This window comes from Mobula hypostoma, chromosome 25 (genome assembly GCF_963921235.1).
Source record: "Mobula hypostoma chromosome 25, sMobHyp1.1, whole genome shotgun sequence".
Lineage (NCBI taxonomy): Eukaryota > Metazoa > Chordata > Chondrichthyes > Myliobatiformes > Myliobatidae > Mobula > Mobula hypostoma.
In genome coordinates this window covers 37,846,962-37,919,050 of record NC_086121.1, presented here as the reverse complement: position 1 = coordinate 37,919,050, position 72,089 = coordinate 37,846,962, and the positions used below count along the sequence as shown (strand labels likewise).

The window sequence follows — 72,089 nt, the reverse complement described above, 5'->3', positions numbered from 1 at the left end:
GTAGTAAAAGGAAAGTAGAATACAGAATATAATGGTGCCTGTAGAGAGTAAATGTAATGAGGGTAGACAAGTGTAAGGTCATGGAGAGGTTGATTGGGAGATCAAGAGTTCTCCCTGTATGAGAGGTCTGCTTGAGAGTCTGATTATGTCGGGGGGAGGGGATGTGGCATATTCTAAATACAAAATAGTGTCACTAAATGAGTCCCTTTTCCTTCAATACATCTGCTGCTGTTTTTACAGTGAATTGCAGGTAAATATGAAGAGGTGGAACAATGTTCTATAAAACAAAAGACATTGTGCAGTTGGGAGTCTGTTTAAGTTTGACCATGCTGTGACCATGTTGCAACCACGAGCTGTGCAGAGACTGGAGCTGTAGATATAAAAGCACAACGAGCAGGCATTCAGGAAGAATGGAACAAAAGCTGCAGATAATAGAACTGGCTAGGAAGGAAGGTGGAATGCGGAAACAAAGACTGAGGTAAGGAGAGCATATGGGAACAGTGGGGGGGGGTCTCACTGGGAGGACTGCGGGTAATGAGCAAATGGAATAATGGAGAAGGGGACAGAATAGGAGATAATTTGCAGGGATGTTGGTGGCTGGGTGTGCGCAGGAGGAACCTTGTACTTCAGGAGGAAGAAAGGACCAGAGGGGTAGCCGTGTACCAGGAAATAGAGAATTTACCATTCATACAGTCAGGCTGCAGACTAACAAGGCAGAATATGAGGTGCAGATCCAGGAATCTGAAGCAACAAACAAGATACCGGAGGATCTCGCAGGTCGGGCAGCATCTGTGAAGGGAAATGGACAGCTGACAGGTGGTGCTTGTTGGAAAGAAATCATCTGCTCTCTGCAGTTTGTTGGGTGTTCCTGACACAGAGGACCAGCTGCAGTTGTTTATGTTACACTTCCTGCTCTCCAGCAAGCGAGTAATTGCAACTAAACAGTATTTCAAATCCAAATCACTTCCTTGTAATCAGTTGCTCAGCTCAGATTATCTGCTTGTTCATATTATGTCTGCAACAGTATTGTAGTGCTGATTCAATTAAGCTTGTTGCCTTGACAATTAAAATTTGATTTTTTTGTGTATTATTATTTCTACATTTTTTAAGACCTGGCATAACAAGTTAAACAAATTCAACTTTCTCATAAGTCTTCTGTTAAAATCTGTAGAAATAAGAGTTATTACCAAGCACATTTTATATGCCATAGCTGCGAAATTGCTTTCAAATCACAAAAGAGATCTTGAATCATAACCATTAAACAATATCATAGCATAAAAAATGCAAAGAGATTCATGCAGAACTTTAACCAATTGATTAACTGATAGCTGCAGAGAAAGTGATGATTTGCTCTATTCATTACTGTGTTTGATATGCTCCAGCATAATCCAAGAAACCAACCCACCACCTCACTCAATTCACTGTCACTGTTGGCACCATGTTTTCACCATCCTCTCTCTTTCTCTCTCTCTCTCTCTCCCTGTCTCCTACCAAGACCCCAATTCTTCCCACTCTCTCTTCTATTCTTTCCCTCCATCTTCCACTGATTTTCTCCCCTCCTTTTCCACATTCACTCTCCTACCCTTTGACTTACTCGATCATGCTGTTTCATCTAAACCAATTAATCTTTTCTCCCATCCCTTTATGTCCCCCCTCTTCCCTCTCCCTCCCACCAAATCTGTTCCCCCTCTCTTTTCCATTTCTATTTCTTCTTGCAAGTCGGTCTGAACCCAGAGATCAGGAGTCCAAAGGTAGAAGCATGATTGTTTGATTCCCCTGGCTCAGTTAGTCTGGAGATCAAGGGCCCAATATCTGCGAGTCTGCAAGTCCAGGCCAGGGACTGCACACTAACGTCTATGAGTCCTTATGTTGCTCTGCTGAACATTGTGACATGTTATGTTGATGACAGAATATGTGACAACTCTTGCAGGCTGCACCCAATACATCTTTAGGTGTGCTGGTTGTTAATACAAATAACACATTCACCATATGTTTCAAAGTTCAAAGTGTATTTATTATGAAAGTATGTATACCATATATAACCTTGAGAGTTGTCTCCTATAGACAGCCTCAAAGTAAAGTAACCCATAGAATCCATTAACAAGAACACCCGATGTGCAAAAAGAGTAGATTGTACAAACAATACAATGTAAACAAGTAACACCCAGAACTAAAGTTCATTGTGCAGCTGATCCAGGGCCCCGTTAGTTAGTTGCAGCCACAATCTTACTGCACCTTCAGCAGTCCATCCCACCATAAAGTTGCCAGGTCAGGCAGGTAGTTCAAAAGCGCAACTCTGAATGGGAAATTACAGGCTGTTGATTGCAGAAAATGTGTAATAGAGTAGTTAGTAGATTTGTTTGCTGCCAGTAAGACGTCACTGTATCTCACCAGTGCCATCTTAAATCAGTGTGTTTCGATGTAGAAGAAGAAGAAAGCCCTTAACTCCGAGTGGAGTCTTCGGGACGCCGTCATGACGGCGTTTTTTCTAGCAGGCTTTCTTATTTTTACGGGGCCGAGTTGCTAGCTTGATGCTCAACCCAGCACGGATGGAAAGCATGCAAGGGAGCCTGCTGGATTTGAACTCGGGAGCCTTTGCTCTGAAGTGCGGCGCTGATGCCACTATGCCACCAGCTGGCTGTTTCTTGTGACTTGTACTTGTGATAAATAAATCTGAATATGAAACTGAATGCCTTCTGATCTTCATTCACTCTCTGTGATCGCTTCCTCACTCTCTCACCACTATTCCTGACCCACTTCTACATTCACTCTCCTCATCCTCTTTCTACCTGTTCTCCCTCTTTTTTTCTCTCTCTCTCCCATCTATTTCCCCTTTTTCTCTCAGTCCTTCCCTTTTGTACTCTCTCTTGTCTTGCACACACACACGTGCACATGCGCACACACACGTGTGCACGCACACACATACACACACACACATGCACACACACCTCACAAAGACTCAATAATGAACCCAACAAAGTTAACTGACATGGAGACAGAATTTGTATCAGACATTTTCTGTCACCAAGCTCCCACTCATTTCCAAACATCTGTTATCCCACCTCTATCTCTTCCTACTCCCCTCGCTTACACTCACTCACAAACCCCTTTACCTCAACCTCTTACACACCTATTTCTCTCAGTGAAAGATGTTCTGTTATCTCCCTCTACATATCCTGCCTGGAATGCTGAGATTACCACCATTGTAGTTTATGACATATTTCCAGTTCCTGTGATGTTTTGTATCTCAGAATTATAGAATTATTTATTTTTCTCTCGTTTTCTTTCATCTTTCATTTCCACTCTTCAACTGTTGAGTTCAGTCTGTTTCCCTCCTCAGAGATGATGCCTAATCTGCAGATTATTTTCAGCGTTGTTTAGAAAAAGGTTAGCAACCTCCGTAGTGCTTTGCATGTCAGAGTTCTGACATAATTGATGCTACACTGGATTATAAAACCCAGCCACACTTTAGGTTTGATCTCTATATGATAATTTGAGACAGAATTGTTTTTCATAATCCTAAACAAGGGAGAGGACAAATGGACAAGTTGCCTAAGACAGTAAGGCTGCAGGTAAAGGTCTAAAGCTTGCAAGTAGAATGTTTAGAGGGGATCTGAGGAGATTTTTTTTTTAGAATCTCGAATACTCTGCCTGAAGAGTTAGAACATAAAACAAAGAACATGGAACATCACAGCTCAGAAACAGGCCCTTTGGCCCACAAGGTTGTGCTGAGCTAATTAAACATCAAGCACCTAACTAAACTCGATATCTGTCAATTCTCTGTACATTCATGTGCCTACCTTTAATGAGTCAAAGATTCAAATTCATTTATTACACTGGACAACAAAGTTTTTCAAAAGTGTTGCTTCCTCAGAATTTTCTTTTGTTTATGATAGACTGCTTGAAGATGAACACAAATATAATTTCAGACTACTTGTATCACGTAGGAATTTGGAGAAACAACAAATGAACTTTTATTGAATGAAATGTGTTTAATTGCATAATGGGGCTGATGATTTGCAATAGTTCGACTAAGTTAAAAGTATTTTGTTAATGATTTTCATTTGTACTCAGTGTCTGAGGCTTCTTGCTTAAGTGTCCAACAAAAATTCGCCAGCATTGATGGATTCCAGTTGCCCTGGTATCTTTTCTCCATGACCGCAATATCCTGGTGAAACCTTTCACCATGCTCATCACTAACAGCACCGAGATTTGCAGGGAAGAAGTCTAAATTGGAATGCAGAAAATGAATCTTTAGTGAATCATTTTATGATTTTATATACTTGATGTTTTCAATCAGCTGCATGTAGTTTGGTGCTCTGTAGATGCCGAGAAAAATTTCAACAACTTCCTTGAATGCCTTTCATGTGATTTTCTCTGGTCCCACAAGAAATTCTTCAAATTGCCTGTCATTGATGACCTGTTTGATTTGTGGACCAACAAAAATGCTTTAGTTAATCTTGGCATCAGTTATTCTGGGAAGCATCTGTCTCAAATATCAAAATCCTTCATAGAAATTCTTGTGCCTGGTGATAGCAAATTCCATCTTTACAGTCCTGAACCCAATAATTATTACTAAAACCTGTCCTGCCATGCAGCAGTCGCGCCACCTAAGCGTGACCAAGCATGCCTGGGCAAGATAGGAAACTTTATAGCTTACATTATAGGCAACATTTTAATTGACTTGAATTATGAATTGAAATAATAAACATAAGTTTTTTTTTAAACGGTGCATGATAGGGAAATTTCATGGTGATTTTCATGATCAGTAGCCCAAAATTCATCAGATACACCTAAAGGTATTCAGGAAGCAAAATCTTGGTTGTCCAGTGTGTCTGCAGTATACAACTCTGAGATTCATCTCCCACAGAAAGGCATGAAACAATGAAACACCATGGAACCAGTTCAAAGAAAACATTAAACATACAGTGTGCCAAAAAATGAGTGAAAAACGCATTGAAATGGTTTAATTTAGTTCAGTTCCATTTAGTGCTGTCGTTCATTGACTTCAGGCCACAGAGCTATTCCGCCCTGATCAAAATTGCACAAAATAGCAACAAAAAAGTAACCAGAAACCAGAAACATGTTTTAGCATGAACCTCAGAGTCCAATCCACAAGCCGTGTCAACTACACCTTGTCCATGACCCAAGACTCCAGCACCACTCTCCGGGAGCAGCAAGTGAGAGGGAGAGAGAGAGATTGGTCAAATGCAGGCAGACGACACTGAACACCCACTCACCTTCCACTCTCATCCTCATTGATTTCAGTCTTCCTCGATGCTTTAATCAGTGGATTGGTGAGAAATGGAGTCGATCATGGGCTCGTGCCTCATCTCCAGGCCTTTTGGGCTCCAGGCCACCCTCTTCACTTGAAATCTCAACAAACTCCCTCGGAGACAGAAAAGTTCCAGATCACTCAATCAGCTCGAAAATGCACCATCAAAATGTAGATTACAGGTAATATAAATGTAAATACCTGAGAGTTTCTTTAACACCTGTATCATATTTACCTCCTCCACTACCCTAGTCAGCAGATTCCAGATACCCACCGCTCTTTGCAGAAAAAGGCTTGGCCATACGCATCCTTTGAACTTACTCCCTCTCACCTTCAATTGTATGCCCTCTAGTTTTAGATATTCCAACCTAGGGAGAAAGATTCCAGCTCTCTATCCTTAAAAGTCGCTGGTGAACGCAGCAGGCCAGGCAGCATCTCTAGGAAGAGGTACAGTGGACGTTTCGGGCCGTGACTCTTCGTCAGGACTAACTGAAAGAAGAGCTAGTAAGAGATTTGAAAGTGGGAGGGGGAGATCTAAAATGTTCCAAAAAGATGAAGCCACACTCATGTTGGAGGAACAACACCTTATATTCCATCTGGGTAGCCTCCAACCTGATGGTATGAACATTGACTTCTCTAACTTCCGTTAATGCCCCACCTCCCCCTTGTACCCCATCTGTTATTTATTTATTTATTTGTTTGTATGTTTGTTTATTTATTTATTTATTATATTCTTTTTTTTCTCTCTCTCCTTTTTCTCACTCTGTCCCTCTCACTATACTCCTTGCCCATCCTCTGGGCTTCCCCCCTCCCCCTTTATTTTTCCCTAGGCCTCCTGTCCCATGATCCTCTCATATCCCTTTTGCCAATCAACTCTCCAACTCTTGGCTCCATCCTTCCCCCTCCTGTCTTCTCCTATCATTTTGGATCTCCCCCTCCCCCTCCCACTTTCAAATCTCTTACTAGCTCTTCTTTCAGTTAGTCCAGACGAAGAGTCTCGGCCCGAAACGTCGACTGTACCTCTTTCTAGAGATGCTGCCTGGCCTGCTGCATTCACCAGCAACTTTGATGTGTTTTGCTTGAAATTCCAGCATCTGCAGATTTCCTTGTGTTTGAGCTCTCTATCCTTGTTTCTCCTCTTGTTTTAAACCTCTATCGGGTCTCTCCTTAGCCTCTGCCACTTCTGAGAAAAACATCCAAAGTTTATCCAACCTCTCCTCATAGTGCATGCCCTCTAATGCAGGCAGCATCCTGGTAACGTCCCCTCTAAAGCTTTAATTTCCTTGCTGTAATGGAGTGACCCAAAGTGAATGCATTTTACTCTGAATGTAGCCTCAACAGAGTTTAATAGGTTTATAAATGGAGGCATGTAGAGACTTTGAAGGCAGAGGGACTGGTTTCGTTAGTTATTTAATTACTAGTTTAGTTAGTTTGAAGCAACCTTGTGGGCTGAAGGGCCTGTTTCTGTGCCGTGCTGTATTATGCTCTACCTCTTTAGGGTATCTAAGACCGTGAAGCATTTGAGAAGCATCTAGATAAATACCTGAGCTTCCAAAGCATAGAAAGCTATAGAAATAACACATTTAAATAGGATTAGTGTAAGTCGGAACACTGAGTTACAGGGTGAGCCAAATAGCCTGTGTCTGAATCAGAAACAGAATCAGGTTTAATATCACCGGCATATGTTGTGAAATTTGTTGACATTGCAGCAGTACTGAAATGCAATACATAATAACAGAGAGGAAAAGAAACTTGTGAATTACAGTAAGTATATATATTAAGTAGTTAAATTAAATAAGTCATGCAAAAAATAGGAAAGTAATAAAAAAGTGGTGAGGTATGTTCATGGGTTCAATATCTGTGCTTTAAGACTGTGATTCCCTGTATGCCTTCAGTGAGCAAGTGGAGTAAATGTGATGCTGGCATAGTCAAATTGTCTATCAGCGCCCATTGTCTATGCTTGTATATGATGACTGGCCCTTGAGGAAGACTATAATCTTCAGGTTATAAGGAGAATCTATACTCAGTGCAGGCAAAATGCAGAAAGAATTAAGCAAAAAGGGAAAATGAATACTGAAAAACAATTATTCAATTCACTCTAAATTTTACTGTTGGGTATAAAATATAATTGGAGACTTAGCACAGCATTTATTATTTCACTGCTGTAGTGTGTTCCACAAGCAACATCAGGAAATCATATTTTAAATTTAATTACATATTTAGAAGTGATGAAAACCATTTCCATTTATAGTGTGCATGTCTCCAACAACACAAAGGAAATTTTCACAATGGAATTTTTATCATTAAGTCTTCCTTTAATAGACTGAAATTGTTTGTGGGTTGGAGACTTGATAGGTGTCTGAAAACAAAAAAAAAATAGATTAGATTTCATTCAAAATTTAAAACGTCTTATCCAGAGGCAGAAAACTGCAGAGATTCTATACTACTAGGTTCCTCCACTCAATAATTGTTGAGCATTGTCAGTGAATGGTTAACCTCAGATGGAGTGTAATTGTTGGCTTTGATGGGTTCTGATGTTTAATGACGCTTTGATCTGTGCGTCATTGGCTGGGGGTGTGCTGGGTTATAAAAGGGTTGGAGATCAGCAAAGCCTAACAGAGACTCCCAGGTCGAGGAACATTGAGAAGATCTCGACCAAAATCGACTTCCAAGAGTCAGCATGCAGCTTCTGGGGATGGCAAGCCTCCTGTCCGTACTGCTCATGCTGTCAAGTATAAAGGCAGCAGCACCTCTGGAAGACAGGCTGGGTCTCCGGTCAAGTCAGGTGAGTGAGACCTTAAAAGCCACTTGAGGAGTGTTACTGAAAAAGAATGAACATTGGTGAAGAAACAGGGAAATGAGGAGCGAGAGCCAGTCTGTGTGAGAAGGAGGTTAAAGAACAACACAGGCAGCTTTTAGAACGGGGAGATGCGGAGAAAGAAATGAAATAAATGAGAAGGGAGAGCAGACAAAAGGAAAAAGAAATAAATGGAGTGGCTGACGCTATCACAGCTTTTGTGATATTATATTACTTTAAGTTAAGAGGAAAATGTATACCAAGAAAGTTTGAAGCTGGAGAGTCACGCAAATTGAGAGTTATATACTCTGTTAATTAGAGATTGTGGGTTCAAGTGAACAAGGGAGATTTACAGGCAGCTAGAGGAAAGTTGAAATCAGTGAGAGACTGATTTGTTCAAAGAAAGAGAGTGAACAGAAACAGCTGATCAAAAGGAAACAATAACGAAAATGGAAGAAGCAGAAAGGGGGGCCTATATTGAAAAAAAGGTGAAAAAGTAAGTGATCCTGAGAGAAAGAGAGGAAACAAATACAGAGAAAAAGACAGAGACAGAGACAGACAAACAGAGAGAGAGAGGGGGGGGGGAGGGAGAGGGAGAGAGAAGCAGCAAGAAAGACAGAAAGGCAGAAAGAGAGAAGAGACAAAGAGAGAGGTGATGGGGAGACAGAGACAAAGAGGGGGGTAAGGACAAAGAGAGGGAAAGCAGAGGGTGTGAGTGCAAGAAATATTCATCAGTCCAGAGTGGCTAAAGAAAATCAGTCAGAGAATGGTAAATAAGTGAAAAACAGTGAACTAAGAATCAGAAGACAGATACAAAATGAGAAGGTTAAAGTTCTTGAAAAGAACTTTTCTTGCTTGTTTTGCATATAGGGAAGGGGGACGGGGGTTGCAACTTGAAAGATGCAAAGCTTCGTGGTAAATAGGTGAGTTAAGTGACATTTACAAGGAGGACAGGTGAAGAATATATAAAAAGAAATACAATGCAACGATCAGAAACAACTTTGACATAGTGTGTTCTTAGCTCCCTGGGGAACAACATTCTACAAAGGTTGCTGCTTGTTAGTAATGGGTCACTTCAGTCAGTGTTAATGTCATATCAGCCTTATTCACTTGTATTATTTATGTCAGTAACATCCTTTCATTGTTCCATTCGCAATGCCACGCAGCGGGAAATGATTTCCAGATTATCAATTACTGCATTGTTCAAGTACTTCATCCACTTGTAACTAATACTCCTTTCCTCTGACTTTGAGCAGTTGATGTTGTGGCAGTCTGAATGTAAGAGTTTTAATAACAGACTCGATTTTACTGTATGCTTTCATTCTTAATTTCTCCTTTGGTCTTATATAATTTCCAGCAGGTCCTCCTGAGCAGTTAAATGGGACTCTAGTAGTTAAAAGTGATTGAAAAAGGGTGGGAAATCTCATGACTTGCTGAGTTGAAAGGACGTAGTTTTTGGAAAGGGCAATGCTTTACACTGGTTATGGATACATTTAGAGGCAATACTAGTGACATATTAGCTACTAAATCCATCTTAAATACGACCCACTGACAGTTTCTGATTCCATTCATAAGAAATTAGGAGATACTGTAACTGCATAATCTAAGCAGGAGGTGAATCCCAGTTGCTCTCCTCTCTAGCAGCGCAATCCTCACCCCCAGATATGACAAATAAAGCACTTAGATCACATCAGGCTGATTTTTGTGAAACTTTGCAGTCCCCGAAACATTGAGCAGAACCTTCGGTCATCATGTCTGTGGTAGATCATAATTGCCAGAACCCCCAGGTTTAGGTCCCTCTCTTCTCTTAATAGTCAAAATACACACCTGTACCTGTGTGAACATTTCCACTGACCCTTCTGCAAACTCATCACCTGCAGCTTAAGTCCCCAGTAAGTGTCAGATTGGAAGCAATCCCTGAAGTAACCTTTTGAGCCTTTGGTTTTATAGTAATTATTAAAGATAGACACATATGCACAGTCCATTTAAAACAAGCTTGCCCAGATAGCCATTACCTCTGTATAATTTCGGTGTGTATATGGTAAAGATCCTATTATGACATTTCTTTCAGTTCAGATAGACACTAGCTGTTCAATAAGTAAAAACACAATTTGATCCTTCTTTGTATGTAAATAAGTGTCTAAATTCTGCATTTTATTCAGATTCCCAGGGAGACAGAAACAGTGGAGGAAGGAGAAATTCGAGGATATTGAAGGGAGGTGTGAGGGGTGAAGTTGTTACATAGGATTTGTTGGAAGAACCACCTCACCCTCTAACTGGCTGAGAATCAAATCCTTTACTAGTAGGAAATATTGCATTTTTTAGGATATATTTATATTTCACGAAAATACAACAAAAGCAGCAAGAAAATTATTTTACAGCACTGAAGAAAGTAAGGACCATAAATTTTGAAGGATTGAGTGTGCTTAGAATTTAAAAGACTATTTTCTACCTATTTCCATTATATATCCAGATGCAGAAAGGATAAAATAAGTAATTGGTCTTATATTCCATTGAACTGAGAATTGGATGCTTTGAAATCTTTGGCCCCTTTGTTCCTCACTTCGCAGTAATAAACACATCGGTAAAACGTAAATGTCCAAGTTCCTTCAGCTTCCTTCCAAGTCATTGCTTTTCATTCCTTTCCTTTCTTAAAGATAATTCACACCAAGGTGTGGGTGCCTCCCGTCAGCTCACCAAATATTATCCTGAATGGTAGTTGTTATAAATAATACTACTTTAGGATCAAGAGTGAGGGCTGTGTAAGCTACAAGAGTGACGCACCAGTTAGTGATACTGCCCCACACCCCTTGGGACCTGGATTCAATCCTGACCTCAGGTCCTATCTGTGAGAAGTTTGCACACTCTCTCTGTAACCGTAGGGTTTTCTCAGGTGCTCCAGCTTTCTTCCATTTTCCAAAGATGTGATGGTAGGTTAGTAGTCCCACTGCTAACAACCACTTAGTATTGTTTAACACCAACAAGAACCAAACAATAATTGATTTGGCATAAATCAGAGGGACATGCCTGCAGGAGTAAGGGAAACATGAGGGAGATCAGAATGAATGGAGTTGTTCTACAGGGAGCTACCATGGAACCGATGGGTTGAATGGCTTCCTTCTGTATTGTGAGGAGAACAGTTAGGACCTATCTGCACGCAGGGTGCTAGGAGTCCGGGGTTGCTGTCCACAAATGACCAGCAGTGCTCAAGCACCAGATAAACTTAGACCAGAGATTGTAAATCTTTGCAAAACAGATGCATTTAAGGATATGGTTATATCGTTATGTAGTATGAAGTTACAGATTTTTTTTTTTTGCTTTTTCTGCGGTTATTTAAGGAATCAAACAATAGGAAAATGTGACACTGATGTTACAGACACAAGGGACTAAAAGGCCTTTGTCTGCTTCTACTCCTGCTGTTCTTGGATTGGTTGTAAGGTTATTGAATGGGAGGACAAACCAGGGAGGTCCGGTAACTCCCTCCTGTTAGTCTCTTCCTATTTCCAGCAGATATTCATTTTCCAATAAGGAGATACCTTCATCTGTTAGCTTGAAGGACCACCTCTCAATTGCGGCATGGTCTAAAAAACCCAGAAACTCTAGTTGGGATCTTTCTGGATTTGTCTGGATCTGAACCACACATGGGTTGGACTGTAGTACACTGAGTGAGTTGTATGATTTCATTTATGAGTGACCTCCTTGGAAGGAATGTGCTGCTCCACATTATGGGCATTTAAAAATAACCTGCAATTGTTAATTCCATTGAATAGTTAATATTGTTAACATAGGTGCCTCAAGTAAGCAGCCAAGGAGAACCAGTCAAGTTATTAGTCAAATGAAAAAATACCAGAGGGCAACAGATGACAACACACATACTGTGTCGCACATTAGCCTCAAAGGAACCAGAGAGTGAAATCCCTACCACACACCATGCATCCTATAAAAATGCATTTACACATGGGAAAGAGAAGGCTATGTTTATTCTCAATGTAAATGACTTTTCTTAGAAGATAGTGGCTGTTCACCCATAATGTCCTTAGATCAGCATTACAGAGCCCTTTCTGCTGTTTGTATCTAAATCCCTTCATTGCATCCTTGCTGTGTAGTCATGATCACGGCTCCTGTAGCGAAATATTTTACTTGTATCTCTTTATGGTTTAAAAAGCACACCATGTGTTTTATACCCCATGAAAACTTTTGGTGCAAGCTCCCATTTACAAAAAAATGAACAGCTATTTAATATTTATTCCAGAATTTAGAGCATAGGATAGGAACATTCAGCCTTTATTCCATGAAAGGATGAACTAATTCATCACATTTCCATGCTCTTCGAAGCAAGTCCAGGTCAGATTCCCGGGCCAAAATATCCTGCTCCCTCTCACTGATTGTGCTCATCCACGAAGAATAACAAGATGCCAGATGAGTTAGCTTCACAGTGTTGGAAGAACTAATAAGTTCTATCACATAGGAATGAGGTGGGAGGAATAGGGAAAGAGAAGAAAGGGGATCAGAATTAAAACGTAATTCTTTTTATGTTTGATCCACTATTTTTGTACCACCTTGTCTTCAAATTATAATGCCATGGCTTCATTCTAGAAGTCTGAGAGTCTAATCAAGGGTTCATTGTAATGTGGTGCTAAGAAGGCATTATATGGTATTATATTTAATGAGACGTTATACTTGGTCTGATGGCTCATAAAGAATACCATTCTATTTCTCACAGAAAGATAGTGTTTTCCCTGAGCTGTTGTTTAGTTCTGAAGGGAGACGACTATCTTTGTGGGAGCTTGCAAACTGCAAAATGGTTCTTCTATTTCTACAACAGTAACTGCTCCGTGCAAACACTCAGAATTATTGAGTAACACAGCACAGAAACAGGCCCTTCAGCCCAACTCCTCCATGCCAGCCAAGGTTCCCATTTAAGCTAGTCCTACTTGCTTGTGTTTGGCACATGTAGCCTTCAAAGCGTTTCCGATCCCTGTACCTATCCAAATGCCTTTTATATGCTCTCACAGATTGTGAAGTATTCTGAGATAACATGAGACTGTTATCCAGACAAGTTTTGAATGGCCAAGGTTATCCATCTAAATGCAAGCACATGTGATTAGTGCAGATATGTACAAAGGGCAACATGGATACAGTGGGCCGAATGGCCTGTTTAAACGCTTATATAACCCTACAACTCCAAGAGATCATATATACATACACAGACTTTCTTGAGATGAGGTATTAGATTGGGGAAATATTTTAAGCAGATGGTTCTTTGCTCAGGACATCCTCGTCTTATCTGGGCAAAATCATATAATGCACAGAGAGCTGACTTCTGTTCCCAGCAAATTAATATTTCGCCTTTGTCCTCAGGAGATGAACAAAGAGGGGAAAGAGGTTATTTTGAAGCTCTTATCGGGGCTGCTTGATTCCAGCAGCAATCAGATGGGAATTGAGAGCACCTTCCCGAAACCAGAAGAACTGGCCGAGATGAAGCTGGAGGAGACGTCCCGCTTCGGTCATTTGCCCCAGCGAGATCGCAAGGGCTGCAAAAACTTCTTCTGGAAGACCTTCACCTCCTGTTGACGTCGCACACAGCAATCGCCGGCAAACTCTCCTCAAAGGAACTGACTTAGCACTGTACATACGATGTCGCTTTATATTTTGTCCGTCTGTGGGGTAAAATTTCCTTATTTTGCACCAAAAAAAACATAAGAGCATGATTGTGTAATATTGTTGTAGCTTTCTTTTTTCAATAATGCATTAGTATTCATCTTGTTGGAGAAATAAAGTGAATCTAAGCTGATCAAACTGGCCCAGTTGTTTTAATGACTCAAACTTTCAAAGAAAAGTGAAGTTCTGGCGAATCGGTGTCCTGGGAGTGGGGTTGCGGATACACGGACTCAGGGTGAGGGGGGAATGAGAAGGCCAAAACAGAGGATAGGACAGAGGATAGTGAAGAAACAAGGGAAAGCGAAAATGGTTTAATAACGGGAACGATTAAATATAGAAAGACAACTCTTGTAAGAACGAACGAGCAATACATGTCCAGAAATGAAGAGACCTTACAGTCAGAAGCGCTGACTTCCAGATAATCTGAGTTTATCTGGATTATACTCATTTTGCGACGATGATCCACTTGGATTCCTTCTGATTAAAGGTATCCGTGATTCAATGGGAACAGGACGGGGTATTTGAAAGACACAGCGTTGGAACAGCCGACCTTCCGTAAACGCCGCCTCTATACCCTTCCTCGCGTTAACTAGACCTGCCGCACTGTCAAAGGCTCGATACTTCAGATGTATTTGAGTATCCGAGTAAAAACATTGTTAAGCTAAAGCTACTAAAAGTTTTAAAACAATCAAAGGACATTTAAGATATTTAACACGCAATTTGGAAACAAAATATGACCTTTCACTGACTGGGATATTTCCAGTCCTTCCCGTCTCTACAATAAAGTCTAAACCGTACCTGACACTGTTTTTCCCGCATCTTCTCCACCAGTTTCAGGAAATCACGGCAATTTCCATTCCTTCGGAGGACTTCGTGGATTCTGCTTTCGTCTCTGCATGGGGAGAAGCCTCACGCTGCTGTCACGGTGCTGAAATTTCATCAGCGCTGCTTCGCAATGTCCCGGGGATCAGGGGAAGGACGAGGGTGCGGTGAAAGATTGGCACTGAAACAGTAAGCTGGCAAAAGCAAAATGAGAAAGAGAGAGCGAAGGCAAGAAGACAAAAGCGGGTTGAGATGAGGAGGGTCAAAGAGGGCAAGGGAAAAGTAACATGCATGGGAGAGTTGGAAAGAAGGGGACAACAAAAACTGTGACTCTCCAAACAAAAACTGAAATCTCAACCGAAGCGCTTGCTGCTGTAGATTGATGAAGGTACGAAAGTGGCGTTTAACCCCTTTATATATAAAAAAAGACTTTTCTTAATACTTTTCGCTTTGGCGATAAAATGTGAATCGCGAAGCTTTTAAAATGATAAACCAGTTCCAGTCTTCCTGCTGTGTCTCATTTAGGGTGAAGTTTTAAAGGCTATGTCGCTAATCCAGAGATCATAATATAGGCATTAATTTTCCCCCGTTGTAGTTCAGAGATAATTTAAAAGAAAACATTTTTAAAGTGTTTTGCCTCTGTTGGGTGCCCAGCATGCTACAGAACCTTTGCTGTGCAAATGTAATTTTCGTGATGATATTAACTTTCTCCACTGCTGCGAATAATTCATTTCGTGATTTATAAATGGACTCTGGGAAATGAGTTATTTTTTAAACAAGCAAGAATTAAAGTCTATAGGGAATATTTGAAACAGAAACAATAATGCTTAGTGCTAAAAACTGAGTGAAACAGAAAATGTTCTGAATTCAGAGGCCTGGGCTGATGAACTGAAGCTGAGTTGAAATCCCATAGGGGTAAATAAGAAATAAAATCAATTCTCTTAATCTGGACTTTATAGAAAATAGTGACCATGGAACTACCCAGACTCTTGTACGACTATTCCTGGTTCACTCCTTTGGGAAAGGAAACTGCCACAGCCTTGTTTCCATTCCAGGGTAACAACAATCTGACTGAGTCTTTTATGCAGTGGTTTAAGAAGGAAGTTCATTGTCATCTTGTAATAGTATTTAATGATGAGCAATGCCCGTGATACCGAAGGAGTAGGGCATGGTTGGAAGCCTTTCTTGGCCTGAAAGGATAGATCTCCAACCATGCCCTACTCCTTTAATGCCGCCAAGAACACATGAGCCACAATCATCATGAGGAAATTTTGGAGATGGATTGGGCATATGATGAAAAGAGAGGCCAACTCCATCATCAAGACAGCACTCCACTGGACCCATGAAGGGTGGAGGAAATGCGGGAGACCAAAGGCAACTTGGCACCATAACACAGGGCAGAAATGAGGACCCTGGGGGCACAATAGAGAAGATGGCCAAGGACATGCAGAGATAGAGGGTCTTCATTGCTGCCCTAAATGCCAGCAGCATAACAGGCGGTACATAACTATGCCTGTGATACCTTCATCCTCTGTCAACTTGTTAAGTACCATTCCCAAATCTTCCGCAGCCTCACACTTTTAGCAATCCCCTTAATTAGATTTGAGAGCATAGTAAGTTCGTTCACTCTGCAACTTAATAACAGAATTCCATCATGTTATGGTCACTTTTCACCAAGAGGTTCCAAATAACAAAATTCTCTAATAATTCTTTCTCATTACACAATACCCAATCTAGAATGGCCAGTTCTGTAAATAGTTCCTTGACATATTGATTCAAAAAGCTGTTGTGAATTTATTCCAGGAACTCTCACTATTGCAAATTTGGTTTTCCTAATCTATATGTAAATTGTGTTACTTATAATTACTTTTGTATTCTTACCACATGCATCTCTAATTTCCTCTGCATTTCCAACTCTATATAAAACCCACAGGAGTGTTTTCTTTCCTATTGTGCATTTTAGCTACCACATATAGATGCCACATCAGAGTTCTCTGAGCTAATAACCTTCCATACGATGTACTTATTGCCTCTTAAGTTAACATGGCTCCAGTTCCTCTTCCCTTTTTATTTGTCCTTTCTAAATATTGAATACCATTTCCATTTGCCATCCTTGGTCACTCTTCAGCCATAAGATATGCCCATAACCATAAGGACATAAGATATAAGAGCAGAATTAAGTCATTTGGCCTATCGAGTCTGTTCCACCACTTCATCATGACTGATTCATTTTCCTTCTCAGTCCCAGTCTCCTGCCTTCTACTGTATCCTTTCATACCTTGACTAATCAATAATCTATTAATCTTTGACTTATATATACCCAATGACTTGGCCTCCACAGCCACCTGTGGCAACGAATTCCACAATGCACCACTCTCCAGCTGAAGAAATTCCTCCTCATCTCCATTCTAAAGGGATGTCCCTCTATTCTGAAGCTGTGTCCTCTGGTCTTAGACTCCCACAGCATAGGAAATAACATCTCTACATCCACTCTATCGAGGCCTTTCAGTATTCAATAGGTTCCAATGAAGTCAGCCCTCATTGTCCTGAATTCCAGTGGTACAGGCCCAGAGCCATCAAATACTCTTCATATAAGAAGTCTGGAAACATTTTTGTGAACGTCCTTTGAACGTTCTCTAGTCTCAGTATGTCCTAGATACTTCAAGTGAGGCCTCACTATTGCACTATAAAGCCTCAAGATTGCATCATTACATTTATATTCGAGTCCTCTTGAAATGAATGCTGAAATTGCATTTGCTTTCCTCAAAGATGACTCAGCCTGCAAATTAACCTTTAAGTAATCCTACATGAGATATTGCAAGTCCCTTTGATTTTTGAATTTTCTCTCCATTTAGAAAATAGTCTACACTTTTAGTTCTTCTTGGAAAGTGCATGACCATGCAATTTCTGGCAATGTATTCCATCTGTCATTTCTTTTCCCATTTTCCTCACCCATTTATGTCTTTCTGTAGCCTCTCTGCTTCCTCAACACTACCTGCCCCTCAACCTATCTTTGTATTGTCCGCAAACTTGGCCACAGGGCTATCAATTCCTTCATGCAAATCATTGACATATAATGTAAAAAGAAGCAGTCCGAACACAGATCTCTGTGAAACACCAATAGTCATAAGCCGCCAACCAGAAAAGGCTCCCTTTATTGCCAGTCTTTTCCTCCTACCAATCAGCCAATGCTCTATCCATGCTAATATCTTTCCTGTAATACCATGAGCTCTTAACTTGTTAAGCAGACTTATGTGCAGCACCATGTCAGAGGCCTTCTGAAAATCCAAATACACAACATCCACCAATTCTCCTTTGTCTAACCTGCTTGTTGTTTCTTCAAAGAATTCCAACAGGTTTGTGAGGCAAGATCTTCCCTTAAAGAAACCTGAAACAACAACCTTATCATATTAGTTACATCTATTACAGATTACAAGTCAGTCTATCGGAGCAAGATTGTCACAATTGTTTAATGTCATTTCATGTACGTAAGTATAAGGAGAAGACAACAATTGCTAATCTGGATCTGATGCTGCACAAAAAAAACCCGCAAAAGATAAAGAACACAACAGTAATACTAAAAAATACGCGGTAAATATAACTACATAAGATAGCTTATATATATATAGATAGATTGTATGTATGTCCATAAAGTGATCCAAGGCTGTACATAAGGTGACTGAATGGAAATAATAAAGTCGTGGTGGGTTAGTGGGTGGAGGTGTCGATCAGCCTAACTGCTTAAAGAAAGTAACTCCTTTTGAATCTGTTGGTCCTGGCATGGATGCTACATGGTCTCCTCCCTGATGGGAGTGGAACAAGCAGTCTATGAATAGGGTGAGTGGGATTCTTCATTCTGTTAGTAACCCTTTTCTGGCACCCTTCTGTATACATGTCCTTATATAAGTGAGCGCCTCACTAAAAGTGAAACTAAGAGCAGACAAGTTTATCCCCGACTCCCTTGCTTTTCCTTCGATTAGCTTTACACTTTGGATTTACAAAACTTAACTGAGGTGGCAAATAAGTTTTAAAACAGGCCCAAGATGACTACCTATCTGTTGAAACACAGCGAGATGTTTGAGTTTTAAAAAAAAGCACAGCATGTTTGTTTCTTCGGGGGTGGGGGTGGGGAGAAAGATGGTTGAGTTTTTAAATAAAGGCAGAAAACTGATTAACTTCACAGGCTCATAGACAGTGAGTACCAGGAGCTAATATTAATAATGAATAAATAAAACCAGCAGCTGCATCAGCAAGACAGACTTGTTGATTGTACAAAAGATAACTGGGATATGACTTCTCATATAAGAAGGCATTCAAAAATGGCTCCTAACTGAAGCACAACTCACATTTGAAAGAGCAGTTGAAATCACTCTATCAATGGAAACAGCAGACAAAGGTACAATCACGTTGCAGTCAGGAATGAAAATGAGAATAAACAAAATTGCAACATTGAGACAGAGACCTGTCAGGCTGAACAAATTATGTTACCATTGTGACAGGGGCTCACCTACACCAGACCAATACAGGTTTAAAATTCGAATGTTCAAAGACAGTTATTATCAAAGCACAGTATGCATGAATTATACAAACTTGAAATATGTATCTTTATAGGCATCCACAAAGCAAATAAACCTAAATGAACTCATAAAAAAAGACTGTCAAGTATTCAATGTGCAGAGTGAGATAAAAACAAATCACGCAAACAATAAAAATAAGCAAATATTACTTAGAATTAAAGTGAGTCCTGAGACACGAAGCCTGGAACAACCCATCACATTAGCCACTGTTCAGTACAGAGCAGAGAGACATTGTGGAGGCACAGACACAAAGCCTGGAGCAGCTGGAGCAGGCCATAGCCTCAGCCTCAGTGCACAGGAGAGTAAACATCACAGAAAAGTGAGCAGAAACAGCTCAAGCCTAGCCTCTCATCCCGACACCCTGCCCTTATCAATCCATGTGGCCTGGCATTTATCAACATCCATGGTCTTTCTGTGTGTAGTGGCTATCTGGAGTAATACTACTACTACTACTACATCGACTCAGGCCAAGGGGGCTGGCGTCGGGCATGATGATAGACTCTCTACTCCTCCCTCTCCCTCATCAGTGTGTTCAGTTCCTCTACATTAGCCGCACCGCTGTCTTCCAGGAGTGTGTTGACCATAGGTGGGCGCCCAGGGTTCATCCTCCCGTGCTTGGGCTCCCATATGATGACTAGGCTGGCAGGTAGCTCGGGGTGGTGTAGACAGTGCCCCGCTAGTTGCAATCTTCGCACCTCGATTTTAGTGGTGAGCATCAGTAGGTGGTTATAGAGCTCGACATTCGTCATGTGCTGTTGCCAACTCACGTCAAGAGCCATCCGGAGCATTCGTGTATAGCAACCATCTAGAGACTTTCGCATAGTCTTGGTGAGTGTCCATGTCTTGCATCCATACGTGAGAACGGACTCGATGACTGCTTATGAGTATCTGGAGTAGGTAAGTATCAAAGTTGTATTATACATGCACAATTTGACAATAAAATGAACCTTTGATGAAGTAGCCAGTGGGCTAGATTAGATGGAGGCTGAAGAGGTTCTATCAAAGGTTAAGTGGAGCCATGGATAACATCAGTGATTTCAGTAGTCAAGAAGAATGGGTCCATCAGGATCTATGGCAACTTTAAGGACACCATCAACTCAGTACTGAAAGTAGATCAATACCCTCTTCCCAGGATAAAGAATATCTTTACAAACCTTTCTGGAGGGAAACACTTCAGCAAAGTGGACTTAGCTAACCCCTACCTAGAGATGGAGATGAAAGAAGTTTCCAAAGCGTTTCTCACCATAAATACTCACAAAGGGCTTTATTGTTATAATCGACTTTTATTGGAGCAGCACATTAAACCACGTCGCATAACCCACACACACGCTGCCATCATCTTCCACGCCGCTAGGGTCCAGTTGCCGCAACCTCTCTCTCACTGAGGAGTCTTCAGCTGTCAACTCCCCTCCCTCGTGGTAGTTCGAAGTGTCTACTAAGAGAGTCTCACCCTCAGCTACTTTCCCCAAGCCGTACCACCGCTGGGTCTCGTTTAAATTCGGTACTGGCTCAAGGCTGCTACACAAGTCCTCAGAAGCAACTCGACATGCTGGGTGCCCAGACCATGCCCCCATAAACTCCAGGGTCACTAACCAATCATCGTCTTCTGGATAACTACTGGCACTAGTACCCAAAATCTCTGGTGCCCTTGCAATTGTCAAGGGTAAATGCTTCAGACACTGGTTGTAAGACAAACCGTACAACGGGGTCGAGGATGGCTTTAGCATCGCTTCCCTCTATCCATAATGACACCCTGGGGCGTGGCCCCTCTAAGCCTTCAGGAATAGGGTCTTTTCCTTTCGGAAGTTCATTGGTACATTGCTGGGAACGTGCTTCCCCAGAGACCCCAAGCCATTCCCCCGCTGGTCCTCCACTAAGTTTCCCAACACCTCTCTGATCAGCTGAACAACTGAAGGAGGGGCTGGTCCCCTGAAATGATCTCCCTGGCCTTGCAAGCAATTTAGCCGCCCTCCTAGCCAGAGAAGACACACTGAAAACTTTCCCCGCTCTTTCAAATAACTGACAGCTGTCACTACGGTGTAAGTGAACCTGACAGCTCTAACACCGTCACCAGCCTGCCTACTCAAACTTTCAACCAATCCCTGTCGCTCTCCCTCAACCGAGCACTGCCACTCATCTAACAACTGAGAGATCCGCTCCGCCCACGTCTCACACGCCTCTGCCCCTCTTGGGGTGGACACTATCCCAAGCGCCAGGCAGAGCAGAGCTAGAACATTTATTCACAGACCATACCTCCAAATCAGACCACTCTTTCCTCTCTCTCCCAACAGCATGGACAGCCCCGAGTGCCACCTCCAACTCATCAATGCCAGCCTGAACTCGACCAACGACCGCACCCAAAATGCATACAGCAATCACCAGCAAATAACCCACAGAGACACACTTTACAGAGTTAAACAGGGCACCCACACAGCATACCAGTAGACCCAATCCCGACGAGCCCCCATAACGTAGCCCCCCTGGCCACCCTCAGGGTCGCTCGGCTCGCTGTCGTCTAGGGAAACAGCCTCGGCCCCGCCAAACTGGGTAATCAGTTTGTGTGGATGCTGTGTGATGTACCCCACCCTGCCCAAAAAACAGACAATACAACAGATACGATTAAATGATTTACAGTTTATAGATATTACTGGAACTATATAATTAATAGAGAATAAAATATAAAAGGAAAATGAAAGGTGCCACATTTATCAAAGTTCAATCTCTTCGTGCACACAACAGTTGGAGCTCAAGAACCTTCTTCTTCACCCTGCAACCCCTCGGACCACCTCGACCGGCCGCCTGGGACCAACAACAGTGGTCGACCAGGCGCTCTACACTAGTCTGTCTCCGTCTCCTTGCCGAACACCCTCCTCGTGATCCGACCCCATTAGCGGACATCACAGCACTTGGTCCATTCTCTGTCTCTCTCTCCTGCCTTCCACCCAAAATCCCGCACATACCACATCTTACAGATACACCAAAAACATAACAACTATTGCAATTGGTTCATAACATCTCCTTATCAGTAACATGATTCCACAAACTGCTAGCAGGAAAGACTTTCTCAGCATTTAACATAACAAAGAAGCATTCCCAAGTATAACATAACAAAGAAGCCATTTTAATTAGCCTACACAGTAACATAAAAGACGAAACCACCTTACTCAAGCATCACTTACTGTGATCACACCATTGACATTCAAGGTTTTACACAAATGTGCTAAGAAAATTCAAGAGGTGGCAGATGCCGAAGGCCAAAGAACATGTCACAGTTGCAGTCCTTGTAGGATTTCAATTACTACTGAAAATAGCTGGCAGGTTCCTGTCAAACCTGCCCTTGAACAGATTGGTCTTGAGTCCAGTTTGGGATGTAAAAGCATTTCAACCACAACTGGTATGGGAAAGAGTTTACCATCATCACTGATCATCAACCACAGAAGGGTGTTCCAAAGTCAAAGTACTGTGCATTTATTATCAAAGTATGTATGTGGTATACAATCCCGTGATTCGTCTTCCAAAAGACAGCCATGAAACAACGAAACACCATAGAGCCTATTCAAAGAAGACATCAAACACCCAACTCTGGTGCCACCTTCTTCAGATCCACTAGCAGCACAAATGCAGAGATCGGCTCTGTTTCTTGGAGGACAGAATTGCATGATCAAATTCAAGAGGACAACTAATCGTGGAAACGCTGATGGTTTTTCCCGTTTACCCCAAAAAATGTACAAAAGAGGGCACAATTTTTGATGTATTGTCCCAAATGCAAATGAAAAGTCTCCTTGTTATGGCAGAGATGATCCAAAGATGATCCCCACACTGTCTCAGGTCTATATGGCCAGCTAAACGGGCTGGAATGTGCAACAGTAACTTCAGTTCCCCCATTTTTACCAGTGCCAAGGTGAACTTGCCCTTGATGGGGGTTGCCTTATGTAAGGATTGAGAGGTGTTGTACCATCCAAGCTGAGAGTTGAAGTGTTGAAGGACCTACATGCCAGTCATATAAGCATGATCAAAATGAAAGCATTGGCTCAAAGCCTTGTCTGGTAGCTTGGGATAGATAAGCAAATCGAGCAGCTTGTCATGCACTGTTCTGGAGGTGAACATGTCCAGGAGATGCCAAGAGCAGTGCCTCTCCATCCTGGGAATGGTCTGCATTGACCTGGTAGAGGATTCATGTGGATTTTGCCGGACCATTCAGGGGCATAGGTGCAGCTGCGGTGGCTAGAAGTCGTGCCAATAGTATCCATGACAGTCTCGCACACTGTTGATGTGTTGAGAAGGCTCTTCTCGAGGACTGGTGTTCCAGAACACTTGGTATGTGACAATGGACCACAGCTTACTAAGGAACATTTTCAGTCATCCCTAAAAATGAATGGAATGAGATATATTACATCTGTGCCGTACACCCAGCTACAAATGGCTTGGTGGAAAGGTTTGTCCAGAGTCTAAAGATCGTACTATGAGCCATGTCAGCAGAACACAGGACACTGACATTGAATCAGAAACTCACCTATTTCCTTCTTGCATATTGCAATGCAGCACACTCCACAACTAACAATTCACCAGTTATGCTGTTCCTAGGTTCTCCTTTGTATTCAGGCTTGGATCTGTTCAAACCCAATCTCAGAAGCAGTACACAGGACAAACAGCTGAGACGAATTGAGGGCTCCTCGAACAAAGAGGTTCAATGTTTCACTCCTGGACATTACAGTATCATGAAATGGAACAGATTGATTCCTCTAGGAACCTGCATGAACTCAATACTACAAATAGCCTCCAACTCTAGCTATGAAACACTTGGCATCAAAGCTCTCAGCTTTAATTTGTCGGGACTGGCATTCAAACAACAACCTCAGTCGAATGAAGTGCATGCAGACTTTCAATCAAACATTATCTTTAGAATTTATTTATTTATTGATTGATTGACGGATGTGGCAGGGAATTAAAGCTCTGACAGACTACAAGATCAGGAAGAAAACTGATGACAGCGACACCTCTACCACACAGGCTTAACAATTTCTTTGCCCGTTTCGAAGCATCAAACACTACAGCCAGTCCCTGTTTACCATCTGACCAGCCGGCTCCAATCATTGATCCAGAGCAAACACGGAGGACCCTTGCCAGGATCAACCCACGAAAAGTGGGAGGTCCTAACAACATCCCTGGACGTATGCTCAAGGAATGTGCTGATGCATTAGCAGATGTCCTGACAGACATTTTCAACATCTCCCTTAGTCAAGCTATTGTCCCCAGATGCTTCAAAACCTCCACAGTCATCCCTGTAGCAAAGAAATCAGTTGTAGCCTGTCTGAATGGTTACCGTCCCGTTGCCCTGACCCCCATAGTGATGAAATGTTTTGAACGGCTTGTCAAGCCTCATATCACAGCCAGCCTCCACTCATCGCCGGATCCTCTACAGTTTGCTTATCGTCCAAATCGCTCTACGGAGGACACAATATCCTGCACACAGTTCTCTCTCACTTGGACAACAAAGACACTTATGCCAGAATCCTGTACATTGATTTCATTTCAGGGTTCAATACTATCATCCCGCAGAGACTAGTGGAGAAACTGTCGCTGCTTGGCCTTAGCACTGCCATGTATCGCTGGATTCTGGATTTCTTGACAGAGAGACCACAGTCAGTCCGTGTTGGCAGGAGCATCTCTGACTCCATCACACTGAGCACTGGATCCCCACAAGGCTGTGTGCTTAGCCCATTGCCGTTTACACTGCTAACACATGACTGTGCAGCCAGATTCAAGGAGAACCTGATCATTAAATTTGCAGATGATACCACAGTGGTGGGGCTCATCAGCAAAAGTGATGAAACTATGTACAGGGAGGAGGTCAAACACCTAGAGAGCTGGTGCAGGGATAACAACTTGATCCTTAATGTCACCAAAACCAAGGAGATGATCGTCGATTTCAGACAGTCTCAGCCTGAGCACACACCCCTCAGCATCAGCGGCTCCACAGTGGAGAGAGTGGAAAATATCAAGTTCCTTGGGGTGCAGATCTCGGACAATCTCACCTGGTCCAGGAACACCACTGGGATTGTGAAACGGGCCCAGCAGAGATTGCACTTTCTGAGGAAGCTTAAACAAGCATCACTCCCCACTAACATCTTAACTACATGCTACAAAGGTGTGGTTGAGAGTGTGCTGACCTTTAGCATCACAACCTGGTACTCCAGTTGCAGTGCTGTCGACAAAAAAGCCTTGCAGAGGGTGGTTAGGGGAGCAGAGAAGGTTATTGGGGTCTCCCTACCTTCTGTCCAAGACCTCTTTCAGAGTCGATGCCTCCAGAAGACACGGTACATCATTAAAGACCCCTCACACCCTCTCCATGAACTGTTTGTTCTTCTGCCATCAGGCAAACATTACAGGAGCATCAAAACTAAAACCACAAGGCTACTAAACAGCTTCCTCCCACAGGCAGTCAGACTGCGAAATAGCTGCTCCACCTGTCTCTGCTTTGGACACTTTTAACTAGCACTGGACACTTCTAACTTGATTTTAACTGACATGTGGCTGTTGTGTTTTACTATTTATTGTTATGTTTATTATTTAGTGTTGCGTTGGTTATGTTATGATTGCACTGCCCCTGAGAAACGCTGTCTCATTCTGCCCTGCAGAGCTGATGTATGGTTAGAATGACAATAAAGTTTTTTGAATCTTGAATCTTGAATCTTGATTGATTGAGATATAGCCTTCCAGCCCTTTGAGCATGGTGCCTGGCAATCCCCCAATTTAATACAGGCCTCATCACAACCATTTGCAATGACTAACTAACCTACCAAACAGTTCATCTTTGGACTTTGGGAAGAAACTAGAGCACCCGGAGAAAACTCAGGCAGTCATGGGGAGGATGTACAGCCTCCGTACAGAGAGCAGTGGGAATTGAACCCAGTCTGTACTGTAAAGCGTTGTGCTAACCACCAGGCTACCATGCAGCCCCATTTTCCGTTTTATTTTAATTTCACTTCATACTTAAGCTTTATGTAAGTTAAAGTAATGTAATATAATTTTCTTACTTTTAATTATTTTGCTCTATATTTTTTATTTCTCAAACAAGTAAAAGTACCTTTGACAGCATCCAGTGGAACCACAGGAGCTGTGATGATCCCATAGCAATAATGAGAGCCAACCTATAATAAGGACAAGAATGCACCATGATTCATTATAATCAGGTCACCTTACTTATTTCAAATAAAGTAATTTCTGTCCATTCCTTCCTTTCCATCACCACACAATGCCTGTTGAGCTGCAGTTCCAAAACTCCCTGTTACATTGCTTGTTGTCTGAATTTTCTCTTGTATTGCTCACAGCTGGAGAAAGAATATTGTTCAGCCTTCCCAGCAAGACCCCAGGATCAGCCCTACCCCAACACAAGATCTTTATCAATTACCCACCCAAGCTAATCAATTGATAATGGTGCACATTTTATTTCGGAAACTGTGTTTCAATTTGTCTGAATACATTGTCCTATAAAATACATTTTTTGACTTCTGGACACAACAGGGAGTGCAGATGCCGGAGGAACTCAGTGGGCTCGTCCAGATGGAAGATATTGATGTCAAATGTTGCCTCCCCATTTTCCTCCACAGATGCTGCTGGAACTACCGAGTTCCCCGGCATCTTATTGGCTGCATTTGAGCTCAGGAGTTGAGTGAATTTAGGACCTGTGAGTTCAGACATTAGGCAAAGAGTCACACCAGGCAGAAAGGTGAACAAATATCAAAAGTATATCTTGAGCTTCCCTTGTGCCTTCAGTTGCTCAGTAACACAGGCACCAGCAATGGAACAAGCCAAGGAGCATGAACTTCGAGACAGAAACATCACTCAAAAAACAAAATAACTAACGCAACTCTTGTAAACCATTGGGGATCCCTACAAAACGATATTTATTCATCAGCTTCAGAGATACAGTATTTTTGCTCCGAAAATATACAAAACTATTTTTTATTAGACAACTGTAGAAAATTCTACACTTGTGGACCTTCACCCTGTAGTGTGGAAGACCTTTTATGCTATTACGTAGGAAACTAAATTAATCACAAAGGCACAGTGAGTTCCAATCACAATGGTGGCAATCCGAGCTGATATTTTCAGATTTATTGCTCTCAGGTTCACTGAATGTAGTGTCACATGTAGACACAGGTGAAGAAGGTTTTGGCATGCTGGCCTTCATCGGTCAGCGTACTGAGTATAGGAGTTGGAATGTTACAGTTACAGAAGATGTTGGGGAGACTACATTTGGAATATTGCATTCAGTTGTGGAAAATATTGCAATAAGATGGAAAGAGCGCAAGGGATATTTACAAAATGAATGTTTGGATTCAGCAGACTGAGTTATGGAGAGTGGTTGTGGTTGAGAGGTTGAAGATCTTATCCAGTAGAATGGAGGAAAATAAATTGTGAGTTTGGAGGTTTATAAAATCATGATGGGTATAGATAGGTGAATGTGTTTAGTCTTTTCCTGAGGAAATCAAGAACAGGAGGGCATTGTTCTAAGGTGAGAGGGAAGAGACTTTTTATGAACCTGAGGGACAAGCTTCCTGAGGGAGATGTGAAATCCCCAGGAATTGGGGGGGGTGGGGTGGTGGCCTACACCTCGGTGAGTGGTCTCTGTCTGAGTGAGAACCGGGGAGTATGGAAATGACCCAACCTTTGGCTGTGCCCAGGGATGGATGGATGGAGAGTGGTAGTCTGAATCAGTGAGACATTGGTAGTGAACCTGGATACTGACTTAGTGAACTGTTGGTAACAAGGGTGTGGACCTCACTAAGAGCTGGCTATTGGAAGAATGGCTCCTGCAGTCCCTTTTCCTTTTCATTCAATTTCTCAAGGTCGAGGCTGACTCACTTCTGATCGGCCGTTGTGGATTCTGAGGTGGCAGAAGAGATACTGGGTCTATAGATTCACCCTCAGATGGAACTGGTACTGGTGATGTGGCAGGAAGGTGGTCAGTTGGTGCTCTCCTTCCTCTACTTTGACAAGACTACAAATGCTTCTTCTTCGCTGAGTGGTGGTGGTGAGGGATTCCCAGAGTTAGTGGGACTCTTAAGTATATCGGCCTGTCCACCTTGTAATCTGATGATGGAACTTGGAACAGACAGACTTTTTCAGGAGTTCATTGTGAGCTCTTATGAACACTGAGGCCTGCCCCATAGCACCAGCTGAATGCATCAAGCTTCAGTGATGGGAATGAGAATCCCAGAATTGGAATAGTTTTAATATCAACAGCATATGTAATGAAATGTGTTGTTTTGCAGCAGCAGTACATTTCCAAACATAGTAATAAAACTTATAAACTATAATTAAAAAGTATATATAAAAATAGATTAAATAAGTAGCACAAAAAGAGAGGGAAAATACTGAGGAAATGTTCATGCGTCCATTGCCCATTCAAAAACTAATGACGGAGGGGAAGAAGCTGTTTCTGAAACATTGAGTTAATGCCTTTGGGCTCCTGTACCTCCTCCCTGATGGTAACAATGAAAAGGGGGCATGTCCTGGGTGATGGGGGCCCTTAATGATGGATGCTCCTTTTGAACTTGCCCTGGTTGCTGAGGAGGCCAATGCCCATGATGGAGGTGGTTGAGTTTGCAACTATCTGCAGCTTTTTCCAATCCTGTGCAGTGGACCCTCCATAACGTACGGTGATGGAACCAGTTAGAATGCTCTTCGCGGTACATCTGTAGAAATTTGCAAGCATTTTCAAACTCCAAATGGAAGATCGCGGCTGTCAAGTGTTCTTCGTAATTGCATCCGTTGGTTAGGCCCTAGACAGATTCTCGGTGATGTTGACATCCAGAAACTTGAAAATGCTCACCCTTTCCACTTCTGATCCCTCAACGAGGATTGGTGTGTGTTCCCTCGACTTCCCTTTCCTGAAGTCCACCATCAATTCCTAGGTCCTACTGACATTGACTGCAATGATTTTGCTGCAACGCCACTCAGCCAGCTGATTTATCTCTCACCTATATGTATCCTCGTCACCATCCGAAACTCTGCCAACAATAGTTTTGTCATCAGCAAATTTATAGATGGCATTTGAGCTCTGCACATCGTTGTGGGTGCAGACAGAGTAGAGCAGTGGGATAAGTATATTTCCTTGAGGTGCGCCAGTGTTGATTGTCAGCCAGGAGGAATGTTAGTTCTGATCTGCTCAGACTGATCTCATGGTGAGAAAGTCAAGGATCCAGCTACAGAGGGAGGTACAGAGACTGAGGTTTTGAAACTTGTTGATTAGAACTGGTAGTATGATTGTGTTGAATGCTGAGCTGTAGTCAATAGACAGCAAGCTGATGTAAGTATCATTATTGTCCCGGTGATCCAAGGCCAAGTAGAGAGCCAGTGAGATTGCATTCACTGTGGATCTATTGTGGTGATAGGAAAATTGCAGAGGGTCCATGCTCTTGTTTTGGCATGAGTTGATTTTGACCATGACCAACCACTCAAAGCATTTCATCACAATAGATGCGAGAGTTCTCTGATTCATTCATCCTTTGAATTAATCGAGATGATTTTGCAGAGATGGCATTAGTAGTCTCTTCCTTGAAGTGAAAGTTCAGGTCTCAGAAATATTGAGGAAAACAAGGATCACTGATGCCCAGTAGCTCATGAATTTCTTTAGCAGGTTTGATGTTTTGATCTGCAAAAACGTATTCATTTCCATCACACACATTCTGACCTATCTGTTGAAGAACCTATGGCTTGCTTATTGACCTTCTTGCCTTTCACAGAATCCATAAATCTGGAGCAGAAGCAAGATATCCTTGATCCAACAAGACTACTTAAGTCAACCGAAGGTTGTGATTCCTAAATCACCTAAGTTAGCTCAGTCTGTATTGATATATTAATGTCTACCTTCATCCAGGTTGTGAGAAATAGCCGGTACTTTTCAAGGTTTGAAGATGAATCACTAATGTTGAAAGTTCAAAGTACATTTATCATCAAAGTATGTATTCAGTATAGCCAACTGGTAGCGTAGTGGCATCAGCGCCGGACTTCGGAGTTCGAACCCAGCTGGCTCCCCTGGCACGCTTTCCATCCGTGCTGGTTTGAGCGTCGAGCTAGCAACTAGACCTCGTAAAAAAGTTGTCTGCTACAGAAACATAACAGCAAAAAGTTGATGGCCTATGCTCTCTCGTGAGTTTAAAGGCAATTTCTTTCTTTATTTCTTACGTATGCAGTATACAACACTGTGATTCATCTTCCCACAGACAGCCATGAAACAAAGAAAACCCTGGAACCCGTTGAAAGAAAAACATCAAACTCCACCCCCCCCCAACCATGTGCAAACCAAATCGAGCAAATGGCAAAAAAAAATTGAGAAACAAACACTGAAGAAAAAAAGCAAAATGAAAGAATCCAGACATGTTCAGTGCAGCTCGGTTCAGTTCTGTGTCGTCCGTTATCTGTAGGCTGTCCAATCAAAATTGTCTAAAATAACAACAAAAAGAAGAGTGAAACAGGTCATAATGTGAACAACAGAGTCTAGCCCACAAACCACATCAATTAAACTTGCCAAAGACACAGGACTCCAGCACAATCCTCTGGCTGTATCGAGCAAGAGGGAGAGGGAGAGACCATTCGAATGCAGACACTATCCTCTGGGAGCAGCATATGAAAAAGAGAGAGAGACCATCACACGCAGCAGTGAACAAGAGGTCGGTAGACAGTGCTGAACAGACTTTTCAAGGACCTTCCGCTCATTCCTCAATGATTTCAGTCTTCCTCAAGGCTTTAATTGGTGCAAAATGGAGTTAACCATGGACTGGTAGACTTCTGTGTCTCGAGGTCACATGCTTCACCTGAAGTCTCACGAAACCTTCTCAGATACAGCAAAGCACCAGATCACTCAACTGTCCGGAAAACACACCACCAAAGTGTAAATTAAAGGCTCCAACAGTAGCAGAACCCCATTTGAAAGAAAAAAGATGTAAAAGAAGAGAACAGAAAAGTGAAGATGTAAAAGTGATGCTATATTTCATTAGGAGTTTGAGGAGATTTGGTTTATCACCTAAAACACTTGAGAACGACAGATGTAGCGTGGAGAGCATTCTGACAGGCTGCATCACTCTCTGGTATGTGGGGGGAGGAAGCTACTACACAGGATTGTAAAAGTCTCAGAAAGTTGTAAAGTTAGTCAGCTCGATCATGAGTACAAGCCTCCATAACATTCAAGATATCTTCAAGGAGCAGTGCCTCAGAAAGGCGGCGTCCATTATTAAGGATACATATCACCCAGGTCATGCCCGCTTCTCATTGTTACCATCAGGAAGGAGGTACAGAAGCCTGAAAGCACACACTCAGTGATTCAGGAACAGCTCTTTCCCCTCTACCATCCGATTTCTAAATGGACATTGAACCCATGAACACTACCTCACTTTTTTCCCTGCTTTTGCACTATTTTTAATTTAACTCTTAAATATAATATACATGTATACAGTATATATTTACTGTAATTGATTGAATGATTGAATTTTCTATAATTAACATGTATTGCATTATATTGCTGCCACAAAGTTAACAAATTTCATGACACATGCTGGTAATATTAAACCTGATTCTGTTGCAAAGAATGGGTGAGCCCAAACGCAGGACACTGGCACGGAGATGGAGTGAGGATGCAGATGAGGGGAAGAGTGTGGCTGGAGCTGAACGGCAAACAGAAGGGTGAACGGAAAGGCCGGAGGCAGGCAAAAATTATCTTGACATGGGGCGTTGCTGGAGCTGAACGTCAATCAGGAGGATGAACAGAAAGGCAGGCGGCAGGTAGTATTTATCTTGACACGGAGCATTGCTGTAGTTGAACGGCTAACAGGAGGAAAAGCAGGCGGCTGGTGATACTTATCTCGACACGGAGAGACAGAGTTACACAGGCAAACCCCAGTACTGAAGTAAAACTTAGAATGCACAATCCTAAGTGCCCGGGAACGTGAATTACCACACTGGCTACAACAACGATCTGGCGATGAGTGGACGCAAAGCCGGGATATTTATGCTGAAGGTCTAGATGAAAAAGAGGTGTGCTGCAATCAAAGGGAATTAGGAGAACATGGGGAATTAACGGTGGGGACCATGATAGTATCCTCCCCTCAACGGGAGCCTCCAGGCGAACCGCCAGGCTTGCCCGGATTGTCGTAATGGAAATCCTGGATGAGGGAAGGGTCCAAGATGAAGGATCTGGGAATCCAGGAGCGCTCCTCAGGACCGTATCCTTCCCAATCGACCAGGTACTGGAGACCCCTGCCTCGGCGGAACACATCTGGTATTTGCCGGACGGAGTAAGCTGAGTAATCGTCAGTGATCTGGGCGGGTGGAGGAGGTTCAGCAGGAGGGCACAAAGGGCTGACAGACACAGGTTTCAGTTGGAAGACATGGAATATGGAATGAATGCACATGGATCTGGGTAGTTTTGAGTTTGACCGCCAAGGGGTTGATGAGGCTCTCGATTTCAAATGGTCCGATGTAACTAGGGGTGAGTTTCTTGGATTCAGTTTTGAGGGGGTTGTCTCTTGAAGAGGGCCAAACCTTCTGACTGGGCCGATAGTTGGGCGTTGGAACTTGGTGGCTATCGGCAATCCTTCCGACGCGGTCAGGGGAGCTGAGCAGAGCCGAGCGAGCATCCTTCCAGATCTTGCGGCACCGGCGGAAATGGGCCTGAACTGAAGGCACAGCGATGTCGTCTTCATGGGCAGGAAACAAAGGGGTTGATAGCTGAGGGAGCATTCGAAGGGAGACATTCCAGTAGTGGTGCTGACCAGGGAATTGTGGACATACTTCACCCAGGTGAGGTGGGTGCTCCAGGATGACGGGTTACTGGCGGAAATGCAGTGCAATGCTGCTTCCAAATCCTGATTTGCTCGCTCCATTTGACCGTTAGTCTGGGGATGGAAACTAGAAGACGGACTTACTGAGGCTCTGAGGGCTTGACAGAAGGGTCTCCAGACTTGGGAGATGAATTGGGGGCCCCGGTCAGAAACAATGTCAGAGGGAATTCCATGAAGGCGGAAGACATGTTGGACAAGGAGGTCAGCTGTTTCACGGGATGTAGGGAGTTTGGGAAGGGCTATGAAGTGCATGGCTTTGGAAAAATGGCCCACCATGCGACCAAGGGCAGCCAGGGACTGGTAGGGGACAAAGCAGCCCAGCAGGTGGCTGATGGGAAGCTTTTCCACAGGCACACACGGTACAGGCAGAGACGAAGGAGCGAGTGTCAGCATCCATGGTGGGCCACCAGAAATGTCGCATCAAAAGGAACAGAGTTCGATCGATTCCAGGATGGCAGGCGAAACGGGAAGTGTGCCCCCACTGGAGAACCTGAGACTGGACAGAGTCAGGCACGAAGAGGCAATTGAGGGGTCCATCGCCTGGGTCAGGTTGAGTCCGTTGGGCCTCTTTAACTACAGACTCGATCTCCCAGCCACAACACAGGATGGTGGAAGGACGGTATCAGGATTGGAGGGGTCTTCCTCGGAGACATAGTGACGAGAGAGAGCATCTGGATTCACGTTCTTGAAACCAGAATGATGGATGAGGGTGAAATTGAAACAGCCAAAAAATAGTGCCCAACAGGCTTGGCGGGAGTTAAGGCGTTTAGCTGTTTGGATGTATGCCAGATTCTTATGGTCCATCCAGATGATGAATGGACGTTCTGCTCTCTCCAGCCAGTGCCTCCACTCCTCCAATACAAGTTTGACGTCCAGCAACTCCCGGTTCCCAACGTCGTAGTTCCGTTCGGCGGGTGATAGACGGTAAGACAAGAAGGCGCAGGGATGGAGCTTTTGGTCTGGGACGGAGCATTGAGAGGAGACTGCTCCCACCCAATGGCGACTTCCACAATGAACTGGCGAGATGGGTTGGATTGGACCAGGATCAGAGCGGAGGTGAAACACCTCTTCAGCTCTGAGAAGGCTGAGTCCACTTCGGGGGTCCAGTGGAAAGGGGTCGCGGGAGAGGTGAGCTGAGTAAGGGGCACTGCCATGCGGCTGTAGTCCCTGATGAAGTGACGATAGAAGTTTGTGAACCCCAGAAATCGCTGGAGCTGTTTAAGCGTCGTGGGTTTTGGCCACTCTGCCACCACCCAGATCTTTTTGGGATCCACCCTCACCTGCCCACTGTCAATGATGTACCCCAGGAAACTGACGGAACGGGCATGGAACTCGCACTTCTCTGCCTTAACAAATAGCGTGTTCTCTAAAAGCCTCTGAAGAACCTGACGGACATGGTGGGTGTGCTCCTGGAGATTACTGGAGAAGATTAGGATATCGTCCAGATAAACGAAAACAAATCAGTTAATAAAGTCCCTAAGGACATCATTGACCGGAACCTGGAACACTGCGGGAGCATTGGTCAGGCTAAAAGGCATCACCAGGTATTCAAAATGACCAAGGGGAGTGTTAAAAGCTGTCTTCCATTCATCTCCCTCCCTTATCCTGACCGGCTGATAGGCATTCCGCAAGTCCAATTTAGAGAAAACTATGGCTCAGTGAAGGGGCTCGAATGCTGAGTTGAAAAGGGGCAGGGGATACTTATTCTTTATGGTAATATTGTTCAGACCACGGTAGTCGATGCACAGGTGTAGTGAGCCGTCTTTCTTCCCCACAAAGAAGAAACCAGCGCCTAGAGGGGAAGATGAGGGTCGGATAAAGCCACCACGAGGGAGTCATTCACGTATGTCTCCATAGCTTTTCTGTCTGGTCGGGAAAGGTTGTACTGCCGACTGGTGGATAGTGAGACTGTGGAAAGAAGGTCAATTACGCAATCGTAAGGGCGATGTGGATGCAGAGAAAGGGCCTGTTGCTTGCTAAACACTTCTCCCAGATCGGGATACTCTACGGGAACCTTGGACAAGTCAGGAGGCTTAGATGCGGACGAGGTCGCAGTGACCTCCACTGGAGAAAGGGCTGATTGCAGACAAGAGGAATGGCAGAACGAGATCCAGCTGACTATCTTCCCGGTGGGCCAGTCGATGTGGGGGTTATGACGGCTTAACCAGGGGTGGCCAAGAACTATATGGGCTTGAGGAGAGGAGATTAGATTGAATCGTACTTGTTCCCAATGGTTTCTGGAAAGAAGGAGAAGCAGAGGTTCCGTGCAGTGTGTGACTCGGGCCAGGAGTCTACCGTCCAGTGCCCGGGCTTCCAGAGGGGTACACAATGGCTCACAAGGAATTCCGGCTTGGAAGGCTAAGTTTTCATCCAAAAATTTTCCCTCAGTGCCAGAGTCCACTATTGCTAACAGAGGTATGGTCTGTTGGTTGTAACACAAACTGGCTTGAAGCTGCATCTGGGGTCAGGGTACAGAAGGGAACGTTGTCTGGCTCACCAGGGTCCCCCCTGCTGCTGGTGAGCCCTCCCTTTGTGGCCGAAGGGGGCAGGTGGCAGGGAGGTGGCCGGACTGGCCATAATATAGACACTGACCCGCTCTCACTCTCCGGAGTCGTTCAGCGGGAGAAAGGCGGTTCCGTCCCAGCCGCATGGGTTCCTCTCCCGGGGCGGTGGAAACGGCCGGGCTGGGAGCTACTCGGGGTGTAGAAGGAGGAGAGAAGCTTGTTCTGGCGGGAGGTGGTAACGAGTGCCGAGAAGTGGCCAAAGGTTGTGGACGATCAGTTCTTTCTCTATGGCGTTCTCGGGGCGATTGTCCAACCTGGTGGCCAGGGAGATCAGGGAATCCAGGCTGTCGGTGTCGTCTCTTGCCGCCAACTCGTCCTTCACCAGGTCGCTGAGTCCATTCCAAAACACCCCTGGAGTGACTCATCGTTCCACCCCGAGTCGGCTGCTTATGTCCGGAACTCCACGGAATATTCGGCAACACTGCGGGAGCCCTGGTGGAGAGTGAGTAAACGCATGGCGGCGTCTTTTTCACGGATGGGCTGGTCAAAGATCGTTCTTATTTCCGCGATAAAAGTGGCCAAAGAAGAGCAGATATCTGGTCGATTGTCCCAAACTGCTGTGGCCCACACTAATGCACTTCTCCGCGGTAAGCCCATGATATAAGCAATCTTTGACTTATTTGGGGAGGAAATTGATGACTGCTGTTCAAACACCAGGGAGCACTTCCCAAATCTCCAGCGTAGTGCTCCGGCTCTGGCACGTGAGGCTCTCTGGGAGGGGGTGTTGGTCACACGTGGGAGGTTGCTGCTACAGGCTCTCTGGGCTGGTTAGACAGGGTTCCAGGAGTGGGTTAAGTAATATGAGTGGAGATACAGTCCACCTGGCTACCAATCTGCGTGACGTGAGCAGACAGGGAATGGAGGTTCTCCATGACGTCCCGGAGGAGTTGGTCATGCTGTCCCAGTAGGGAACCCTGGCTGGCAAGGGCTCGTCGAAGGGTGTTTGTGTCCACTGGGTCCACGGTGGCCAGGCCATCCTGTTGCAAATAATAGGTGAACCCAAACACAGGACACTGGCACGGATATGGAGTTAGGATGCAGACGAGGGCGAGAGAGTGGCTGGAGCTGAATGGCAAATAGGAGGAAAGGCAGACAGCAGGCAATACTTATCTTGACACAGAGAGACAGAGTTACACAGGCAAACCTCGGTACTGAAGTAAAATTTAGAATGCACCATCCTAAACAGCCGGGAACGTGAATTACCACGCTGGCTACAACAACTATCTGGCGATGAGTGGATGCAAAGCCGGGATATTTATGCTGCAGGTCTAGATAAGAAAGAGGTGTGCCGCAATCAAAGAGAATTAGGAGAAAATGGGGAATTAACGGTCGGGACCATGACAGATTCTCATTCTGAAGAAGAAGTTTTGTGAACCATCCGGTGGATGCCGTCCCTTGTTCAGTGACGCCATCTTCTTCCGGCATTATTGCAGATCTAAATGTTGTATGAATGGGCCGTAGGTTAGTAGTGGACCGCTGACTTGTGAATGTTGATTCTGAGGATATCCTCATTAGATTCAGTGAATGAATCAACAATAGCTTGAAACTCAGCCACAGAACTCAAGTGGTCACAAATGCCAGCATGGTCTGTCTACTGCTACTTACTACCACCTATGTAGGCAGGACAATTACACTTTAGACCTGCAGATTAATTGCAATCCACTGGGAATATTGTTGGAGCAGCCTTATAGCAAGAAGATTAAAAGGAGTGTCAAGCAATAATCTAACCTTGCTTGGTGGCATCTTTCATTGAGATTGCCCAGATATTGACATATTGACTGGGACCATAACCAGCCTGCCATCATGAGGAAAATGTAATGTGGAGATGAATTTCTGAGGGCAACCAAATTTGAGATGAGTGTTCCACAGAGCATCTTGGCTAGCAGACTCACAACCTATGGTGAGATTAAAAAAACACCCTAGATATAAGTGGTTAAGACATTGGACTAGCGACCTGAACGCTGTGAGTTCAAGCCCCAGCCGAGAGAACGTGTTGTATCCCTGAACAAGGCACTTAATCACACATTGCTCTGCGACGACACTGGTGCCAAGCTGTATGGGTCCTAATGCCCTTCCCTTGGACAACATTGATGTCGTAGAGAAGGGAGACTTGCATCATGGGCAACTGCTGGTCTTCCATACAACCTTGCCCAGGCCTGCGTCCTGGAGAGTGAAGACTTTCCAGGCGCAGATCCATGGTCTCACAAGACTAACAGATGCCTTTATTAGATATAATGGTCAGGGCTGTTCCTTGTATTATTTGAGTTTTTCCATGCCCTCTGTCCCTATGAGTAGTCAGAATCAACATAAAATCTCAGGGAGGAGGATCTTAGCAATGGCAAAGAGAGCATGGAGACCCTTCTACAGTTGTCATGGTCAGATCCATCTCTGTTACACTTTTATTTAGACATACAAAGTGGAACAGGCCCTTCCAGTGCAACAAATCATGACCCCTTCCCCCCCCCCCCCAGCAAACCACTTATTTAACCCCAGCCTAATCACAGGACAATTTACAATGACCAATTAACCTACTAACCTCTTCGTCTTTGGACTGTGGGAGGAAACCAGAGCACCTGAAGGAAACCCACATGTTCAACGGGTGAACATACAAACTCCTTTCAGATGGCGCTGGAATTGAACTCCAAACCACTATGCTATTGTGGGCTGAGCAATGACAAAGAGGTCTTCAGAATGTTTTTTTTTTCCCGTTAGACAATGGCAACTTCCCATTCCTTAATAGGTTGACCTCCTTTCTTGTCTTTCATTGGAATGGGCCCTTGGTTTCTGGGATCTGTATGGCTTCAGCTGCACCACGGAGTCTGTACATGTCATTGTAGGCAGTCCGTTGTTCAGCTTCCTGTACCTTTTCCACTTACCATCAATTCCTTGGATCAAGAGCCTTCTGCTGGAGCTCAGGATTCAGGTGCAAGTAGAGGTATTTTGTTTCACTTGAGGAATAACCAAATTGCTAAACCAGGTATGACTCCAATGTGTAGTTAATTACTTTCTGGATCCCCTGGTTATTCTCAACAAACCTGCTTTGGCCGCTCTTGACAGAAAAGCCATGAATCTCCTTGTAGGTTTTAATTATGGTGCTCTTCTGGGTTGTGTCACAGTCCAAACCATTAATTCCCCATTTTCTCCTAATTCCCTCTGATTGTGTCACAGTCCCGACCGTTAATTCCCCATTTTCTCCTAATTCCCTTTGATGACGACACACCTGGTTCTCATCAAGGCCTGTAGCATAAAAACCCCGGCTTTGCATCCACTCGTTGCCAGATCATTGTTTAGGCAGTGTGGTAATTAACGTTTCCAGCCGCTTAGGATTGTGTGTTCTAAGTTTTACTTCAGTACCGAGGTTCACCTGGGAAACTCTGTCTCTCCATGTCAAGATAAGGATTCTAAGCTTTACTTCAGTACCAAGGTTTCCCTGTGTAACTCTATCTCTCCATGTCAAGAACGCTTGCCTTTCTACGCTCTGTGTCAAGATAAGGGTAGCCTGCCGCCTGCCTTTCTGTCTGCCGTTCAACTCCAGTAACGCCTCGTGTCAGGTTCCAGCTATGCTCACACCCGCGTCTGCATCCTAAACCTATCTCCATGCCAGTGTCCTGCGTTTGGGTTCGCCCCCATTCCCTACAACAGAACGATCTGGACACCATGGACCAAATGGACACAAGCAACATTCAACAAGCCATTGCCAGCCAGGGTTCTCTACTGGAACAGCATGACCAACTCCTCCAGGATGTCATGGAGAACTTCCATTCCCTGTCTGCTCACGTCACGTGGATCGGTAACCAGATCGAAAATGTCTCCACTCATTTCACTCAACCCACTCCTGGAACGCAGCCTGGCCAGCCCAGACAGCCTGTAGCGGCAACCCCCCAGGTGTCACCAAAACACCCGCCCAGAGAGCCTCACGTCCCTGAGCCGGAGCACTACGCTGGAGATTTGGGGAAATGCCGAGCCTTCCTCTTTCAGTGCTCCCTGGTGTTTGAACAGCAGTCGTCAGCTTACTCCACAGATAAGTGAGAGATTGCTTACATCGTCGGTTACTGCGGGGAAGTGCATTAGTGTGGGCCACAGTAGTTTTGGACAACCAACCGGATATCTGCTCCTCTTTCACCATTTTTATCGCGGAAATGAGAAAGATCTTTCACCACCCCGTCCGTGGTAAAGAAGCTGCCAAGCATCTGCTCACTCTCCGCCAGGGCTCCCGCAGTGTTGCCGAATATTCCGTGGAGTTCCGGACATTAGCAGCCGACTCGGGGTGGAACGATGAGTCACTCCACGGGGTGTTTTGGAATGGACTCAGTGACATGGTGAAAGACGAGTTGGCGGTGAGAGACGACGCTGACAGCCTGGATTCCCTGATCTCCCTGGCCACCAGGTTGGACAATCGACCCCGAGAACGCCATAGAGAAAGAACTGGTCGTCCACAACCTTTGGCCACATCTCGGCACTCATTCCTGCCTCCCACCAGAACAAGCCTCTCTCCTCCTTCTGCATCCCGAGTAGCTCCCAGCCCGGCCGTTTCCACCGCCCCGGGGGAGGATCCCATGTGGCTGGGACGGAACCGCCTTTCTCCCGCTGAATGACTCCGGAGAGTGAGAGCGGGTCAGTGTCTATATTATGGCCAGTCCGGCCACCTCCCTGCCACCTGCCCCCTTCGGCCACAAAGGGAGGGCTCACCAGTAGCAGAGGGGACCCTGGTGAGCCAGACAACATTCCCTTCTGTACCCCAACCCCGGATGCAGCTTCAAGCCACTCTGTGTTACAACCAACAGTCCTTGCCTCTGTTAGCAAGAGTGGACTCCGGCACAAAGGGAAAATTTTTGGATGAAACTTAGACTTCTAAGCCGGAATTCCTTGTGAGCCATTGTGTACCCCTCTGGAAGCCCGGGCACTGGACGGTAGACTCCTGGCCCGAGTCACACAATGCACGGAACCTCTGCTTCTCCTTCTCTCCAGAAACCATCGGGAACAGGTACGGTTCAATCCAAGGTCCTATAGTTCTTGGCCACCCCTGGCTAAGCTGTCATAACCCCCACATCGACTGGCCCACTGGGAAGATAGTCAGCTGGAGCTCGTTCTGCTGTTCTTCTTGTCTGCAATCAGCCCTTTCTCCAGTGGAGGTCACCGCGACCTCGTCCACCCCTGAGCCCCCTGACTTGTCCAAGTTCCCGTAGAGTATCCCGATCTGGGAGAAGTGTTTAGCAAGCAACAGGCCCTCTCTCTGCCTCCACATCGCCCTTACGATTGCACAATTGACCTCCCCGGAGCCTCACTACCCACCAGTCAGCTGTACAACCTGACCCGACCAGAAAGGGAAGCTATATAGATGCACGTAAATGACACCCTCGCGGCTGGCATTATCTGACCCTCGTCTTCCCCTGTAGGCGCTGGTTTCTTTGTGGAAGAAAGACGGCTCACTACACCTGTGCATCGACTACCGTGGCCTGAACAACATTACCATAAAGAATAAGTATCCCCTGCCCCTTTTCAACTCAGCATTCGAGCCCCTTCACGGAGCCATAGTTTTCTCTAAATTGGACTTGCGGAATGCCTATCAGCCGGTCAGGATAAGGGAGGGAGATGAATGGAAGACAGCTTTTAACACCCCCCTTGGTCATTTTGAATACCTGGTGATGCTCCCACAGTGTTCCAGGCTCTGGTCAACTACATCCTTATGGACTTTATTAACCAATTTTTTTTTTGTTTATCTGGACGATATCCTAATCCTCCACAATCTTCAGGAGCACACCCAGCATGTCCGCCAGGTTCTTCAGAGACGTTTGGAGAACAAGCTATTTGTTAAGGCAGAGAAGTGCGAGTTCCATGCCCATTCTGTCAGTTCCCTGGGGTACATCATTGAGAGCGGGCAGGTGAGGGCGGATCCCGAAAAGATCCGGGCAGTGGCAGAGTGGCCAAAACCAACGATGCTCAAACAGCTCCAGAGATCTCTGGGGTTTGCAAACTTCTACCGTCACTTCATCAGAGACTACAGCCGCATGGCAGCGCCCCTTACTCAGCTCACCTCTCCTGCAACCCCCTTCCACTGGACCCCCGAAGCGGACTCAGCCTTCTCAGAGCTGAAGAGGCGTTTCACCTCCGCTCCCATCCTGATCCAACCCAACCCATCTCGCCAGTTCATTGTGGAAGTCGACACCTCTGACTCGGGTGGGAGCGGTCCTCTCTCAATGCTCCGTCCCAGACCAAAAGCTCCATCCCTGCGTCTTCTTCTCTCGCCGTCTATCCCCCGCTGAACAGAACTACGACATTGGGAACCGGGAGTTGCTGGCCATCAAACTTGCCTTGGAGGAGTGGAGGCACTGGCTGGAAGGAGCTGAACATCCATTCATCGGCTGGACGGTCTGTAAGAACCTGGCATACACCCAAATAGGTAAACGCCTTAACTCCCGCCAAGCCCATTGGGCACTATTTTTTGGCCGTTTCAAATTCACCCTCACCTATCGTCCTGCTTCCAAGAACGGGAAGCCAGATGCTCTCTCTCATCAATACATCTCCGAGGAGGGCCCTTCCAACCCTGGTACCATCCTTCCACAATCCTGTCTTGTGGCTGCCCTCACCTGGGAGATCGAATCCATAGTCAAAGAGGCCCAATGGACTCAACCTGACCCAGGCGATGGACCCCCCCCCCCACCAATCGCCTCATCGTGCCTGACTCTGTCCGGTCTCAGGTTCTCCAGTGGGGGTACACTTCTCGTTTCACCTGCCATCCTGGAATCGATCAAACTCTGTCCCTTCTGAGGCAACATTTCTGGTGGCCCACCATGGATGCTGACACTCGCTCCTTCATCTCTGCCTGTACCGTGTGTGCCTGTGGAAAAGCTTCCCATCAGCCACGTGCTGGGCTGCTTCGTCCCCGACCTGTCCCTGGCTGCCCCTGGTCTCACATTGTGCTGGATTTTGTCACTGGACTACCCCCTTCACATGATAACACTGCTGTACTCACCATGGTGAACCATTTCTCCAAAGGTCGTGAACTTCATAGCCCTTCCCAAACTCCCTGCATCCTGTGAAACAGCCGACCTCCTTGTCCAACATGTCTTCCACCTTCATGGAATTCCCTCTGACATTGTTTCTGACTGGGGGCCCCAATTCATCTCTCAAGTCTGGAAATCCTTCTGTCAAGCCCTTGGAGCTTCAGTAAGTCTGTCTTCCGGTTTTCATCCGCAGACTAATGGTCAAACGGAGCGAGCAGATCAGGATTTGGAAGCAGCACTGCGCTGCATATCCGCCAACAACCTGCCTTCCTGGAGCACACATCTCACTTGGGTGGAGTACGCCCACAATTCCCTGGTCAGCACCACTACCAGAATGTCTCCTTTCGAATTCTCCCTCGGCTATCAACCCCCTCTGTTTCCTGCCCATGAAGACGACATGGCTGTGCCTTCAGTTCAGGCCCATCTCCGCTGGTACCACAAGGTCTGGAAGGATGCGCGTGCGGCACTGCTCCGCTCCGCTGACCGCAACCGGAGGATCGCCGATCGCCATCGAATTCCTGCACCCAATTATCGGCCTGGTCAGGTTTGGCTCTCTTCAAGAGACATCCCCCTCAAGCATGAATCCAAGAAACTCACCCCTCGTTACATCGGACCATTCTGCCCAGATCTATGCACATTCATCCCACCTTCCACGTCTCTCAAATGAAACCTGTACCTGTCAGCCCTTTGTGCCCTCCTGCTGAACCTCCTCCACCCCCCCCCAGGTCAACGACGACTACCCAGCTTACACCGTCCAGCGAATTCTGGATGTGCACCACCAAGGTAGGGGTCTCCAGTACCTGGTCGATTGGGAGGGATATGGCCCTGAGGAGCACACCTGGATTCCCTGCTCCTTCATCTTGGACCCTTCCCTCATCCGAGAATTCCACCGTGACAATCTGGACAAGCCTGGTGGTTCGTCTGGAGGCTTCTGTTGAGGGGGGAGGATATTGTCATGGTCCTGACCGATAATTCCCCAATTTCTCCTAATTTCCTTTGATTCTCATCAAGACCTGCAGCATAAAAACCCCGGCTTTGCATCCACGCATTGCCAGATTGTTGTTTAGCCAGTGTGGTAATTCACGTTCCCGGCCGCTTAAGATTGTGTATTCTAAGTTTTACTTCAGTACTGAGGATTACCTGTGTAACTCTGTCTCTCTGTGTCAAGATAAGTATTCTAAGTTTTACTTCAGTGCTGATATTATTTTGTGACTGTACAATGCTGGATCGTAATTGAATGTTCAGTGTGTGTCTTTGCAGCATATACTGTGTTTTACACTGTGGTCCCAGAGGAATATTTAATTTAGCTGTAGATATTGTGTGTATATATATATGTTTGGTTGAGTGACAATAAACTTGAACTTGATCTGTTGGGTGAACAGTGGTTTTTGATGGGATTTCAGATCATGGTCTCTTTGGGGGCTTTATTATTGCTTGCATGCCGGGTTGGCGGGAGGGCTGATGCTTTTGCTGAGGCAGGAGGGGGGAGGGCATGAGGGGAGGGCTGATGCTTTGTTGCTGCTTGTGCGTGGGAGGGGGAGGATGCATTGGGGTTCTAACATTTTCCTGTCATTCACTCATTGGGGATTTTCTTGTTTTGAGGTTGTCTACAGGAGAAGAATTTCAGGTTGTATATTGTATACATTCTCTGATATTAAATGGAACCATTGAACTTGAACAGATCTGACTTCAGTCCAGTGAGAATGTCAGACTACCAGCATCAAGTGCTGCACGTCAGTGCCTAGACCGGCCAATTGTGGCAGGGAGGGTGGTCTGCTGAAACAGAAACTTCGGGAAAATGGAAGGAACAGGAAGATTCCTGAAGGAAGATTGACATCTGAGGTGGAATCTTCACTGTTGAATTCAAAACCTAAGTGGGCTAGAAGTCTTTAACTAACTTGTGTAAGACTTCCGCCAACAGTGAAGATTTCACTGTTTGATTCCACAATGCCTCTAATGAAAGATTTAATTCAACAACATTTTGCATGCTGATTAACTAAAGCTACATCCTTCCAGTGCCCACTGTGCCAAACATAAGCACAAAGAAAACTAACCCACTCAGCTGCAGAGTATTGAGTTTTTACATTGATGCCCGATGATGAATTGAGTTTATCAGGAATGAAATGTGCCAAGATATTATTTTATCATCAGTTGAGAAGCTGACTGTGTGGTACAATAGTGTGCTGGCTCACAGTTACAGAGGCCCGAGTTTAATTCTGGCCTTAGGGAGTCGACTGTGTGACCCTGACCCTTCATTGACTCCAAGCTACCAAGACCAGGTCACCAGATGCTTAGGAACCTGATCCTTGGCCATCTACCTGTTTCTGGCCTTGACCTCTCTGAGATTTCCTTGTTACACCCCCAAGATGGTACACTTACAACTACTTTCAACATCTTTCAGTATCTTCCACATACTTAGATATCTCCCACCTCTCCACAGCCAAAGTAGTCGCTACAACTTTGCGACAGTGACCAGTTGTTGCGTCATTTATACTCATTCAATTTTCTGCCCATTACACTTTTTGAAACAGACTATGAAAGCCCATTTCATAGCATAACAAAATGATTGAAAATGTTATACAATTTTTAGGTGTCTCTCTATTAGAAGGGATGAGAAGTTATTATCAGCCTTCTCATGAGTTCCTGATTTGTGTGCTTCCAGTGTTTGGTATCATCACAACCTCAGTTTCCCTTCCAAGTTCCACACCATCTTGGACATATGTCCCTATTCACTTATCATCACTGAGTCAAAATTGTGAAACTCCCTCCCCAACAACACAGTGGGATCACTTTCACCAGAAGGATAACAAGTGGTCCACTACCTTCTCAAGCAAAATACACAAAATGCAGGAGGAACTCAACAAGTCAGGCAGCATTGATGACGGGAAGTTCAGTTTTCGGGCTGAGAACCGGATGGAGTACCTAAAGATAGGCCTTTGCTTGAAACCTTGACTGTTGATTCCCCTCCGTAGAGGATGCTGACTTCTTCCAACATATTTTGTGTTGCTCATGATTTGCAGCATCTGCAAAACTCTCATGTCACTATGTTCTCGGGGGCAGAGTAGGATGGACAACAAATGCAGGCCTTGCTAGTAGCAGATGTACTGTAACCTGAAAAATTAATAAATAAAAATGTCCATGATTTTCATTTAAATTGCAATAATAATAATAATACCAGGATAATATTACAGCTGCTGTGTCTGAGCTCTGCGCACAATGTAGTTGGTCAGTGGGAGGCACTTCACGCGTTTAATTTACATCTTTCCAAATGTCCTTGATTGTCATGAACACTCAGACTATTTTCATGTCCATGCAGTTCTGTTTCTCAGATAAAGGAAGTAGATATACACTCTAGAACTAAAAGGCTGTTGATAAGAAGTTTTACATATCAGCTTGTTAATGGTATGAACGAAGTACTCCCACACTCCACCGAAGAATGAACTGCTCCATTCATACCTTAATCTCTTGACAGCTTATCTTTTATATATAAAAAAATCCAATGTTTGCCACTTGACTGCATCTTGAAAATAATTTCCTACATTTTTTTTCTCTGCCTGTTTTCAGCCTGAGAGTTTGGTTCTGCAGATGCCTTGCACCCTCCTGCACACTCCGGTGACAGTCCTTCATGTGTGCAGTCTGTGCAGGACAGATACAACATCGAAAAGGGAACAGCACAGGAACAGGCTCATAATGTCTGTGCCAATTATGTTGCCAAACTATACTCATTCCTTCTGCTGGCACAGGATCCATATCTCTCCATTCCCAGTAAGGAGTTGTACATTGGTAAATAAGTTGGTAAAATGGTAATTAGTATTATTATAGGTACATGTTCAGCAACAGGTTTTATTTTACATATATTAATACAAATTAATTCATCACCAGTACAAGGAAAAGGGAATAACAAGATGCAGAACAAAGTGTTACAGTTATTGGGAAAGTGCAGTACAGACAGACAATGAGGTGCAAGGCCATGATGAGGTGGTTTGTGAGGTCAAGTGTCCATCTATGGGGCTGGTATTGGATATGTGATTGGAGTCAAATCTGCTCACTTCCTTGCCAAACACCTTTACATATAGTCATTCCCAGCAACATACGCACATTATAGATAGGAATGGCATTCCTAACTGATATTAAAGTATCTGATGTAATTCCCAACAACAGACACTCAATATTGATAGGAATGGCATTCCTCCTGGCCATTAAATATCTGATTTTGCTGTTGTCTCTGTTAACCCATCACTGATACCGATTCTAACGAACTACTTTCACATGGGGAGGATACTCCCACAGCTGAAGATCCAGCGAAATGAAAAAGCACATGAACACACACTATTAACATGTCATTTCCTTTGTTGATCCCAACGTAGTTTATTGACAATGAAATACTTGTAAAGAGCAGTCACTATTTTCAGGCTGGAAATAATGCATCCAATTGACACACAGCAAGTTCCCCAAAGAAAAGAGGTGTTACTTCAGGGTGCTTCGATGGCCATGAACTGTGAAATCTCATTTTTGTTTGAAATGATTGGATGAATGGCACAACTCAGAATTCATAAACACAGAGGGAAAGCGGATCATACGAGGGGTGATTGATAAGTTCATGGTCTAAGGTAGAAGGAGTCAGTTTTAGAAAACCTAGCACATTTATTTTTCAACATAGTCCCCTCCTACATGTACACACTTAGTCCAGCGGTCATGGAGCATATGGATCCCTTCTCTGTAGAAGTCAGCGTCTTGGACCTCCAGAAAGTGGTCCACAGCAGCGATGACATCATCACCAGTGTCAAAATGGCGACCACCGAGCTCCTTCTTCACCTTGGGGAACAGGTAGTGGTCTGAGGGTGCCAAATCAAGTGAATAGGGCGGGTGTTCGACGAGTTTGAATCGGCATTTCTGGATTTCTGGATGGCAGCCATCGCCACTGTGGACTTGTGGGCTGGAGCATTGTCCTGGTGGAAGAGCTCTCCTCTTGTCAGCTTCCCACGCCGAATCTTCTTGATTTTCTCCCATAGCTGTCTCAAGAGATCAGCGTAGTAGGCCCCTGTAATAGTGTGACCCTTTTCCAGATAGTCCACCAGCAGCACTCCTTTTGCATCTCAGAAAACGGAGGCCATCACCTTGCCTGCGGACATCACCGACTTGGCTTTCTTGGGAGCCAGAGGTCCTGGGTGTTTCCACTGTTCCGATTGTTCTTTCGTCTCTGGTTGGAAGTGGTGGATCCAAGTCTCACCTATAGTTACGAATTGCTGGAGAAATCTCTCGGGATCCACCTCAAAAATGGCTAGATTGTCCCTTGACTTGCTGTGCCGAATCCACTTCTCATCAGGCCCAAGGAGTTTCAGGACCCAGCGAGTTGACACCTTGGTCATTTTGGAGTTCGTTGTGGATAACTGCATGGACACGTTCCTGGGAGATACCCAGCTCTGTGGCAATGTACCGCTGTGTTATTCGTCGACCTGTCAAGATCATGTCATGGATCTTGTCAATGGTCTCCTGCGTGATGACGGTGACAGACCCTCCAGGATGGGGGTCATCTTCCAGGCTCTCTCTGCCACGTTTGAATTCAGCAGCCCACTTCTTCACCATGCTGTAAGAAGGGTACCCTCCCCTACTGTTGCCACCATGTCCTCGTGGACCTCCTTGGGTGATAAATCCTCGAGATTGAGGTAGCGGATGACTGCACGAAGGCCAATGTTGTCCATTTTCTCAGACAATGCTTATTTGCAGTTTTCAATTATCCGAAACAGAAATACCACAAAAGTTATTAACTTCAAACTTTCTGCATAATCACTCAAAGAGTTGAACTGCACCTGCATGTAACGAGGGCTGTATAACTCATCTCCTTCTACCTTAGGCCACAAACTTATCAATCACCCCTCATCATATCAATGGAGTCACATTACGCTGCAGAGCACAGCAGAACAACAGGAAACCCTCAGTCCAATTGGACATTCTAAATATACAACCAGCAAACAAAGAAATCATATTTATAAAACGCCACAGACCACAGGGAAGCAGACAGCGATAAATGGATTGCGTTCGTTTGCTGTAGACACAAGCCTTCAACTAGCAGTTAATCAGCTCCACAGATCTGCTTGATGTAACATAATTATCATCTGCTCAGATTTAAAAATTGTAAATGTACAGAATAATGGATGGTTGGGAGTGAACAACAAGGCTATAATCTAATTGAGGGGTTTGGATGACATCATAAGTCATCAAAGCCAGGCCAAAAGGTTCACGCACGTCACCTGAATCTTTCGAATAAATTACAGTCTAATCACTCACTTTGCTACATCTATATTTTTTATGATACTTATACTGTGGGTTCTTTACAATAAGCACAATGCTGCTGATAGTTAAAAACAGGGCTGAATTCACACTAACTGTGAGAGGCCATTGTGATGCCAGAAGAGAGAGAGAAAATAATGTCACATGATTCACAGGAGGGCAAGTGGAAAGAATTATGCCGTGTTAGAGGAGGAATAAAAGGGAACTGTGTACTTTGAAACCTTATTCAGACGTTCTGTTGAAAAGCCAAGGCCAACAATCCAACACTGTTATTAAAAAAAGAGTCAGTGACAATAAAGGTGGAGAATAAACAAAATGCTCACATTCATGAAACAGCTTTAAGACCCACTTCTTGAAGAACAAATGTGGATAATGAATAGAAATTTAGATAGTTAAGTAAAGGTAAAGGTTGACTGAGACAGTAACATTTGAGGTGTTTAAAAGTGAAATGAAAGAAAAGTATTTACAGAATGGAGTGGCAGTCAACAATAACTCTCACTGGGGTAAGACAGAAAGAAACGTAACGAGAAATAGGTGGAACAATGAGCTTATATCAGACAACTGTGTGGAAGGAAATCTTGCATTTTATTTTATTGAGATATGGTGTGGAATAGGACCTTCCAGCCCTTCGAGCTGCACTACCCGGCTGCCCCCGAATTCACTCCAGCCTAATCACTGGATAATTTACAGTGACCAGGCAAGCTACCAACCGATACATCTTTGGACTGTGGGATGAGCACCTGGAGGAATCCAACATGGTCACAGGGAAAACGTATGAACTCCTTATGGGCAGCGAAGGGGATTGAACCTGGTTTGTTAGTACTAGAGTATTGTGAGAACCACTATGCTACCGTGCCTCTCTACAATTACATTGGCTTGCTAAGTTTACTTTTCTATTTAGAGATGCAGCGCAGATGGGGGCTTCCCTGCCCTACGAGACGCACCACCCAGCAATCCCCAACAACCGGGTTAACACTGAACTAGTGATGGAACAATTGACAATTTATATAAGGAGATCAAAATCCTCGTATATAGATTCTTCAAAATGCAATATCTATGGAGGGTGTGTGTGTGATCATATAATCAAACACCAACTCCTCTCCCCCACAGACATTCTGTCTTCTCCCTTCTCCCATTGAACAGAAGATACAAAAACCTAAAAGCATGTACCATCAGGCTTGAGGATAGCTTCTTGCCTGGTGTTATCAGATGCTTGAATGGATCTTTTGTACAGTAAGGTGGACTCTTGGCCTCAAATCTATCTTGTTATGATCTTGTACTTATTGTTCAACTGCTCTGCACTTCCTCTGTAGCAGAATCGGAATTAGAATCAGGTTCAGTTTCACTAGCATACAAAATGTCATTAGATCTGTTGCTTTGCAGCAGCATAATGCAATTCATAATAATCAAACATTATAAATTATAATTAGTTTAGATTTTAAAAATAAACTAAGTAAGTGCAAAATGAGAGCAAAAATTAGTGAGGTGGTGCTCATGGATTCATTGTCCATTCAGAAATCTGGTGGTGGAGGGGAAGAAGCTGCTCCTGATGTGTTGAGTGTGTGTCTTCGGGCTCCTGTACCTCCCTCGCAATGACAGCAATGAGAAAAGGGCATGTCCAGAGTGGTGGGGGTCCTCAGTGATGGATGTCACATTTCTGAGCCATCACATTTTGAAGGATCAACACGTTGGCATCATGTGGAGGCTTGCGTGCTCCTCAGGGTCACCCATGTTGTATCGGCTGAGGACGAGATATCAGATGAAGATTGATCCAACCCCGGCCCCTGAATGGACAGACTCACGTCTGCCCCTTCTGGGCCACACTTCATCTTTAGAAGCATGAAGAGAAAAACGCCTGCTATGTGGAACAACAACAAATTTTTTGAAGGTGTCTTGGATGCTGGGAAGGCTAGTGCCCATGATGGAGCTGGTTGAGTTTAAAACTCTGCAGCTTTGTCAGATTCTGTGCAGTAACCCTTCGACACCAGACAGTGAGAATGCTCTCCACAGTACATCTGTAGAAATTTGCAATTGTCTTTTGCAAATTTGCGAATCTCCTCAAACTCCTTATGAAACACAGCCACCCTCATGCCATCTTTGTAATTGTATCAGTATGTTGGGCCCAGAATAGATCTTCAAAGGTGTTGACATCCATGAACTTGAAACTGCACACCCTTTCCACAGCTGATCCTTCAATGAGGACTGGTGTGTGGTCCTTTAACTTACCCTACCTGAAGTTCACAATCAATTCCTTGGTCTGACTGAATTGAATGCAAGGCTGTTGCCGCAGCACCTCTCAACCAGCTGATCTAGCTCACTCTTGTATGTCTCCTCATCACGATCTGAAATCTTGCTAACAATATATGTATCACTGGCAAATACATAGATGGGAATTGAGCATTCTAGTCACGTAGTTGTGGGTGTAGAGCAATTGGCGCTGCAAGGAACCTTGAAGTGCAGTGGTATTGATTTTCAGTAAGGAGGAGATGCTATTTCTGAATCACACTGCCAGTGAGGAAGTCAAGGATCCAATTGCAGAGGGAGGTACAGAGGCCCAGGATTTAGAGCCTGCTGATTAGAACATCAGCCTGACATAAGTGTTGCAATTGCCCAGGTGATCAAAGGAAAAATGGAGAGCCAGTGAGATTGTAGACCTATTGTGGCAATAGGCAAATTGCAATGGGTCCAGGTCCTTGATAATGGAGGAGTTGATTCTGTCCATGACCAACCTCTCAAAATATGTCGTGCATCTGGGTAATAGTTGTTGAAGCATCTCACCCTCCTCTTCTTGGGCACTGGTATGTGAAATTGATATTGGTATTGTAATGTTGAAGTTGTATAGGGCATTGGTAATGCCAAATTTGGAGTATTGTGCATAGTTCTAGTCACCGAATTATAGGAAAGATGTCAATAAAATTGAGAGAGTACAGAGGAGGTTTACTAAAATGTTGCCTGGGTTTCATCTTCTAAGTTACAGAAAAAGGTTGAACAAGGTAGGTCTTTATTCTTTGGAGCGTTGAAGGTTGTGGGGGGACTTGATAGAGGTGTTTAAAATTATGAAGGGGATTGATAGAGTTGACGTGGATAGGCTTTTTCCATTGAGATTCAAACAGGAAGACATGAGTTGAGAGTTAAAGGACAAAAGTTTAGGGGTAACATGAGGGGGAACTTCTTTACTCAGAGAGTGGTAGCTGTGTGGAACGAGCTTCCAGCAGAAGTGGTTGAGGCAGGTTTGATGTTGTCGTTTAAAGTTAAATTGGATAGATATATGGACAGGAAAGGAATGGAGGGTTATGGACCGAGTGCAGGTCGGTGGGACTAGGTGAGAGTAAGAGTTCGGCACGGACTAGAAGGGCCGAGATGGCTTGTTTCCATGCTGTAATTGTTATATGGTTATATGGTAGGTAATCATCCTTTTGAAGCAAGTGGGAACCTCTGACTGCATCAGTGAGAGATTGAAATTGTCCTTGAACTCTCCTGCCAGTTGGTTAGCACAGGTTTTTGGTGCCCTATCAGGTATACTATCAGGGCCCGATACCTCGCAAGGCTTCACCCTCTTGAAGTTCTGAGCTTGGCCTCCAAGACAGAGATCACAGGGTTACCAGATGCTGCAGGGATTCGCACAGATGTAGCTTTATTTTCCCTTTCAAACTGTGCATTAAAGGCATTGAGCTCATCTGCTGTAAAGCATCACAGCTGTTCATGATGTTAGGTTTCATTTTGTAGGAAGTAATAGCCGGCAAACCCTGCCAGAGCCCTATGCATCTAATTCCATGTCTAACCTCAGCTGGAATTGGTTTTTCAATCTTGAAATTGCCTCCTGGAGATCATATCTGAACTACTTGTATAATTCTGAATTTGTGGTCTTGAATGCTACAGTCTAGCCTTCAGCAGACTGTAAATCTCCTGGTTCATCCATGGCTTTTAGTTTGGTTATGTCCTTGAAGTAACACACTTATTCATACAGATCTTGATGAAGTTGTTGACAACTGTGGTGAACTTATTCAGATTCGAAGATCACTTCATTCTGCTTTGTTCTACCTCAATACACTCAGTAATGACTTGAACAGTATACAAGACATCTATCTTGGTACATGTGACAATAGTAAACCAAAATCAATTCCTTATTGATTGTGGATCATTACAAATCATCTCACATTCAGTAACTTACTTCTGAAAGGCTAATACAATTAAAAATCAGGAAACATGGCCAATTTACCCACAGAAAGTTCCCACAAATAGCAATGAGGTAAAGATTGAGTGACATTTGTGAAGGATCAGTGGGTGTGGTTTTGCAACTGTTTACAATGTTAATTAGCAGCTATGGTGCAGGGTTTAGAAAGTTACAACTTAAAGCTTATCCAATGATACGTGGGGTTAAGATCCTACTTGGTAAAATGTTCCTCCCCTTTAAGAATATACAGTATAGCTGAATTAGGAAATGAGCAGTTCTCAGATACAACAGATCAGGGAGGACTTCAGGTTTTTTCAGAATTAAACAATCTCAGACTAATGATAGGCCTCACAGTCAGGATGAAATAAATCTACCAAGATCCACACATTTAATCATTGTTAGATGTTGCTTACAGAGAATGTATGGTATATGTTAGGAATTGTCCTGTGCATTTCTCTTTGAGAACAAGATCAGCGAATATGGATTTTGAAAATTCTTATCAAGTCCAGGAAGGTATGGCTTGGAATAGATTGTCTTCACCAAGCCATCTCGGATCATGATTTGCTGCACCTTTCATAGAGTTATACAGCATGAAAACAGGCCCTTCAGCCCAACAGATCCATGCTGACCATAGCATTCTCCCTGCTAGTCCTAGTTGCCTGTATTTAGCCCATATCCCTCCAAGCCTACCTAAATGTCTCTTAAATGTAGCAATTGCACATGTATTGGCCACTTCCTCTGGCAGTTCATCCCAGTTACTCAATACTCTCTTGGTAAAGAAGTTTTCTCTCCAGTTTCTTTTAAATCTCTCCCTCCATACATTGTATGTGCCCTCTAGTACTGAACTCGCCAACCCTGGAGAAAAGAGTATGACCATCCGTCTTATCCACATTCCTCATGATTTTATAACTTCTATGAGGTCACCGAAACTCAAAAGTATCATCAAGTCATTCCATGACGACATGAGGGCTACTGTTCAGTATCATGGCAGCTCATCAGAACCCTTCGCTATTTGTAGTGGAGTCAAACAAGGATGCGTTGTTGGCCCCAACATTATTTGGCATCTTCTTCTCTCTGCTGTTGAAGCACGTGTTTGGGACATTGGCAGAAGGCATCGACATGCACATCAGGTCTGATGGGCAGCTGTTCAACCCTGCGCGTCTGAGAGCAAGAACAAAGCTGCAAAAGATCTTAATATGTGAGATGCTCTTTGCCGATGACGCTGCTATAACCTCGCACACCAAACAGCAACTACAAACCCTCATGGACCACTTCTCTAAGGCATGCAAGGACTTCAGGCTTACCATCAGCCTAAAGAAAACAAATGTCCTTGCCCAGAACGTAGTAGAGACACCAGTCATTACCATCAACAATTACGATCCAGAAGTGGTCCACAAGTTCACATACTTGGGGTCGACCATTAGCGACACCCTCTCCCTCAATGCTGAAATCAGAAGGCATATCAGCAAAGCAGCGTCGATCCTTGCTTGACTCTCCTCGCAGGTCTGGGAGAATCCGAAACTCGTTACAAAGACCAAGACTGCTGTGTACAATGCATGCGTTATCAGCACCCTCCTGTAAGGCAGCGAGACTTGGACCATCTACTCCAAGCAGGAGAGGAAACTCAATAGTTTTCACCTGCGCAGCCTTCGCCGCATTCCCAGCATCACCTGGAGAGACAAAGTCCCAGACTCTGAGGTCGTCTCTCGCGCTGGACTTCCCACAATGTTCACGTTTTTAAGACAACGTAGACTGCGCTGGCTGGGCCACATCTGTCATATGAAGGATGGTAGACTGCAAAAGGACATCCTCTACAGAGAACTAGCAACAGGCAAGAGGAACGTTGGTAGACCCCAGTCTCGCTTCAAGGACCTCTGCAAGCTCAACGGGAAAGCCTTAAAAATCAACACAGAGTGCTGGGAGGATACAGCAGACGACCGCAACAAATGGCGAGGTACTTTTCAGCAACACCTAAAGCGAGGCGAAAGAGTGATCCTGAGTCAGTTTGAGAAGCAGGAGCTAAATGGAGAGCACAGCGGACGGTGGACAACAATTCCACGATGCCCTACACGTGCAGCAACTGTGGCAGAGCCTGCCGTTCCAGGATTGGCCTCAGTAGCCACAGTCGACACTGCTCAACAAACCAGTGACTCCCAGAGGCGCAGTACCCATGGTCAACCACAACCGATGGAGGCCAGACACACACATGAGGTCACCCCTCATTTTTCTGCATTCTTCAGTGTGGCCGACCTCCCCCTATAACTAGTCCAGGTAGCATCCCCATTAATCTCTTCTAAGTTCAAAGTTCAAAGTAAAATTTATTATCTGAGTACATACATGTCACCAAATACAACAATAAGATTCTTATTCTGCAGGCATACTTAGCGAGCCGAAAAACGGTAACTGTAAAAACAGGTTCACTGGACAATAATGCTACTTCAAGCAGGCTTCAATCATTCCGGTGCTTGAGAAGAACGTGGTAACCTGTCTAAGTGACTATCACCCAGTGGCACTTACATCTACCATGATGAAGTGTTTTGTGAGGCTGGCATTGAAGCATATCAGCTCCTGTCTGAATGGTGACTTGGATCCACTCCAATTTGCCTATAGAAGCAACAGCTCTACATTAGATGCTATCACATTGTCTCTTCACACAACCCTGGAACATCTTGACAACAATGATGCACACATCAGGATGCCCCTTATTGATTACAGCTCAGCGTTTAACACCATCATCCCCTCTAAACTAATCAGCAAACCCCAAGACCTTGGTCTCAATGCCCCCTTGTAAAATTGGATCCTGGATTTCCTCACCAGTCAATTCGGATTCTCAAAAATATCTCCTCCACAAGCTCTATCAGCACAGGAGCACCACAGAGATGTGTACTTAGCCCCCTGCTCTACTGGCTTTACGCCTAAGACTGTGTGGCTAAGAACAGCTCCCACACCATATATTTATACTCTATTCTTGGTTGGTGCAACTGTAATGAAACCCAATTTCGCTCGGGATCAATAAAGTATGACTATGACTATACAAGTTTGTTGACGATACCACTGTGATGTACTGGGAATCCGCGTATAGGAGGGAGGGAGAGTGAAAACTTGGCTAAATGGTATAATTACACAATCTCTCACTCAGTCAATAAGACCAAGGAATTGATAGTCGACTTCAGGAGAGGGAAACCAGAGGTCCCTGAGCCAGTAATTATCGGAGCATCAGAGGTGGAGAGGGTCAGTAACTTTAAACTCCCGGGTGTCACTATCTCAGAGGGCCTGTCCTGGACCCATCGAATAAATATTATTGCTCAGAAAGCACGACAGCACCTCTGCTTCCTCAGGTGTCTGCAGAGGTTCGTCATGCCATCAAGTACCTTGGCAAAACTCTGTAGATAGTGTGGTGGAAGTGTGCTGACTGGTTGCATTATGGTCTGGTATGAGAACGCCAATGCCTTTGAGCGGAAAATCCTATGAACCATAATGGATTTTGCCCAGTACATCACAGGTAAAATCCTCCCAACCATTGAGCATATCTACATGAAACGCAGCCGTAGAAAAGCAGCATCCATCATCAAAGATCCTTACCACCTAGACCATGCTCTTTTCTTGCTGCTGCCATCAGGTAGAAGATACAGGTGCTTCAGGACTCACCATTAATTTATATCTGCATTTGCACAGTTTGTTTGCAGTTCCCGATGTTTACAGTTTACAGTTAACGTTCTATAGTATGCCCACAGAAAAAGAAAAGAATCTCTGACATGTATGTACTCTGATAATAAATTTTACTTTGAACAAACAGTACAAATGCAAATATAAATAAATAGCAATAAATAATGAGCATGAAGTAACAAGATAAGGAGCCCTTAAAGTAAAGCATCAGTTGTGGGAACACAGGAAATAGAATGAGTAAAGCTATCCTCTTTTGTTCAAAAGCCTGACGATTGAGGAGTAGCAACTGTTCTTGAACCTGGTGGTGCGAGTCCTGAGGCACCTGTACCTTCTACCTGATGGCAGCAGCGAGAAAAGAGCATGGTCTAGGTGGTAAGGATCTTCGATAATTGATGCTGTTTTCCTCCGGCAACATTTCATGTGCTCAATGTTTGGGACAGTTTTTCCTGTGATGTACTGGGCCAAAACCATTACCTTTTGTTGGATTTTCTGCTCAAAGGCATTGGTGTTCCCATACAAGGCCATAATGCAGCCAGTCAGCACACTTTTTACCACACATCTATAGAAATTTGCCAAGGTTTTTGATGACACTCCACAGACTCCTGAGGAAGTAGAGGTGCTGTTGTGCTTTCTTTGCAATTATATTTATATAATGGGTCCAGGACAGGCCCTCTGAGATAGTGACACCCAGGAACTTAAAGTTACTGACCCATTCCACCTCTGATCCTCTGATGATTACTGGCTCATGGACCTCAGGTTTCCCTCTCCCGAAGCCCTATAACTCCTTCTCCTTTCCAAAACCTGTCAACAATTTACTAAAAATTAAAAACCAAAATTTTGACCCTGAAAAAGTGTTCATCCCCTTGGTAATTACTACACCAACATTCCCCAGTAGGAATATATTACCTTAGCAACTCACCCAAGTTGTTGATGTGGAAAATTAGAGATCACTTACTTTCAATGAATTCGTAAGAATACTTAAAACCCCTATCTCTGTAAGGTCAAACAGAATGACCATAAGACCATAAAATATATAAGCAGAAATGGGCCATTTAACCCATCATATCTGCTCTGCCATTATATCATGGATGATTCATTTTCAGCCCCAGTCTCCTGCCCGTTCCCCATGTCCTTTCATACCTTGACTAATTAAGAATCTATCTAAATGAATATCCCTCTAGTCTGAGGCTGTGTCCTTATGTCTTAGACTCCTGCACCATTGGAAACATAGGAAACATCCTCTCCACATCCACTCTATCAAGTCCTTTCAACATTCAATGGGTTTCAATGAGATCACCCCTCATGCTTCTGAATTCCAGTGAGTAGAAGCCCAGAGCCATCAAATGCTCATATAAGCCTTTCAATCACGGAGTCATTTTTGTGATCTTCCTTTGAATCCTCTCCAATGTCAGCACATCCTTTCTTAAATAAGGGGCCCAAACTTGCACACAATACTCCAAGTGAGGTCCTATCAGTGCTTTATAATGCCTCAACATTACACCTTGCTTTTATTTTCTAGCCCTCTAAAAATGAATGCTAACATCGCTTTTGTCTTCCTCACCATTGACTTCACCTGCAAATTAACCTTTAGGGAATTCTGCAAAGTCCCTTTGCATCTCAAGTTTTTGAATATTTTCTCCATTTAGACAATAGTCTACACTTTTATTCCTTCAACTAAAGTGCATGACCTTACACCTCCCCATCTGCAATCACCATCTGCAAATGTTTTGCCCATTCTCAACTATCTAAATTATTCAGTAGTCTCTCTGCATCCTCAAAACCACCTGCCTCTCCAGTTATTTGAATTTGAATTGACTTTATTACTTACATCCTTCATATACATGAGGAGTAAAAATCTTTACATTACATCTCCATCGAAATGTGTAATGTGCAATTATAGTAATTTATAATAAATATTGTGTACAATAGGATAGTCAATATAACATAGAAATACAGTTGCACTATCATGAATTAAGCAGTCCGATGGCCTGCTGGAAGAAGCTGTCCCAGAGCCTATTCGTCCTGGCTTTTATGCTGCAGTACCATATCCCGGATGGTGGCAGCTGGAACAGTTTGAGGTTGGGGTGCCTCGGGTCTCCAGTGATCCTTCAGGCCCTTTTTACATATCTGCCTTTGTAAATGTCCTCAATAATGGAAAGTTCACATTTACAAAGGCACTGGGCTGTGCGCACCACACTCTGCAGAGTCTTGCAATTGAGGGGAGTACAGTTCCCATACCAGACAGTGATACAGCCAGTCAGGATGCCCACAATTGTGCCACTACAGAAAGACTTCAGAATTTGGGGACCCTTACCAAACTTCTTCAACCATCTGAGGTGAAAGAGGCACTGTTGTGTCTTTTTCACCACACAGCCAGTAAGTACAGACCACGTGAGATTGTCGGTGATGTTATTCCAAGGAACTTAAAACTGTTCACCCTCTCAACCCCAGATTCATTGATGTCAATAGGGGTTAGCCTGTCTCCATTCCTCCTGTAGTCCACAACCAGCTCCTTTGTTTTTGTGACATTGTGGCAAAGGTTGTTTCTTGACACCACTGTGTCAGGATGATGACTTCTTCTAGGTAGACTGCCTCATTATTATTTGAGATTTGGCCAATCAGTTTAATGTCATCTTCATATCTTCCGCAAATTTGGCCACAAAGCCATCAATCCCATCATGCAAATCAGTGACATATAACATAAAATAATCTGTCCGAATACATACCCCTGTGGATCACCACTAGTCACTGGCAGCCAACCAGAAAAGGCTCCCTTTATTCCCATTCTTTGCCTCCTGCCAATCAACCAAATGCTCTTCCCATGCTAATATCTTCCCTGTAGTACCATAGGCTCTTGGCTTGCTAAGCAATCTCTTGTGAGGCACCTTGCCAAAGGCTTTCTTAAAATCGAAGCACACATCCACCAATTCTCATTTGTCTACCCTGCTTAATACTTTTTCAAAGAATTCCAACAGATTTGTCAGGCAAGATTTTCCTTAAAGAAATCATGTTGACTACGGCCTATTTTATTATGTGCCTCCAAATACCCCGAAACCACATCCTAATCATCAACTCCAACATCTTCCCAACCACTGAGGTTAGACTAACCGGCTTATAATTTCTTTCTTCTTCCATTCTCCCTTCTTGAAGAATGGATTGGCTTTTACAATTTTCCAGTCCTCCAGAACCATGCCAGAATCAATACTTCCACAATCTCTTCAGTTGGTGTGTATACTATCTGGACCAGGTGACTTATCTACCTTCAGACTTTTCAGTTTTCCAGGAACCTTTTCCCTAGTAAACTTTACACACTTTTTTTTTTTTATTTTTTATTTTTATTGAAGGAATGACACAATACAGAATATATAATGGATTATATTTTCCTCCATTTTGCTTTAATATCGTACCCCCAAAACAAACCTCCCCCCACCTGCCCTCCCCGAACATATCATGGCAGCTAATATATTTACAACACAACAATTCACAAATACAAGTACGGACATTTCACAACCGTACCCCCACACTACTTCAAGACGACGGCTCACACACATCTGCAACATGTCAGATGATCCAAAATTCACTCATATTTACAATTTATCAACCACCCTGTGAGGTAAATTATAAGCGTGTTAAATGGGAGGCAACTTCCCAAGTACAATCAAATGCCCTCAACTGGTAGGTAATTCCTTAAGACTCCCAAAATATGATAAGAAAGGTCCCCATTTCGAATAGAACTTTTTCGCAGACCCCCTCAAAGTGAATTTAATCTTTTCTAATTTCAGAAAAAAACATTACATCTTCTAACCAAGCAGCAGCAGTTGGGGGAGTGGCAGATCTCCAAATCAGCAAAATTCTCCTACGGGCCAATAGCGATGTAAATGCAACGATATCCGACTGGCTTGCATTTAAACCCAAATCATCATCTGTCACACCAAATACAGGTATACGTGGGCAAGGTCTCAGTGTCACCCCCAAAACCTCACTGATAATTTTAAAAACCAGTGCCCAATAGTCATCAAGCTGAGGGCATGACCAAAATGCATGTACTAAACCAGCCGGAGAGAAGGAACACCTGTCACAGCCAGCGTCTGTCCCGGGGTATATGTCTGCAAGTCTGGCTTTACTTAAATGTACCCTGTGTAAAACTTTAAATTGTATGAGCCCCAGTCTAGCACATGATGATCAGAAATGAACCTTATTCAATACTTTTACCCAATATTCCTCCACCAGATCCATACTGAGGTCACCCTCCCACCTACTCTTAGTTTTGTTTAGATCTTGAATTCCCAAAGACATCAGCTGAGAGTATAGTTCAGAGATCAGCCCTTTATTGTTAAAGCTAAGAAAGAGTTTTTCCCATAACATAGCAGGTGGTAGAACAGGAAAAGAGGGAAATTTTTCCTTGACAAGGTGGCGAATCTGCAGGTATTTAAAAAAATGATTACGCGGAAGGCCATACTTACCGCGCAGGTTATCAAAACTATCAAATATGTTATCAGTATACAAATCCTTAATGCGCATAAGACCGTTCAAACCCCATTGTCTGAAAGCTGAATCGAATGTAGAGGGAGGAAATAAATGGTTTTTATGAATGGGGCCCAAAACTGAAGCTGATATGAACTTATAGTGGCAGCAAAATTGATTAAAAATTTTGAGGGTAGAGAGCACGACCGGGTTAGATGTGAATTGAGAGGATTTCAATGGTAAGGAAGAATACACCAAAGCTGGGAGAGACGAGGAGTGGCAAGATCGTGACTCAAGCAGATTATATCTGGCCGGTGAAGCCAAAATAATACTTTTTGAATGTTCGATGCCCAGTAATAATGAATAAAGCTGGGAAGACCCATTCCACCTACGTCACGACCTCTTTGGAAAGTGTGCTTATTAACCCTTGGGACCTTATTTTCCCAAATAAAGGAGGTTATAGCTTGGTCGACTGATTTAAAAAATAACTTAGATAAGAAAACTGGCAAACACTGAAACAAATAAAGAAATCCAGGAAGTATAGTCATTTTCACTGATTGGATTCTCCCAGCTATAGTAAGGGGCAAACTGCGCCATCTCTCGAAATCAGCCTTCATTTGACTAACCTGAGGCCTGTAGTTAGCTTCAAACAGAGATGTAAAAGAGCGAGTAATATGTATTCCTAGATATACAAAACCATCTTGAGATAAAGGAAAAGGCAAAGATTCCTGTCGGATCTGTAGGGCCAAGTTATTAATGGGAAAGCATTTGCTTTTTTGAAAGTTCAGTTTATAGCCAGAGAAGGCTCCAAATTGACCTAATAATGACACAATAGCAGGACTACTACCTACAGGGTCGCTAACATAAAGTAAGAGGTCATCAGCATATAGGGAAACATGGTGTTCCATGTGCCCTTTTCTAACACCTTGAAATAAAGTAGTTGACTTAAGTGCAATAGAAAGAGGCTCAATTGAAATTGCAAAAAGAAGAGGGGACAATGGGCAGCCTTGGCGAGTGCCACGTGTTAATGGGAAATAGTCAGATCGAAAATAATTTGTCTGCATACATGCTAAAGGCGAGTGGTATAACAGCTTAACCCAAGCTATAAATATTCTGCCAAATCCAAATTTCTCCAAAACACTAAACAAATATACCCACTCCACTCTATCAAACGCCTTCTCCACGTCCAAGGAGATAACAACCTCTGGACTTGGAGAATCACTGGGTGAATAAACCACATCAGCCAGTTGACGGATATTAAAAAAAGAATAGTGATTTTTAATAAAACCTGTTTGATCGTCTGAAATTATCTTGGGAAGGGGACTTCTGCCTCTGACACTCTCAAACTTCCAGCATACCGCCAGTGTCTTCCACAGTGAAGACTGATGCAAAATACTTATTCAGTTCATCTACCATTTCCTTGTCCTCCATTTCTACATCTCCAGCATTATCTTTCTGCAGTCCAACATCTACGCTCACCTCTCTTTTACACTTTATATATCTGAAGCAACTTTTTGTATCCTCTTTAGTATTAGTGGCAAGCTTACTTTCGTATTCCATCTTTTCCTGCCTTATGACGTGCTGGTTGTTTCCTGTTGGTTTTTAAAAGCTTCTCAATCCTCTAACTTCCGACTAATATTTGGGAGATATATATGCTGTGCCTTCCAAATTGCCTCCCAGAAATTTCAGCTATTGCTGCTTTGCCATCATCCCTGCCAGTGTTCCTTTCCAATCAGTTTTGGCCAGCTCCTCTCTCATGCCTCCGTAATAGTGATACATCGGACTTTAGCTTCTCCTTCTCAAAATGCAGGATGAATTCTATCATAACGTGATCACTATTGGGGCTCAACCACAAGTTGCTCAAAAAAGCCATCTCGTAAGCTTTCTACAAAATCTCCCTTTTGGTATCCAGCACCAACCTGATTTTCCCAATCTACCTTCATATTGAAATTTCCCAAAACTATCACAAGTTGCCCTTTGAAATGCATTTAATATCTCCCATTATACCTTATAGACCACATCTTTACTACGGTTTAGGGATCTGTATGTAACTCCCATCAATGTTTTTTTTTATCCTTACAGTTCCTTAGCTCTATCCACAATGATTCCACACCTTCCGATCCTATGTCACCTCTCTTGAATGATTTGATTTCTTTTTTTACCAACAGAAACCCCTCTGCCTACTTGCCTGTTCTCTCAATGCAACGTGTATCCTTGGATGTTCAGCTGCCAGATATAATCTTCTTTCAGCCATGGTTCAGTGATACACACTTCATAAATATCAGTCTGTAACTGTGCTACGAGTTCATTTACCTTATTCCGTAGACTACATGCACTTAGATATAACACCTTCAATCCTGTATTCACCATTTTCGATTTTGTCTGCCCTTTATACTGCAATTTTGTCCTATCATTAGTCTCTCCTTGCTAGCTGTCTCACTGCACATTGCCTTTGTTTCCAAGCCACTATCACATCCTCAGCATTATCACTCTGATTCCCAACACCCTGTCAAATTAGTTTAAACCATCCAAACAGCTCTAGCTAACCTGCCCGCAAGGAGCTCTGATGAAGTGTCTCAGCCTGAAACATCAACTGTACTCTTGTCCGTAGGTGCTGCCTGACCTGCTGAGTTCCTCCAGCTTTGTGTGTGTGTTGCTTGGATTCCCAGCATCTCAGATTTTCTCTTGTTTCTGATTGGACTACACTGCAAAGTCTCCTCCAGGGATGCCTACCATGAAGAAGTTTAAATCTTCCCTTCGATGGGTATTCAGTGAAACCCTCTCTCACTGCTGCTCCTCTGTGATCTCTGCTGGGGCCTGATGAAGGGTCTCAGCCCAAAACGTCAACTGTACTCTTCTCCATAGATGCTTCCTGACCTGCTGAGTTCCTCCAGCACTGTGTGTGTGTGCAAGGGTACTGACACTCCTTCCCCTTCAGGTTCAGGTATAAACTGACACTTTTGCATGGGTCATGCCTTCCCTAGAAGAGATTCCAATGATCCATCAATCTGAAACCCTGTCCACTACACCAGTTCCTCAGCCACTCATTCATCTGCCAAATCATCCTATTCTTTCCCTCATTGGCACGTGGCACAGACAGCAATCCAGATATTACTACCCTGGATGCCCTGTTTTTCAGCTTTCTACCTAGCACCCTACAATCTCTCTTCAAGACCTCCTCACCTTTCCTACCTATGTCATTGGTGCCTATATGCACCAAGACTTCTGGCTTTTCACTTTCCCCTTTTAGAATTCCGTGAGATATGAGATATCCCTGACCCTGGTACCTGGGAGGTAACATGCCATCTGTGTGTCTCTATCACCCCATAGAATCTTATCTCTGTTCCTCTGACTATGGAACCTCCTATCACCACTACAGTTCTCTTCACCTTATTCCCATCTGAGCCACAGAGACCAGGTTGCTGTGGCTCCTTCCTGGTTGGTTGTATCTTTCAAAAGTATCCAAGACGGTGTACCTATTAATGAGGGGAATGACACAGGGACACTCTGCACTGGCTGCCCATTTCCCTTTCTTCCCCTGACAGTCACCCATTTAGCTGTCTCCTGTAACTTCTCTGTAGCACCTGTCTATCACTTCTTCAGGATCCTGTAAGAGCCAAAACGTTATCAAGCTGCAGCCCCAATTCCTTAGCATATTCTCTGGGGAGCTGCAGCTCACTGTACCTGGTGCAAATGTGGTTACTTGGGAGGTTGGAGGACTCCCAGAATTCCCACATCTCACACACCAAACAAAGCCCTGCCCCAGGAGCCATTCTCACTACACGCACTGTGCCCTAACAGACAATGAATGAAAAAATAAGGGGGAAGAAGAACTTACCAGATTCGTCCCTTGCCCAAGCCTGGTTAGCCAAAGCCACTCCAACACTGGCCACTCACAGAGTGACCGCTCCACTTGCCCTTCTCTTATTTTTATTAGCCCTTTATAATGAACCCTCTTCACTGATGGGGCATAGTCCAACTCCAAAAAATTGCTGTGAAGCGTTGCCTTTTTAATCTTCAACCGTGAGCCTAAGTGAAAATGTATCTTCTTGTCATTGACTGGTTGCAGCCCAACAGCGAAAAACAAAATGGAGACAAAAGAGCATTCAAGGCAGGTCAGGGAAATGATAAAAGAGAAGCACAAATCTGGGGAAGGGTACAAGACCATCTCAAAGACACTGAGCATACTGTATCTTGGAGCTCAGCGCAGTCCATCATGAAAAAGTGGAAAAAATACGAAATCACAGTAATATTGTCTACATCAGCCTCCCCCCCCCCAAAAAACTTAGTCATTAGAGAAAAATGACTATTGTAAGAGAGACTACTGTGATACCAGCAGTCACTCTGAATGAGCTGCAGAAGTCAATGGCTGCAACTGGAGATGAAGCTCATGCTTCCACAATCTCTAAGATATTGCATGAAAAGGGTATTTATGGAAGAGTGGCAAGGAAGATGCCATGGCTAAAAAAAAATGCATACCCTTGCCAGTAAAGACTTTTCAAGATGTCACTTAAAAGATACTGTAAATATGTGTAAGGTCTTACGTTTGGATGAGACGGAAGTGGAACTTTTTGGCCTTAATATTAATAGATATATGTGGCAAAAAATCTAATACTGAGCATCAGCCAGGTAACACCATCCCTACTGTAAAATAAGGTGGAGGTAGCATCATGCTATGGGGATATTTTTCAGCAGCAGGAACTGGAAATCTGGTATTTCATCTGATATATTATACTGATATATTAAACTGCTGATATTTCAGTTCTTGATTTTTTAACTTTTCATATTTTTAAATTTTCCCTGTGTTTGGGGCTCCATTGTGATGGAAGGAACATGTGATTCACAAATAAAAATTCTCAGTTAAATAGATCAAAATCCCAAGTTGTAATGGTCATTTATGTGAACAAAGGGTTGGGGGCTGAATACTGTTTCAAGGTACTGTATGTTGACCATTGGACATCCAATTATAGCACCATGATAACACTGGGGCTGCCACAGCAGCGCAGTGATTCGTGCGATGTTTTACATCTCAGGCCATCCGATTTCCGAGTTCAGTTCTGGGATCACCTGTAAGCAGGTTCGTAGTTCCCTTCCAATTTCCTTCTGGATGCTCTGGTTTTCTCCCATAGTCCAAAGTCATACCAGTTATTACATTAATTGGTCATTGAAAATAGTCTGGTGATTAGGGTATGGTTGAAATCAGTGGGTTGCTAAGCAACGTGGCTCAGTGGGCCAGAAAAGCCTGTTCCACACTGTATCTCTAAAAATAAAATGTAAACATGCCCTGGCACACCTTTATGTTTATATATAACTATCAATGATTAAAATTGATGGCAAAGTTACGAGTGTTAATATTCCATTCCACTAAAATTAAATTCTTCTGTGACAGGCACATAAGAAGATTGCCTTGGCCAGGTATTCATCTAAAGGCAAGTGCTGAAAGGTGTACTGATTCTCCCATACAAAGAAAAACAGTTCCTGGGCTTAATCATTCAAGATACTGTACAAACCTTGCAGTAGAACACAACCTATCATAATTGTTCTTAGCTAATGGAGGTGGGGGTGGAAATGAGAAACTTTAGGGAAAATAAATAACCATAAAATGGCCCTGGAAGAACATAAATGAACTCCAAAGTGCACAGACACATTTGACAAAATGACTCACTTGCTCTAAACTGCACAAACATTTTGTGGACAAAGGTCTCCGAATGCCTCATGCAGTTAATGACAGTCTTTATTGTTTGATAATGGAATCTTAATTGCAGAGCAATGCCCATTTGCAGTGCAAAGGGGTCACTGAATTGCTTCTGGGGTTCATAAATGTACACAAATAAGCTACATTGATTGTGTAATGGCAGGTAATTTCATAACCTCTGCTCCTGTAATATGAGGGGAAAAAAGCCAACATAATGCTGCAGTAAATTCTGCTCTTAAGCTTTCCCTCACCACTTTTGCTAATGTTCAGCTATCCACTGTGTCCAACAATCAATTATGCTAATTGATGCAAATACATATTCATTAGTTTTTATCTACCATTCTAAACTCCAAAGCCCCAGGCTGGTAACTGAAAGGAGAGGCTGGCCATTACTTGCAGCAGAAGTGAGAGTGTATGTTAGGCGATAATTAAACAAGTGATTTATTAAGCTTTGGCATCATGGTGCAGATCCTTCTGTAGCTCATTTGCTTCAAGTTTTAAACCCAGCTTGTAAAATGTTATGAAAATTAGATTTTCTGCAGCACAGTACAGTATATCATGACAAATAAATTACATAAACTTAAATTACCATAATATATACAAGGATAAATATAATGATATTAGCAACACACATAGAGATGAAGAAACTCAATAGGTCAGGCAGCAAATGTGGAGTGAAGCTGATAGTCAATGTTTTAAGTTGAGACCCTTCGTAAGGATTGGAAAGAAATGGGGAGATAACCTGTATAAAAATGTGCAGATAAGGGAGGGTGGGAGACTGCTTAATGATATGGGAAGCAGGAAGTTGATAGGTAGAAATGAAAAAGTGACCCTTCCCCTCCCACTATTATCTTGTTATACTGGCTATCTCCCCATTTCTTTCCAGTCCTGATGAAGGGTTTTGATCCAAAACATCAAACATACATAGATGTTGCGTGACCCATTGAGTTCCTCCAGCTTTTCATGCATTGTCCCAGATTTCCAGCATTTGCAGTGTTTTGTGTCTACATAATGACATTAGTGCAAGTTGAGGAACATCTAGTCTGAGGTAAAATTTTCTGAAACATCATCCCTTGTAAATGCCTACAATAATGGGAAGCTGTGATGGAACTTGCTATCAGATTTACTTTCCTGTGCTGTGGAGTTCCCATGCCAGGATGTGGTGAAATCAGTCAGAATGCTTTCTATTGTACATCTGTAGAGGTCTGTCTGATGGCACCACATTAAAGCACTTACTGCCCAAAATCCGGCTCTGTCAATGGAAAACATTTCTGCTCATATAAAACCCTATTGGAAGAAGCTTTCCTAAAGTGCATCATCATGAGGCATGAATAAAAATTGCCTTTATGTAGCATCTTCACAGAGATAGCCAAATTACATCATCACCATGAAATACACAAAGGTAAAATTGCTGACACACGAGACTGCAGCTGCTGGGATATGAGGCCCTAAGCAAATTGCTGGAGGAATTAAGGAGTTGAGTAGCGTCTGTGGAGGTAAATTGACAATTGTGAGAGAAAGAGTCTGTGGGACGTTAAACTGTTGGGATGAGTAGTGTTTTATGTTGGAGTCCAGATCATGGGCTCTTTGCTATTTCTTGCATGCTGGATGGTGGGGAGTTGATGCTTTTTGCTGGAACAAGTGGGGGAGGGATGATGCTTTGCTGCTGCTTATGCATGGGAGGGGGAAGGGGGGCTTTGAGGTTCTAAAATTTTTCTAGCTTTCATTCTTTGAGGGTTTTCCTCAATTTTGTGGATGCCTGTGAAGAGTAAGAATTTCAGGTTGTATACTGTATATGCTTTCTAATATTAAATGGAACTATTGGACCATTGAAATACTGACAATTCAGATCCTGACCCAGTCCAACACACAAACCAGCTTCCCCACTGCTGCTTCTGTCTATACATGCCACCCCCATCTTGGGAAAACAGCCAACATAATCAGGGACCCCGCCATCCCCAGTTACCTTTCCCTCATCCATCTGGCAGAAGATACAAAGGCTTGAGAGTACATGCCACCAGACTGAAGGACAACTTCTATCCCAGTTTTATCACACTCTCATACACTAAAAGGTGAACTCTTAATCTCCCAATCTATCTCATCGTGGCCCTTGTACTTTATTGTCTACCTGCACAGCACTCTTCTCTGTAACCGTAATACCATATTCCGCATTCATTTCGCTACCTTAAAGTATTTACGCATGGAACGATCTGCTTAGGTAGAATGCAATGAAAGCTTTCTACTCTATCTCAGTACATGTGACAACAATATAAACCAATAAATAAACTCCTTCGAAAAGCCAGGTATTAAGTGGATAACTGACCTTCATTTGACGATGGTTGTTAGTCAGCAACTACTGTATAGCACAGATGTTTGTAACTCAAACACACAAGTTTGATATTTTCCGTTGATAATAGTTGGCAATGTCAGGGAATTTTTGTAACACTAGGAAACGATCATTTTTTTGACATTGGTGTGATATGTCCTTCTTGCACGATGAGTGTTTGATATTTTCTTTGAACGAGTTCCACGGTGTTTCTTTGTTTTCTGGCTGCCTGCGGCAGGACAAATCTTGGAACAAATCTATACTGCATGCAAACTTTGAACTTTGATTACAACTGAAAAACAAAGAGAGATACAGCTTGGAAACGGACCTTTCAGCCACCAGTAACAGTACACTCAGCATTAATCCTACATTCTCCTCCAACTTTCATCCGCTTCCCCAGATTCAACCACTCACTTCCTGACTTGGGGCACTTTAAAGGGCCCATTTACCATCTTGCACATCTTTAAGATGTAGGAGGAAAGCAGAGCACCCAGGGGAAACCCACACAGTCACAGGGAGAACCTGCAAACTCCACACAGACAGAACCTGAGGTCAGGATTGAAGCTTCAGTGCTCTGAGGCAGCAGCTCTAGTAGCGAGGTCACTGTGCTGTCCAACTCAGAGATCTAAAGCACAGGAGATTACAGTAGATTAGAGGTTAAAGTGTCACAGAGTCATACAACACAGAAAGGGGTCCATTGAACCACATTTCAGTGGAAACACTGCACCTCACCTCCAATGCTCAAAACAAAAATGTTGTGATCCTGGATTTTCATCACAAAAGTTAAAGAATGAAAATCATAGATTAAAAACAAATGATTGATGAATAGCAACACACATCAAAGTTGCTGGTGAACGCAGCAGGCGAGGCAGCATCTCCAGGAAGAGGCACAGTCGACGTTTCAGGCCGAGACCCTTCGTCAGGACTAACTGAAGGAAGAGTGAGTAAGAGATTTGAAAGTTGGAGGGGGAAGGGGAGATCCAAAATGATAGGAGAAGACAGGAGGGGGAGGGATGGAGCCAAGAGCTGGACAGGTGTTAGGCAAAAGGGGATACGAGAGGATCATGGGACAGGAGGTCCGGGAAGAAAGACAAGCGGGGGGGCAGAAACCTAGAGGATGAGCAAGGGGTATATTCAGAGGCACAGAGGGAGAAAAAGGAGAGTGAGAGAAAGAATGTGTGTATAAAAATAAGTAACAGATGGGGTACGAGGAGGAGGTGGGGCCTTAATGGAAGTTAGAGAAGTCGATGTTCGTGCCATCAGGTTGGAGGCTACACAGACGGAATATAAGGTGTTGTTCCTCCAACCTGATGATTGATGAATAGAGTTGAAGTGCATGGGAAGAAAAGAGTTAATCTGGCAAATTTTGGCATTCACTATTGTGGCGCAATTTATTTAATAATTAAATAGGTGATTTTGACCAACCTACAGTGCAGTATTGAACCTAGAAACAAGTATCTCTTGGATTTATTACAAGTAGCAATTTACTATGCACCAGCATCCCTGCATACAAATGTCAAACATTAGTGTTTGTGCCAAATTGCTTAAACTATTAAATCTGTCATGCTTAATTATCGGGTAGTATATCAGTCCAGTGAGGGTTATTGCTGATGGACACTATTAGTGGCAGTCTTAAATGGATTTAAGTCTGTTAAGACAAACAGAAAATGTGAAGAAAAAAAATGAATTCTTCCATTCTCATACAGCTTTGAAGGTTTTTTAATTTTCTTTTTAAAATACTGATTTCATCTATTCCTGAGCTCTGCGAGACTCAATCGACTGTTGAATTGCACTGTTGCTGTAATTGTATTGTTACCTGAAACAAAAGACTGTTCCACACACACACATGCACACACACATGCACACACAAACACACACACGCACACCCACACACACACACACACACACACACACACACACACACACGCACGCATGCACACACAGACACAGATAGAGTTGGATTTTTATTAAAATCAGTTCTTTATTGTGGCGCCACATACAATCACTATGTATGATCTGCTGTGCAATGATTCCACATGGTATTTCATTGATCCCCGCATTCTATGACCTTCTCTAATAACACATAGTAAAATAAAAATAAATTGGTAGCCAACATTAACCCAGTAAAAACATTATAACATTCCAATTGATTTTAATAATTACACATTTAAATCCTGATTTCCATTCTTTAACATTTTCTTCTCTTTCCTTCAAACTCTTATACATATTCTTCCCTTTTAATGTCTGAAAATTTCCAATTTTTTACTGTCACTTTTTCTGCCCACCACACGTATTGATTGTGGACAATTGATGGCCATTTTCTTGTCATAACATTTCTGTGGTCAAAAAAGATACTTAACTGGGAATTTCTCACATCAGTGATTTTAATTATTATTTAAGGGCTGTAATATTTTATTGATCTACAATGAAGCCAGAAACTAATGCCATGCCACAGAACAGAGCTTCTGCTTGTAGGGTAACAATGTGAAGAGGCAAAGTTAGTGATGCAAGATGCTACCAAGTCGAAGAGGGTGGATAATATCAATCAAGAAATGGCTGTTAAGTTAAAGTGTGGCAAGAGAGAAGAAAATTGAGAGACATATTTAGTCCCACAGCCTTAGGATTCTGAGAGTACTCCCAGTAATGCATCTCAACATAATGTAAGGAAAGGGAAAAATAATCTTAAGAGAGAACTCAGGGAGGACAAGAATCATTCAAGTGATTGTTGACAACTTCCTGCACATCTTCCAGCCAGAATCGGGTATGAGACGGGGCATATTTCCACATGTGTCAAAAGTTACCTTAAGCTACCAAGTTTAGTCAGTTTGATGCTTAATTCGACCCCTACCAACATTAAAATGAAACCATTAGCTAACTGCCTACCTCCATCCTTGCCAACCGGCTCACCTTCATCCCTGGACACCTCAAC

General features: G+C 43.7%; 1 protein-coding gene and 1 long non-coding RNA gene across 2 annotated transcripts; one reads left to right on the top strand and one right to left on the bottom strand.

Annotated features, from left to right (window-relative positions):
* The first annotated feature begins 7,879 nt into the window (after positions 1–7,879).
* On the top strand, positions 7,880–13,866 carry LOC134337741 (somatostatin-2-like). Its single transcript, XM_063032959.1, has 2 exons — positions 7,880–8,060; positions 13,434–13,866. The coding sequence occupies exons 1-2, from the start codon at positions 7,956–7,958 to the stop codon at positions 13,644–13,646; spliced, it is 318 nt and encodes a 105-aa protein (XP_062889029.1). The 5' UTR covers positions 7,880–7,955; the 3' UTR covers positions 13,647–13,866.
* A 13,061-nt stretch (positions 13,867–26,927) lies between these two features.
* Positions 26,928–69,405, bottom strand: LOC134337736 (uncharacterized). The gene is made up of 3 exons (XR_010016055.1): positions 69,158–69,405; positions 45,367–45,655; positions 26,928–30,583 (listed from the first exon to the last, which is right to left on the bottom strand). It is a non-coding gene; the product is annotated as an uncharacterized LOC134337736 (long non-coding RNA).
* Between the last annotated feature and the right edge of the window lie 2,684 nt (positions 69,406–72,089).

Bases quoted from the DNA above. Each gene is read 5' to 3' on its own strand.
- LOC134337741 (XM_063032959.1), top strand. From the start codon at position 7,956: ATGCAGCTTCTGGGGATGGCAAGCCTCCTGTCCGTACTGCTCATGCTG. The intron at 8,061-13,433 runs GTGAGTGAGACC...CTTTGTCCTCAG, and splicing joins TGGGTCTCCGGTCAAGTCAG to GAGATGAACAAAGAGGGGAA.